Source organism: Euphorbia lathyris, chromosome 5, assembly GCF_963576675.1.
Source record: "Euphorbia lathyris chromosome 5, ddEupLath1.1, whole genome shotgun sequence".
Classification (NCBI taxonomy): Eukaryota; Viridiplantae; Streptophyta; class Magnoliopsida; order Malpighiales; family Euphorbiaceae; genus Euphorbia; species Euphorbia lathyris.
In genome coordinates this window covers 19,438,300-19,509,612 of record NC_088914.1, presented here as the reverse complement: position 1 = coordinate 19,509,612, position 71,313 = coordinate 19,438,300, and the positions used below count along the sequence as shown (strand labels likewise).

The 71,313-nt window shown below is 32.4% G+C and overlaps 5 protein-coding genes and 1 pseudogene across 28 annotated transcripts in view; 3 read left to right on the top strand and 3 right to left on the bottom strand.

Moving 5' to 3' along the window:
* Positions 1-8,930: 8,930 nt before the first annotated feature.
* Positions 8,931-11,076, top strand: LOC136231249 (NADPH-dependent alkenal/one oxidoreductase, chloroplastic). Its single transcript, XM_066020571.1, has 4 exons — positions 8,931-9,405; positions 9,559-9,882; positions 10,221-10,380; positions 10,619-11,076. The coding sequence occupies exons 1-4, from the start codon at positions 9,001-9,003 to the stop codon at positions 10,885-10,887; spliced, it is 1,158 nt and encodes a 385-aa protein (XP_065876643.1). The 5' UTR covers positions 8,931-9,000; the 3' UTR covers positions 10,888-11,076.
* A 3,395-nt stretch (positions 11,077-14,471) lies between these two features.
* Positions 14,472-32,935, bottom strand: LOC136229145 (carbonic anhydrase 2). 2 transcript variants are annotated; one of them, XM_066017727.1, is made up of 10 exons: positions 32,787-32,935; positions 32,312-32,405; positions 19,165-19,229; positions 18,759-18,899; positions 17,998-18,046; positions 17,329-17,445; positions 16,971-17,024; positions 16,463-16,548; positions 15,713-15,822; positions 14,472-14,815 (listed from the first exon to the last, which is right to left on the bottom strand). In XM_066017727.1, the coding sequence occupies exons 2-10, from the start codon at positions 32,366-32,368 to the stop codon at positions 14,652-14,654; spliced, it is 843 nt and encodes a 280-aa protein (XP_065873799.1). In that variant the 5' UTR covers positions 32,369-32,405; positions 32,787-32,935; the 3' UTR covers positions 14,472-14,651. The 2 variants fall into 2 exon arrangements, with proteins under 2 accessions (XP_065873799.1, XP_065873798.1); XM_066017726.1 differs by lacking the exons at positions 32,312-32,405; positions 32,787-32,935 and adding an exon at positions 19,556-19,714.
* Positions 32,936-35,276: 2,341 nt separating this feature from the next.
* Positions 35,277-49,046, top strand: LOC136229505 (uncharacterized). Of its 7 annotated transcripts, none has more exons than XR_010689142.1 (14): positions 35,277-35,580; positions 35,808-35,876; positions 42,153-42,285; positions 45,711-46,325; positions 46,472-46,543; positions 46,644-46,688; positions 46,803-46,892; positions 47,357-47,524; positions 47,629-47,714; positions 47,865-47,963; positions 48,057-48,191; positions 48,302-48,420; positions 48,516-48,579; positions 48,684-49,046. XR_010689142.1 is itself a non-coding variant. In XM_066018342.1 (11 exons), the coding sequence occupies exons 3-10, from the start codon at positions 42,157-42,159 to the stop codon at positions 47,947-47,949; spliced, it is 1,365 nt and encodes a 454-aa protein (XP_065874414.1). In that variant the 5' UTR covers positions 35,278-35,580; positions 35,808-35,876; positions 42,153-42,156; the 3' UTR covers positions 47,950-47,963; positions 48,684-49,046. The 7 variants fall into 7 exon arrangements, 1 of the variants encoding a protein (XP_065874414.1); XR_010689140.1 differs by having other exon boundaries at positions 35,278-35,580; positions 46,397-46,543; XR_010689145.1 differs by lacking the exon at positions 46,803-46,892.
* Positions 37,528-40,693, bottom strand: LOC136229708 (pentatricopeptide repeat-containing protein At5g65560-like; annotated as a pseudogene).
* Positions 49,047-50,044: 998 nt separating the features above from the next.
* Positions 50,045-58,366, bottom strand: LOC136230011 (protein FAR1-RELATED SEQUENCE 5-like). 14 transcript variants are annotated; one of them, XM_066018929.1, is made up of 9 exons: positions 58,163-58,366; positions 53,302-55,550; positions 53,152-53,217; positions 51,593-53,071; positions 51,368-51,493; positions 51,230-51,274; positions 50,839-51,140; positions 50,681-50,744; positions 50,045-50,299 (listed from the first exon to the last, which is right to left on the bottom strand). In XM_066018929.1, the coding sequence occupies exon 2, from the start codon at positions 55,536-55,538 to the stop codon at positions 54,222-54,224; it is 1,317 nt and encodes a 438-aa protein (XP_065875001.1). In that variant the 5' UTR covers positions 55,539-55,550; positions 58,163-58,366; the 3' UTR covers positions 50,045-50,299; positions 50,681-50,744; positions 50,839-51,140; positions 51,230-51,274; positions 51,368-51,493; positions 51,593-53,071; positions 53,152-53,217; positions 53,302-54,221. The 14 variants fall into 13 exon arrangements, with proteins under 14 accessions (XP_065875001.1, XP_065875004.1, XP_065874998.1 ...); XM_066018932.1 differs by having other exon boundaries at positions 51,368-51,413; XM_066018926.1 differs by having other exon boundaries at positions 51,230-51,493; positions 51,593-51,651; positions 51,854-53,071.
* Positions 58,367-67,295: 8,929 nt separating this feature from the next.
* LOC136230896 (AMSH-like ubiquitin thioesterase 2) overlaps positions 67,296-71,313 on the top strand; it is a 5,595-nt gene continuing 1,577 nt past the window's right edge. For 2 of the 4 annotated variants that reach the window (XM_066020092.1, XM_066020095.1), the window contains exons 1-8: positions 68,740-68,849; positions 68,941-69,038; positions 69,736-69,774; positions 70,168-70,435; positions 70,546-70,635; positions 70,933-70,995; positions 71,100-71,174; positions 71,252-71,313. The exon at positions 71,252-71,313 is cut by the window's right edge and continues 1 nt beyond it. In XM_066020092.1, coding sequence (XP_065876164.1) covers positions 69,752-69,774; positions 70,168-70,435; positions 70,546-70,635; positions 70,933-70,995; positions 71,100-71,174; positions 71,252-71,313 — 581 coding nt within the window. In that variant the 5' untranslated portion in view covers positions 68,740-68,849; positions 68,941-69,038; positions 69,736-69,751. Of the gene's footprint in view, positions 67,605-68,693; positions 68,850-68,940; positions 69,039-69,735; positions 69,775-70,167; positions 70,436-70,545; positions 70,636-70,932; positions 70,996-71,099; positions 71,175-71,251 lie in introns of those variants that run through there. The other 2 variants (XM_066020094.1, XM_066020093.1) reach the window with 2 other exon arrangements.

The following is a 71,313-nucleotide window of genomic DNA, read 5'->3' as shown; positions in this document are numbered from 1 at the left end:
AATCCTAACAAACTAATTACCTGCAACTAACCAGTAAAACCTATGGTTTTAACTGCTAACAGTTAGAGATGGAGAGAGAGGGTGGCGCATGAAGAAGGAGAGTCACAGGAGAATTGTGTATTCACTGGGATCAACTCCGATTAGCCTTGTTATTAGGGTTAGGTGACTATCTATTTACAACCTAGGTTTAGCTTATAAAACCCTAACCCTAATCTTCCATATTTTTGGATGGGCTTGGCTCGATTCCATTTCGGACGAGTTATTTATTCGGTCCATAATTAGAATAACTCCTAAAAAATTAATCACATATATTGAGTGCCTAATTAATTAATTAATGAGATAATAAGTTGTGAATAAAAAAATTATGAAGAAAATATATTTTTTTCTGGTTGTGGTAAGGAATGATCTTCCTTTTATAATTTAAAAGGAGTCCAACATATTGTAATCACCTTTCATGTCTTGAACATAGAAATCTAATGGAAAAATTAAGTTACTAACCCGAATCAAAATGTCTTCTATTATTCATTTGAGATACACAACTGGCCTATTTGCAAGTTATATTATCACTCTCATTTCATCTAAAGGGCCAACATTTAAATCAGAATAATATTGGACCTATGCATAACATTGATTGGCGTCTCTAAATCACATATTGCTCTCTTAGACGGTTTTTATTTTAACTTTTAGGAGCTGCTTTTATTTTTTTTAACTCCAAACAATAAATAATGTAGTGCTTGATTAAGTTTTATAAAACATGCAAGCTATTAGGTTTTCACGAAAAGTATCCTTGAAGAGCTTTTCACAAAAAAAAAAAAACTTTTTGCATTTTTTTTATTTGTCAAAATTACCCCATAATATATTTTCTGAAAATACATTGTGATGCTATAGAAATCTATAGTTGTTTTTTTATTTTTCGTTAAATAATTCAAATGATAACGATGCTATAAAAATCATGAAAATAGTAGATCAATTCAGAAAAATACATTGACATATCTAATTGTTTCTAGTCTTAAGCGAGAGAAAAAAAAATGAGTAAAAAAAGAAGTTAATTTTTTTTTTATAAAACTACTAAATCTATATATCAAATTATATTTTATGATTGTTTTTTAAATTATCTTATTACCTAAACTATTTATACCAATATCTGTATGATATTTTACTTGTATAATTATTATATATTGATTCAAAACATATCCTTTTTAGTCTTTTGACAATCTAACCACAACAAGTCATCATAAATTTACCAAAAACTACTAATAACAAAGTGTAAAATTCTATCAGGTTGTGGATCCAACTAATAGCATAATAGGATCCAGAGGTTGCTACCAAGGATGGTTCTTGGGATTTCTTTGTGTTGAATAAGCACTGCAAAACAAATACAAAATTTGGTAGGATCCCCTACAAAAGAGATACTCCAACGCTCAAGTCAGTTTTGGTCTAGAGAGAATGTAAGCAGAAAGCTTAGAGCACTCCTAGTCTAAATATGAGTAAACTAACTTTGTGTTTGTTTAGAAAAAGGAATCGAGAATGTCAATTTTTCTAATTAGTATGGCGCCTTGTGCAAGCTTAAGGATTCATGTTCTCGAAAGAAATCCTTAAGCCAAACTAACATAAGAGAAAATTTTAGAAAAGTGGCTTTGGATATCACGTAAGTGGAAGGAGAAGATCTGAATCTGCTCAAAACTGAATCAAATATTCACTTATGTTATTGAAGCCCCACCCCCATAAGCCGGATCTAGTTTTTTTAAGGCTAGATCATCATTCAGGATATTCATGTACCAACAATCCAACTCAATGCTTTATCACCATCCTTTATTATATATATACTTTTGGATTAATTGTATTCTTTTTGCTTGAGGAGATCATCAAGGGTGTAAGGATGTATTTAATACCATTCTTAAAAATCTTGTACATGTTGTTCATTCCCGAGTGTGAGGCATTATCATTAAATTGCCAAAGCCTTCCTATGAGCAAGTGGAAAGCATCCATTTCCACTATATTACACATAATCTCATCTTTACAGTCTCCAATGGTGATATTTACTTGCACATACGAGGAATTTCAATTTTTTCCATATCTTTGATCCAACCAATTCTATATGGTTTTAGATGTGGAGGAATCAAATTAAACTTATTTAAGGCTCTCTCCATCAACTATCATCTCACACTTCCCTCTAAAAAAACAAACGCCGGAGTTTTTAAATAATTGATGTTTAGAGTCATGTTATATTCCACTAGACATTAGGACCCTCTTCACCATTTAGACCATGCTCATCTCCAAAAGAACCATTCTCCAAGTGGTTACAATATTCTCCTTTATCATCTTCATACATTACACATTAGGCTTTCTTCTCTTAGGGCACTCGTTAGATCTATAATCGATCTAGTTGCATCTAAAACATTTTGTAGAAGTCAAGCTAGCATAAGGATTATGGCCTTTATCAACCACATGGTTCCCCTTGTGTTGATTTCCCTTCTGCAATCTAAGACGGCTAGTAGAGCTCACTACGTTGGTGGTCAATAAAAAAGATGTTCTCCTCTTCTCCATACTCATATCATTTGTATGCTTGTAATTTAACCTTAACGCAACCTTAAGAGCTGAATTCCTAGCATCTTTCAACCTTAGAATGGACCTCTAGGTGGAATAGCTCTTATTTATGGTGGTGGTGCTAATGGAGGTTATTGAGGATTTTCTCCCTCTCTTCTTAGATTCTTCCTTTTGTTTTCCCCTATGACTTCATTGAAAATGCCCTGGAATTTTCTTCTTATTTCTTTTTATAGAGGTTCTTATCTCTTGACTCGACTATTTCCCCTTGTTTCTTGCCTTAGACGTTCAATTTTTCATCATAATGGCCTCCATTAGTTCTTGAGGAATTCTTGATTGAACTATTACGAAAAAAGTTTTGAGTTAAGAAATGATAAGGTCTAGTACCAAATGATGTAGATATAGGTTGAAAGAAAGAACGGCGTTGATTTTGATCCTAAATCAAAATAAGAAATTCTTTAACTAAAGTTTGAGATCCTCAGTTTTTGGGAGAGAACCCTAACCTCTCAAGAAGAAAATTTTGATATTAGATTGATAAAAAGTTGTCCATATATAGAAATATATGAATTTATATTTAGTTAAGCCTAAAGATAATGTTATCTCAAAGCCAAAACAGATAAAACCTAAAGTACACAAATGATGACAAATCCAATCACATATGAAAAATAAAATCTAATGGAAAACTTATAATTAATTGAAGAAAAGGATAAAAGGGGAATGAGGTAATAAGAAGTTGGGCATTACTCGTCCAACAAAGAAATATGGGGATCAGTGAATTCGAGTTGTCAATTTGATCTCCCTTTTATGCATTAATGCCCTCATCAATGGAGGAAGCAATTTATACGTTTTGTCTTTAAGTATTTTTCTTTTATCTTCAATTTTCTATGGAATATCCTCAACTTTTTTTTTGTAACTAAAATATTTTACAATTTTCGTCTTTATTATGCTTGATAATTGTGCTGACTTTCTTGGTTGTAATTCCTTCCTAAGAGGCACTGTTGGGTTTAGTCGGTGACACTCTGATAGTAAGGTCAGAATGATATTTGATAAGAGAAATCGATAATAGCAAGAGTTTGAGAGAATTAGCCAACATACGTGAAACATACTCAGGTTAGGGTATTTATACTTTCTTTTGCAACCTTTTAGCATTAATGGAGTTTTAATGAAACAATTTGGTCATTACTCCTCTTAATGGAGTATTCATTCCCCTTTGAAAAAGACATAAAGGTGTTATTTGAATTCCTCTGTAATCGTCAAGATGAGATACGATATTAACCACCTATTTGAAGGATAATGGATAATATCTTAAGGTTCATATAGGTGTTGCCTTATCGGATTTGACAATCCAAAAACCGTAAGAATTGACAAGCCACAGAACTTACAAGCCCTAGTTTCTGAACCAAATAGAGTTAGCACCGCCTTCCCAAAGGAAACACGAGCTAAGAACTTAACGGGATTGATTAGTTTACTCTTAACCTTATTTGCAAGATTAAGTAGTTCTTGTTGTATAATTTGGATGCTCTTTATTTATTCTAACTCACCATAATCCATCTCACTCCATAAGGAATAAAAGTTGAAATATGTCTCACATATAGCTTAAGAGTAGTTAAATAGTTAAATAAATCCAAAGTTATTTACCGCTTAGATAATGACGTAAAACCGAGTAGTTTGGTACTTGCGTGTGACTCTCGTAGATTCGATATATACCTGGACTTAAACTAGATTTATTACTTGATAACAATGGGATACACTTATCCCTTAATTGAGCCTCTCGAGATATAGCTCGAGATTTCTCTCATCAACAACAATTCATCACAATTTTATCAAATATTAATTATCAATTACTTAATAAAAAAACAACAACGATTAATTAATCTTGTAATAAGTATATTAAATATCAAAAAATTAAAATTTCACAATACTAATAAAATAAAAATATTATCAAGAACGACATCCGAAATCTTTTCGGCAGCCGCGGGTATAGTTGTTAGCTTGTTGAGGAGGAAGGTTAGGTTTAGGGTGGCATCCTGGTTTAGTAAAATTTGATTTAATGCATGGATCCACTAGCCCTGGGTGCAGATATTGGGTTCCTACAACCTCTTTAATATTCATCCCCACTCCCAACACTAACAGAAACAACATCACTAAAAATGGCTTCATTTTCATGAATGAACCCATTTTCTATATGCTGTGTTGTTTCTTAACTATATTCCCATTATTCTTCTGTCAAAAGTAGATATTTATAATTTTCTGATTTTCATTATTACTCTTAAATTAGTGTTTTTTTGTTTATTGTTTTTGTTTATTTTGTAACTAATAACCATATTATTTGCTTTGCTATTTTCTGTCCAATTCTTGTGTTATGTCAACTTCTTTTGAACTAGAAAATCTCTATTTATTTTGGATTGAATGGTTATAATTTATTTGACCTATTTTTTAATATTTAATAACAAAAAAAAGTATTCTGAGGCTACTAATTTTATCAAATTTTATGTATTGAACATTTAATCATTAAATTTAACATAATGAGTTGTCGTAAAAAAAATAATCACATATATTGAATGCATAATTAATGAGATAATAAGTTGTAAATAACAAACACATTAAGCAATCCTTTATGTATATCTATTCTTGTTCTAGATGTGATAAGGAATGGTCTTCCTAGCAGAATTTTAGATGATTTCAAAGAATTGTCATCGTCTTCCATATCTAGAACATAGAAATCTGATAAAAAAAAATAATTAAATCATTAACTTGAATCGAAACGTCTTCCATTATTCTTTCGGGATACAAATGACCTATTTGCAATACAAATGACCTATTTGCAAGTTGTATTATCACTCTCATTTCTTTTAAAGGACCAATGTTTAAAGCATAGTAAATATTGGACTTATGCATGGCTAGTGGCGAATCCAGGATTTGAGGGAGGGGTAAAACTCTATGCAAAATTTTTTTAGACAAAATAACATTAATTGAAAAAAATATACTTTAACACAAATTTATCCATTAACCTACATAAATGAATTAAACCAATTCAATTCAATAATGCCAAATCAATTCAATTAATAATACCAAATCAATTCAATTCAATTCAATAAATACCAAATCAATTCAATCAATAATGCCAAATCAATTCAACCAATTCAATCCATTAACCTAAAATTAAGAATAACCTAAAATTAATAACAATCTATCAATCAATATCCATTAACCTAAAATTAAGAACAAACAAAACAAACTATCAATCAATATCCATTTTCCTAAAATTAATTTAACCTAAAATTAATTTAACATAACATTTAAATTAAAGCAGAAAAAGAAGTAAACTAACCTGGCAGGGACAGCCGCAGCAGCAGATTGGAGATGATCAGGGGCGGACGGCCGGCCGGAGGCAGGGGAGCGCGTCGGACGGTGGAGGAGGAGAGGAGGAGAGGAGTGTGTGCCTTTGCTGTGAGTGGGAGAGGAGAAGAGACAGGAGGGTCGATCGAGTGAGAGAGAAGAGAAAGCGATATATTAATAAATCGTTGTAGGGTTCTGCTGTTTAGAACCTTAAACCAAAACGACGTCGTTTTGGGAGAAAAAAAATTTTTTTTTTTACTGGGTGAAGGGGGGGGGGGGGGGGGGGCAAATGCCCCCTATGCCCCCTAAATCCGCCCCTGTGCATGGCATTAATTAGTGATCCTAAGCCCCATATTGTTTTCCTATTGAGTGTTTGTTTAGTTTTTAGGGCTGATTTTGTCTTTTAACTCAAAACAATCGAAAATATAGTGTTTTGTTAAGTTTTATAAAAACATGCAAGATGTTAGCTTTTTTTTTATGAAAATAATAGTTGTTTAGAATTATTTACGAAAAGTACCTTCTCGGAGCTTTTCATGAAATTTTTTGTATTTTTTTATTTTTCAAAATACCCTATCATATATTTTCATTAAAAAAAATTGTTATTCTCTATATGATTTTTATTCTACAGTTTGTTTTATTATTTTTTGTTAAATAATTCACATAATACTGATACTAATAAAAATCATGAGAATGTTGGACCAATTAAAAAAAAATGTATTGACATATCTAAGTATTTCAGTCTATGACAAGTTGATAAAAACAAATGAGTAAAAAAAAAGCTATAAATTTTTATATAGCTATATGATTTATTTATGAAGTTATATTTTAGGCTTAGTACATCACAGGTCTCCCTAAGTTTATAAAAAAAACTTAATTGACATCTTGAACTTTCAAAGTGTCTCGATAGCATCTTTAACTTGTTTGAAATGTCCTGATAACCCCTTCAACTTGCTTAAAATCTAATCAGTTAATCAATCGTTGTAAAAAAAAAACAAATTGCATGCGAAATGTGTTTTACATTATAAAGAGTTCTAAATACTCTAACGCTTAGTTCTGGTCTAGAGAAATAATATAAGCAGAAAGCTTAGAGAGAATTATAACATAATTGATGGATTTACATTGTAAGTTCTAGCTCTAGTCTTCCTAATATTCAATATTCAACTCAATTTAAGCTGATTTATTTTTATCTTTCTTGGCATTATTTCCAGTGTAGTTATAATCAGTCTTCTGAATTCCACTACGAACTTTAGGCTTTTTTCATAACCTTCAAGTCGTTTATGCAATCTTTTGATTAGAAGTTAGATCTAATTTACATTTTGTAGTTTTTCCACAAAATTACTGGCACATCCGTACACCAATCACCAAAGGCATTAAATAGAAACAAACACACATAATCAAAACAATGTTGTCGTAAATGCTACAAGGGACAAGCAATTGCAAAAACAAAAAAAAAATTGCAAAAATTGCTACAATACAAGGAGCTGTTGTCGCAAATGTGCTTGGATGCGACAACAGTTGGCTAGTATTTGTTGTCGCAAATGCGACAGAAGCAATGTTGTCACAAATGCGGCAGAAACAATGTTGTCGCAAATGCGATGACATATGTCGCATTTACAACAACTGTATGCGACATATTGAGAGAAATGGGGAAATCGGAAATGACGAGTTTAACGCAAAAGCATTCAATTAACCAACTGCGTATTTGAATAATGTGTATGTAAAATGAAGAAAGAATACTTATATGAACTTGAATAATGCATGAATATGTTTAGATCTTGGCTTGTATTGATGAATTTTGTTGTAAGAATTTGAAAGAAATGAAAAGGAGAAGGAAGTTTGTCGGATGTTAGGTTATATAGAATTGATGGAGGTTTGAAAATGGGCTGCTTTGTAATAAATAAATAAATCGCGTCACGCATGTCGTGGGAGTGCGCTCCTAACCCGACAGTTAATCGATTGCACCCCTCTTGCGCGTGAGAGAACATTTTTCCTAGTAATTAGTTAAAGTCTTGTAAATATCATTTACTTATAAACTAGTTAAGTTTCTCATTTCTTTCCTATGTGGGTTGTGAATGCCTAATTTCCTTTTATCTTATTCCAAACCATTTTAAGTCGTTCACTTTGAGCATTAACTTCTCATTCATCACTTGTCCGTTTTGAGTTTATAATATATTTTTAAAAAGATCTCATGACACAGAATACGTTGATATATTTCAATTTATTCTGAACTTAATTTATTTGTCATATATTTAAGACTCAAATTAACAAAAAATAACAAACCAAATGTTGTTTATAATTTATTTTGGATATATAATGTATAAAAATCATTTTAAATTAGTTATATATATAAATATTATTTATTTATTTATTACGTCATCCAGTTCGACCAATCCGAGTCATCCGGTCCGACCAAGTGACCCATGACCCAGTTACCAATCTGGTTTGATGTCCGGTCCGATTCTGATAACATTGCAAATAACTATTAAAGCATCTCCAACAGCCTCTTAAATTGGCTCTTACGTTAAAATTTGAGGAGAGATAATGAAAAATCAGCTCCAACAGCCTTTTAGTAGCTCCTCAAATCACTAAGAGTCTCCTCATCCTCTTTTTTAATAGAACAGTCTTGATCACTTAAGGTGCATGTGAAAATTCCTGATTAAAAGTCTCTCTCCACCTTTTAATGTCTCTTAATTTATTTTTTATTAATAATTTTTTATTAAGAAGTCTCTTTCCTCATATTGTTAGTAAATATAACAATAACTAATAATTTTAATGATAAAATAATAAATAAGGAGTGAATATAAGGAATATTGTTGGAAATGATATGTTTTAGTCATAATTTAAAAGTCAATTATTTATATTATTTTTTAGACAGTGCTTTTTATATCGTGGAAATGCTGTAACTAAAACAACTAACCGCCATAATTTACAAACTTGTCATTTTTTTTTTCTTTTTCGTTTTGAAACACAAAATGGTTATATAGTACATGATAAGTAACACCTTGAATATATAGTTTGTGGTAGTATATTAATGCTATAAAATGTACTACCTCTCTCATATGTAAACTATAAAAATCGCACGGAGAAGAAGGAGATAAGCATCTTACAGTTGGAGAAATGGAAACCACAATCACTATCCCCAAACTCAGAACCCTCCCCACTCTCTCTTCCATTCTCTCTCCACCATTTTCTCTCACATTCCGATCAAATTCTAGACGGAAACTTTCCTCTCTTAAGCAATCTACTTCACACTCCCACATTCCTCTTAGAGTTTCTGCAAATTCTCAATCAGCCCCCGCTTCAGCTTCTGCCACCAAGCTCGCCTCCTCCATACCCTCTGAAATGAAGGCCTGGGTTTATGGAGAATATGGAGGAGTCGATGTATTGAAATTTGATGATAAAATTTCAGTCCCCGAATTGAAAGAGGATCAGGTTTTGATTAAAGTTATTGCTGCTGCTCTTAACCCTGTTGATGCTAAGAGAAGGCAGGGCAAGTTCAAGGCCACTGATTCTCCTCTTCCGGTAATTAATTATTCCAATTTCAATTAACAATTGTGTGTGTTTGCTGAGAAAAAAAGTTGCAGGTTCTACTTTGAGTTCATCTAATTATATGATAATGGAGTTGTAATGTAATAATCAAATTATGAGCTAAGAGGGTTTTAATTTATGGTGTAGACTGTTCCAGGATATGATGTTAGTGGAGTGGTGGTAAAAGTTGGGAGTGAAGTGAAGGAATTGAAGGAAGGGGATGAAGTATATGGTAATATAAATGAGAAAGCATTGGAAGGGCCAAAACAATTTGGGTCATTGGGGGAATATACAGTTGTTGAAGAGAAGTTATTGGCATTGAAACCCAAGAATTTGAACTTTGCAGAAGCTGCTGCACTTCCTCTTGCCATTGAAACAGCACATGAAGGTCTAGAGAGGACTGGTTTTTCTGCTGGTAAATCTATTCTTGTTTTGAATGGTTCTGGTGGTGTTGGAAGCTTAGTCATTCAGGTATGCACTTGCATCCTTTTCTGAGTTTGTTAGTAAGATTAGGCTTAAAGTATTGTTTGTATTCGGACTTATAATGTAGTTTTCGGCTGTGAAATATTATATGAAAATTGAGGCACTAACCAGAGTCACGAAATATGATAACAGTTGTGTTGTAATTAGCAATCATCAAACGTGAACATTTAACGAATCTTCTTATATAGGCGCTAATTCCGGTCTAACTTTGTTCAATTCACAAAATAAGTGACTTTTTGTGACTGTAGTGAAAAATCTGGTGCTGTTTTTTGCATTTAGCCAATGAAAGCAATGCCAATCTTGATGATGTCTAATTTGGGATGCAGCTTGCAAAACATGTGTTTGGTGCTTCTAGAGTTGCAGCTACTTCAAGCACTAGAAATTTGGAGTTGTTAAAGAGTTTAGGTGCTGATTTGGCGATTGATTACACTAAGGAGAAGTTTGAAGATCTGCCAGAGAAATTTGATGTTGTCTATGATGCTATTGGTAAGTTTCTGATCTAATTACTTATTTATGATGCCATTCAAAAATTTGATGTTAGTCTAGTAACTCTTCAATGTAATAGCATGATCCAATATCACGTAGATGTTCTCCATTTTGACTCAAGTCCCATTTGTTGAGCTTTACAGTTTTAAAACGCTTCTACATGTACTAAAATTTCATGCATTTTACCCTAATGCAGAACCGGATCGTTACGTATTCTTGCTTTGTTGTTGAATGACAGGACAATGTGATAAAGCAGTGAAGGCTATAAAAGAAGGAGGAAGTGTAGTGGCCTTAACCGGTGCAGTTACGCCGCCTGGTTTTCGATTTGTGGTTACTTCCAATGGAGATGTTCTTAAGAAACTAAACCCATTCTTAGAAAGCGGGAAGATAAAGCCGGTTATTGATCCGAAAGGGCCATTTCCATTTTCGCAGGTTCCTGAAGCTTTTTCATACATCGAAACAAACCGAGCAACTGGGAAGGTAGTTATACATCCTGTTACAGAATAAGTATTCAACAACATTGTATTTTTGGCGTAATTTGTGCTTGTTAAGTTGTTTAGAGTGATGAAGATATGAAAGTAGATTGAGTTCATTTAGTAGTATTATTCACTGTGAATGCTATGAGTCAATTGAGAAATGTTGTGTAAAAGAAAATTTCAACAAGAATAAGACACCTTGTACAATTGATTGATTAAAGATGTTGGAAGAAATAGCCTTAGAAGCAAAATCATCTCATCTACTACCATTCTTTGAAGGCTTAATATATTAGTGGTACCTCAAAAAAATTGATTAGCCCTTTTTAAATTACAGTGTGTCTAGTTAGTCCCATAAACTTAATTAAATTGAGCTATTAGTTGAATTTATTTGTACTGATGTGAACCGGCGCTTGATGCCCCGTTGATAATAGAAATCTTCAAAAGGTGCACAATCAAATTACCTTTTGTTGTAGGTGATGAATGAGTGATATATTCCAAAACAGATGAGGATGTTTGATACAGATTCGTGGCGATAATGATGGTTTTGATCTTAAACCAATAAAAAAAACAATCTAGTCACTAGTTAAACTAGTCGAAAATAATCTCAAATGTTAGATAAACCTTGTTTTCAAAAGGAAAAATGTGTATGATTGAAAAGTATCTTGTTCTTACAAAAAGTGGGGTTAAATACTTACCCAATAGGGTGATGAAGACTTAAAGACTCTTCCCTTTTCACTAACCATCCACTGACAAATAGGGATAAAAAGGGATTCACAAACATAGTGGCAGGACAGTAAATAATTACAAATGTCAAGACAATAATTAAGGAAAGCAAAAAAGTCAATAAGGGATGGCAGGTTTGAGGTAGAAGACAGACAGACGACATGTTTGGCAGGTTTGTGGCAGGGTGGCAAGTAGCGCCTCTATTAGCTGCGAATCAATTCTACATGGCGTGTGATCCATTAGACACGCCACTTAGTCTTTCTCGTGTGGCCCTTCTTCCTTCAACCCTTCTGTCTTGGGCTCCTCATCCCTTATCCTTTCGGCTTGATCTTTGTATTGAATAGACCACACGCCCACGAACCCAGCTTCAATCTTGGTTCGGCTTGATCTTTGTGATGCCCTCATCAATGTTCTTTTTTAGGAAAAAGATAGCATTTTCTACAGTAACTTTGGCGATTGATTCAGCCTCTGGCCATTTGGTGAAGTATCGATTACAACTATCACAAAACGACGTTGTCCATGTGCTAGCGAGAAAAGGACCCAAGATGTCTATCCCCAAGACAGTGAAAGGCATGATGCCTTTGAACGCGGAGTCGGGGAGATGGTAAGTGTGGGAATGCTTTTGGCAAGTCGGAAATGTTTTGACCAAGGTTTCTTCGTCCTTGTCAACAGAGGGTCGGTATAGTCCTTGGAGTCTGGCCTTTTGGGCGATGGAATGAGCTCCTTGGTCTGATCCGCGGACTCCTTTGTGAATTTCTTGCGGACTGATCACTTTCCTCCTCTGATATGCATTTCAGCCAAGGGAGGACACCTGCTTTTTTATAAACGGTTCCGTTCAAAAGAGCCTACTGCCAAGAACGTTGGATGATTAGGGTAGCTTTTGTCTTATCGCCGGGAAAGATTACATTAGAAAGATACTTGATGATGGGGCTTGTCCATCAAGCTAAGGTTGTGTCCGGTGGATCAATTTGGAAAACGGAGACCACGTGGATAGCTGGGGTGGAAGCGACTTCGATGAGGATGTTGGGACAGATTGAATGCTCTCCTGGTGTTGCCATAGTGATGGCGTCTACCTCCTCGTTTTCTTATCTGGGGATTAGGATGATGGAAAAATTGATGCCCATCTTTTTGAGAGATTGAATCAAGGATTTTGCTTTAAAAAGGTATTGTGCCATTACGATATCTTTAATAGGTATTGTGCTTTAGAGAGGTATTGTGTTAGGGATTGAATCAATGGTTTGATATGTACCGGAACAACGCTATCAGTAGCTGCGTTTTGAAATTCATAAAACTCAATAAAACAGATCCATTTCAAGAGCTACGTTTTGAAATTCATGAATAAACGCTATCAATAAAGCTTTTGTAAAGAGAAGCTTTGTAGATAGAGAAATAAAATTGCAATAGAAAAGATTTAAGGGTAGTATTGTATTTTTAAGGCCTAAATCATATGCAGCCCTCTAAACTTGTCAATTTTGGTCATTTTGCCTCATGAACTTACAGGACGACCTATTTGCCCCCTCAACTATTTAAAAGTGGTATTAACAACCGCCTATTTTCATTATAACGAAAACAAGATGAAGTTCCAACATTAGTACAAGTGTTCATGGAAGTATTGGAACCATACTGCATATATGTAGACGATTTAGGAGTTAAAGCTATGTGCAATTTTTACAAGAGAACTTGTGTAACGTCTATACTAACCTCATTTGCAGCTTGTTTTAGTAGTGTACAACCTTTTTTTATTATGGCCTTGGTGTTTGCAATAAGAACATGTCATGATTGTTTCCGTTATAAGGAAAATAAGGGGTTGCTAATACCACTTTTAAATAGTTGAGGGGGCAAATAGGTCGTCTCATAAGTTCAAGGGACAAAATGACCAAAAGTGACAAGTTGAGGGGGTTGCGTATGGTTTAGGCCTATTTTTAATTAAAAGGTAATATTATATTTTTATGGTAGTTGAATGTATTGTGGGTTCCAATTTTTAATTAAAATTGGTCAAATGTGCGTCGATAGTTCATTGACTGGTAAAATGTATTAAATTATCATGTCATCGTTACTCCAGACATATTTTTGGGACAAAATAAAATCTAGGTATCAAAATGTGAACTGGGGTAAAGTCCAGGCACCATAGGTATGATTTATCCGGAGCCATCATATTCCATTAAACAATAATATCATCCTTCCTTTGACACATGGACCAATGGGAGGATCTACGAGTCCGGCCCAAATCACGTCCCACCAAATTCGCCTAGAATTAAGATAATCCAAAACAAATATACCACAACTTACATAAATTACATCACATCTGTCTTCCGAGGAGTCTAAGGACAGTAATAACCTATTAATACACCTGAAAATTTCCACAACCAAGATACATACACATATTCTCTGCAATTACACTTTCAATTGTTTAGTGCTAAATCTCTTATCCTGCTAATTTAGGCATCGGAGTAGGATCGCATGTCGACACCTCGCCCTAACCATCTCTGTGCCTTATGTCAGGCATCAGAAAAGATCATCCCAGTAACCGAGTTACTAACTCACATAACCTCTCATATCACCAACTAAGCGCAACTTTGATTAATGGTGTAATTTTTTAATATTTTTGTGGATTAAGATGTTCCAAATGGCAGGTGGTGCCTCGTTTTAAATATATCTCACACACGACTCTTAGTTAGCATAAAATCAACTATCTTCTTTATAGTTCTTTGTAAATTATCCAATAATTTTGTTGAATCAAACAAATGAAATACAAAGGAAAAACCTGTAGAATTTCTTGAAATTAAAGGGAAAACCTGATCAGGTTGCAGAGAGGCTTTTCATTTATCGGTGTAATTTTGGAAACACTTGACAATTGAAGTACAAAATACAACAAATAAAGTTACAACTGAGTTGGAAAGCAAAAATGAACCAAAACATATTATTAGGCAAAATATATGCAAGGCAGGAAGACATAGTTCATGTCAAAGTATTATTCATCAGGAAAATTTACAGCATTGACTGCTATAGGATTATGAAAAAGGAAAATAAATAAATGGATGGAGTTGCTGTGCAGGAAGAAGAAGAAGAAGCTCAAACAACTAGGGCAGCAGGTGAAAGCTTGAAGTCAAGATCCCAAAGCTCAAAGCTTCCCTTCACAAAATCATAGTGTGCTCCCTTCAATACTACACTTCTATTCAGAACTGCATTTCTCACAAATGGATATGTCAACAGGTTTCCTAGTGATACATTCACAGCTTCCTGCATACACCAAAATAAACCTTAGCACCGCAGAATTTCAACAAATATATCATTTTTCTTATCATCCACATTAATTTTTGAGACTAAGATTTGTGGATTTTCCTAAATCGGTTGTGGAAGGGGCAGGTGTTTGGTTGATAAGTGCGAGGAGAAAACCTCATCATTTGAGATAGTTTTTGGGGAGCACACACAATAGCACCCAACACTTATATCAACATTTGGCTCAATGTGTGGGGGGAAATTGGTGGATTTTCCCACATCGGTTATGGCAAGGCGATTGTTTGGTTGATGAGTGTGAAAGAAAAACCCCATTGAACTAAGTTTTTTTATGAAAATGGCCAATAGCACCCATTAATTTAAACTTTCTTAGTCCAAAGACCCTAATCCAAAAGACAGCCCCTTTTGACATACATTTGAGTATTTGAACTTTATGAAACTTTATTGCTGTAAGACATTTTAGTTTTTCCGTATTTGGTAAACGTCTTATTTATTCTTTTTGTTTACAGTGATCTATTGACTCTCTAAAAACGAATTTATCCGTTTGAGTTTGAATTTGCTTACAGATCTATGACTTCCTAAACAATTTGTCCAAAATCTCATTTTTCTTTTAACATGTTGATTTTAAGAGTCAATAAATCATTTCAAACAAATTTATGAAACTAATAGAATAAACTTTTCTAAACAAGTATATGTCACTAGGATATATTTATTCCAATTTTCTAAACTATATGTAAAATCTGATTCCATTTTGATGGCAACCTTTTGGATGGAATTTGACGCAAAGGAATGGTAACTATATATAGCATCTTTCAATGGTACTATTTGACCAAAATGTGATAGTAATAATTAAACTATACAAAAATAAGAATCAAATAGATGTTTGTAAGTAAAACTTGCCTTCTCACAGTTCATGCACTGTTCTTCAAAAGTTAATTTGTTGAACTCTGTCTTAACCTTGGCTTTTGCGTTGGAACAGATTTGGACCCAGTTTTCTATGAAGTCACTGCATATCATTAAAATAAAAATAGATAAAAGAACAGAACAGAACAGAGAAAGGTATTGTTTTGGTGAAAATGTATGAATCCCATGATCCTTGTAAGCCCATATGCAGACATTGGAGTGTAAGGTAGTGTAAGATGATATAAATAAAGGTAAAAGAATAAAAAAGAATGGTACCACAAGTACAATTTTTTTTTTTTTTAACTATGTTAAAGTACTCACTAGTTGGTGGGGAAGGAAAAGCAGGTATATATAATATTAATTGATGATAAAGTAAATTTTAAGTTTGAAATTGACTACTTGCTTATCTTTAGTTTGGTTATATATTTAATTAAATTAAATGATTCCTCTCCAAGAATATGGCACTACTGGATAAAGTGTTTCCACGCTTGATTATTCATCTATAGCTACAAATATAATAGACACAAGAAAGTAATTCCACTAAATATATATTAATGGATTATATTGTTTCAACTAGTCATGATAAGTGGACCATCATCACATGGGAAGAGAACCTATCAACATTGACCTTCACAAAAGCCAAAATACATTAAATGGATTTTATTTTTACTTTATTTTTATTTATTTTTATTATTATTATTTTTACTTTATTATAATTGCCAATATATATATAAATTAATTACCTAGAACAGGCCCCATCATCTGGTATGGACATGAGCCCCTTAATACCACCACAGCAGCTGTGACCAATGATCACTATATTCTCCACCTGAGTTCAAGATGATATGCCAAACAAAAGATTATATCAAACTTAAACCATCAATTTTTAGTTGAAAAACTAGAGCATTTATAGAAAAAGAAATGGAAGATATATATTTCTTTCTAATCAGTGAATGGGATAATGATCTTTTCTGAACATAGATGGCCCATTTCATCATTAGCTTAGGATAAAATACATCTAATAATATTATGCCTTTTAACTTTATTTCCTAACCTAAGCTCCCAAATCATAATATTAGTAATAATTTAAACACTGTACATATATGTATTTTAACCATAAATTTAGTAACTAGGTGGGGGGAAAGATTAATGACTAGACTTCACACCAAAATTAAAGTGTATGCAGGGAAACCCACCATTAAAAAATTAAGCAGATTACAAATATCTTAAAAAGAGTAGCAATTTATTCACCTTTAGGTGCAGCACTGCATATTCAATGGCTGCCCCCACTCCAGAGTATTTTGACTGCAGGTAAAGTGGAAAAATATTTATAACATTTATTTATAATACAAGCTAAAATATGATTAAACAGTCAGTGCAAATGAAAAAAACATTATTATATAATGTGTAAAAGAACAAGAACATGAACTATTATTAAGCTTTCTTCAATAATAGAAAAAAAAAGAACTATTATGAAGCTTAATTGACCGACAGTTCCATATAATTTGGGAGAAAGACCTTCATTTGTAAGAAACTATTATAATAGTAGAGAAATTAAATTGTACATCAAAGAGTTCGATAAGGGAAAAATTAATATAATTAAGCAGACCGTGTCATAAGGTGGGACCATGTTGGCAATGTTTCGGACCATAAAAGCCTCTCCTGGTTGGAAATTGAGGATATGAGAAGGGCAAACTCGAGAATCTGAGCAAGCAAATACCAAAAACTGCATATATAAAATGTTAAGTAATTAGCTCAATGTCGGAACTGAGAAAATAGGATTTATTAATGTTGGAATATTGATTAGCTGGAAAATAAGAAGATAACAAATATACCTAACTAATTTGAGACTTAACATATTTAAATTTGAGAAAGTGAACCACCAATATACTCCAAAAACTTTAGTTTTTTTATTTAATTTAAAGGAAAATAATTGGGAAGCGATAATACGATTCGATATCACAAAAATTACTAAAAGTTGCAAAATGATTGAATTAAATTAATAAAATTAAGTTTGAAAACATAAATTAGTGATCGGATTTTCCAAGTTCATACACAAAATGTCCATAACCAGCTGCATTATTTGGACTTTATATCAACGAATTAGACCCACTTCTTACATATCGTTTTTTTACCAATTTTCAAGTCAAATTTGGCTCCTTTCTAACTAATTTTTGCTTATTTAAAATCTCATAACAATTAATTTCTTTAAATTTAATACTATTATGTAAATAAATTACACAAATGCCATTAAAATAAAATCAAGTAAAAAACAAACCTTGGGGCTCTGTCCTTTGGCAAGAGTATCAAACAAGGTAGGATCCTTCCTGAAATGGTACAAAATCACATTATTAGGTAAGCTATGCTTCCACTTTTCAACTTTACATATATAGAAAAAATTTGCACCAGTTTATCCAGCGGAATAGATATAAAAATCTCTAATTTGTTTGCATTAAATCATACGTAGCTTTCATTAACTTTCAATGTAGATTAATATAGATTAATTAATTAATTAAAATTTTTAATAATAAAAAAAGCTTAAAACACTATTTTCTCATTAACCTATTAAAAATGGTAAAAATGTTGATCTTTACCTCCTTAATCTATTATCAACATGTGTCCGGTAATCTAAACTATTTATGAAATCTAGTATTGAGTTTTTACCAATTTTGAAAGTTATGAAGCAAATATTTTAGATAAGTAGGTAAATATTTTAATCCTAAACAACACAATTAATTACTATGAACAAACTAAAAACTAAAAACTAAAAAATTGGAAGATTATGGTCTTAAAAAATTAAAAATAATTCTTTCCGAAAAAAAGTTTAAAAATAATATAATTAACGTATTTTACAAAGCATATACATAGAAGAAAACAAATTTAAATATTGGATTAATCAAAAGATATCAAGAAAAGGGGAAATAGTGGACTACCCAATAACAAGCGTTACGGAAAACTATAAAGTTATTGCATGAGTAACTGATAAGGATCAAACGGACAGCATATTCCACACGAACTAACAAAAGAAAATATACGTACTCATATTTCTCTTTCTTAAAATGGAAAAACCCGGCTTTCATCCGCTCATCCGGGTTAAACCCGCTTTTATCGGCCGCCAGTAATTCCGCCGTTATCTGATTGATTTTTGCGGCGGCTACAGTGTTGAGGTCAGCTCTCTCACTGTAAAAAAAAAGTCAATCAATCAGTTGTCGTCGAGACAAGTGCAGGGACGGGCTTACCTAAGCCGTGCCTCACATGGACCCCACAATTGTAACTAATTACACCATTAACGCGTGAAGGAAGTGATTGCCGTCGTGATTAATTAATTAAGGAAGAAACTAGTAATTGGTGCGATTTAGCTCAATGAGTAAAAAAATGAAAATAATTCAGTTTTCTAAGGATCTGTCTGATCGAACGATGGAAAGAAAGATGAAAACAATCATACCTGAGAAGCTTTGAGAGTCCTACAATGGCGACATCAAATGAATTGTCCGTCATATCGTCTTCCTTCTACAAATTTCACAGAAACCAAAACAGAAAAAATCATTCATCGTCTGTTTGGATGATCATCGCATATATGAAACAGAAACAGCATTAGATTTCATAATCAAACACAAAACAAGCCATCAGATCATACTCTTCGCTATCAAAACCAAACAAAAAGCGATCGAAGCTCTAAAGCCAGAAAATGAAATCGAAATAGATGAAATAATCCATGAAAGTAAATTGAATAGGCAAATGAAAACGAGGAAACAAGATATGGAAATTAAAATATGAATCCGGATCGGGATCGGTGCAGATACTGATGAGTAGAAGAATTAAGCATCTGAGCTGACCTTTTTCCTTTTCTCTGTGCAAGGGAGATTCTTCTTTTTTTTTTCTGTTTGGGGGAAGAGAATTGGCTGAGAAATGCGTGTCTCAAAGTAATCAAATTCTAACTCTGCGTCTTTTTTTAGACAACTAGGCCTCACTGGATTCATATATATAGTAGTCTAAGCGCCCTTTAATTTCTCTTTTTATGTAATTAACCCCGGTTAATATGGATCCAATTCCAAAGGGTAAAATTGTAAATTTCAATTTAACCATGGAATTCAATACATAGGGTCCATGGAACGCGTTGTGTGCTAACCAAACACGTCCTCTCATTTCCTAGTCTAAAATAATGTATTACTCTTTTTGTTTCATTGAGCCATTCTAATTTTATTTGGTAAATTAGATTTCTAATATATATATTTATTGAAAATGCAGAAATCAGAAATAATTTTTAAAAAAATTGTTGTTAAATCTTACTCATCAACTTAAACTTAAACTTAAATTTTTATTATGCAAATCGTATGATTGATCTTCATATCTCTTTGAATGACAATATTATAACTCTAATTTCAAAATGTGAAAATCCAAATTGTATGACTGATCTTCGACCTATTTCACTATGCAATGTGTTATATAAGCTTGTTGCTAAAGTGCTAGCAAATAGATTGAAATTCATCATTCCTAATGTGATATCAGAGGGTCAATTAGCTTTTGTTCTAAGTAGATCGTTGATTGACAGTGTTCAAATTTCTATTGAGTCATTGCATTTCATGAAATGGAAACAACAAGGAGAGAAATGGGAGGTAGCGCTTAAAATTGATATTAGCAAAGCTCAGGGGCGGAGCCAGAGGGGGCGGAGAGGGTCGGCCGACCCTCCGGCCCTAGATAGAGGTTTTCTTCTCTGGCAGAGTCAGTGGCCGCCATGGCTGGAGCCCCTCCAGTCATGGCGGCTGCAAAATATTTGCAGAAGATGGGATTTTGTATCCCATCTTCTGCTTATTTTTTAACCTACAGCAGCACAAAACGACGTCGTTTTGTGCTGTTGTAGGTTAAAAATATAAGGGATGGAAAGGGCAAAAATTCCCTTTCAATCCACAAGAAAGCTAAGGGGCTAAATTGTCTTTTTCTTTTTCTTTTTTTAATCCTCTCTTTCACTCTTTGTTTTCCTTTCATTCGACCCATAAGGCATAAAATCCCAAAAATCCTCTTTAAAATCTCCATTCTCACCCAACTCTTTTCTTTTTATTTTAAGTACGTTTTTTTTTATTTTCGTTATTTATTTTATAATTTCTTAATTAGATATTTTCAAATTAGGATTATGTGGATGAATTTCTAATTCAGGGTTTAATTTAGAAATTTTTAATTTAGGGATTTTAATTTTAGAGGTTTTTTAAATTTAACTAAATAAAATCATATTATAACCAAATGATATAAAATTAAGGGATAAAGTGCAAAAATACTCCCTAACTTTTAGGGTCAGTAGTAATTTTATTCCTAACGTAAAATTGTGCAATTTTACCCATAACGTTGGAAGCTAAGAGCAATTTTACTCCTAGCGTTGATAAATTAGATCAATTTGAGAAATAATTATTAAATTGTCTTCTCGGTCATGAATCTCTTCATTTACACTTCATATGTGTGTCATTTTGTCACTAGTTAGTAACAAATCACAAACATATTATTAAACGTAAATAAAATAAAAATTAAAAAATATACCGTTAGGGTAAAATTGTTCTTGGCTGCCAACGTTATGGATAAAATTGCACCATTTTAGACATTAGGGGTAAAATTGCTCATGGATGTAAATGTTAGGGGTATTTTTGCATCTATCCCTAAAATTAAACTATAAACTAAACTAAGAATCTCATTACAACTAAATGTGATAAAATTTAAATAGAATTTTATTAGTTTAAGCATTTTTAGATTTTAGCTCAATTTTGATCGTTAGTGAACATTGAACATACCAAAAAAACAAAATTCAAGAATAGCTTTTATATAATAAATACATTTTTAGTAGGAATCAAATTTGCACTACACGTCCCCGTTAAACGAGGGTCCGGAAAGGGGTCCCACTACCAAAAAAAATTCTATATAGAATGGAGCCCCTCTGAGATTTGAATCCTGGCTCCGCCACTGGCAAAGCTTATGATAGAGTTGATTGGGGTTTCTTGCGATCAGTTATGATTTGCATGGGCTTCTGTGAAAAGTGGATTAAGTGGATTTTGCTTTATATTAGTTCAATCGTCTATTTGGTTGATGCTATGCTGAGTTAGTAGGCCATGTGATCTTTGAAAGAGGCTTGAGGCAATGTGACCCACTATCATCATATTTATTTATTATCCGTGTAAAGGTTTTGTCAAGGCTAATTACCAAAGTGGAGACTGAGAGTTTTATTACAGGATGTAGAGTGTGTCCTGGCGCTTCGCTTATTTTCCATCTCTTTTTTATAGATGAAATTTTTTTTTTCTTTAATGCGTCTGAAGCAGAGAGTATGAAGGTAAAAGATATTCTTGAAGCTTATGAGACTATATCAGTGCAGGCACTCAGTTTTTTGAAATCAGGAGTATTCTTTAGTTCAAATGTTAGTAAGGAAGATCGTAATACTATCAAAGCTCTCCTGAATGTTTACTCTCCTTTGGACACAAGTATGCATATAGGACTTACATCTCTGATTGGTTGGTCTAAAAAGGATTTTTTTTTTTGTTTCTTAAAGATGCGACTTCTTAAACGTTTCAATACCTGGACTTTTGGTTTCTATATGTTGTAGGGAAGGAAGTGTTACTGAAGTCAGTAGCACAAGCTCTCCCAAATTTCTACATTAGTACTTTTCTGCTTCCAAAATCAATCTGCGATGAACAACAGAAAATGATGAATTCTTTCTGGTGAGGGTACGAAGGTGAATGTAGGTCGGCAAATTCACTGGTGTAGCTGAGATAAGTTGAGCATGTGTAAAGATCGTGGCGGGTTTGGTTTTTGAAATTTACAGGACTTTAATTTGGCACTGTTGGGAAAACAGGGTTGGAAACTTATTGGTACTCCTAATATATTGGTTAACAGATTGTTCAAAGCTAAATACTATGCTTTTAGGTCTTTCATTTTCTCTAAATTGGGCAATAACCCTAGTTTTGTTTGGAGGAATGTATAGAGTTCGATTAAAGTTATCCAAAAGGTATTCGCTTGAGGATTGGGAAAAGAGATTCATCTTCAATATGACATGATCCACGATTAATAAATAAAAAAGATTGTCATATCACTTCTGTTTGCACTAATGAAAATAAATATATGATGGTTTCCGATCTTTTTATGCCAAAAACTTGCATTTGGAACCAGAGTAGGTTGGTTGAATGGTTCTCGCCTCGAGAAGTCAACTTTATTTCTAACATGGTGGTGTTTGTGGTAGCCTCATTTGGAATTTTTCCAAAAATGGTTTATACTCGTCTAAATTCGGTTATCGTTTGCTTTAAGATACATGCACGAGGAACGTGACTAATGTGGGTTGGAGTCGATTATGGATCCTTCATATTTCAAGTAAAATCAATTTGTTTATGTGAAAATTATGTGCTAAACTATTTCCTCTTAGATCAAAACCGATACAACGGCATGTTATTATTTCGAGTAATTGCCTATTATGCTCATCAGATATTGAACATAGTTGGCATTTATTCTCGGTTGTGATTATGCCAAAGCTTGTTGAGAAGCGGCTGGTTTGCAAGCTCATGGACCCGAAGCTGAATTAGGTGGAGGATTGGGTCTTGCATATATTGTCAATATTGGGTAGAGAGGAAGTGAGTAGGTCTATTATTATTTTATGGGAATTTTGGCATCAACATAATGTCAAGTTGTGGATGGGAAAGTGTCGGTCTCCTATGGTTGCCGTTACAAGTGCAGGTCATTTTCTGCAAGAAAATAGGAACAGAAAAGGAGGGGGCTGGTCGAGTTCAGGAGGTTCTGTGTGTACTGGGACAGACGGTTGTCTATTAGTAGAAGCCAATTGTTGGCTATGTGAAGTGTAATGTTGATGCGGTTGTGTTTCAATTAGAGAATAATTTCGGTATGGGAGCAGTTCTTTGGGGTTGTATGAGCAATTTTATTGTGTGTTGTACCTCTTTTGCGGAAGGTAGTATTGAAGTTTCACTAGCTGGGGCATTTGCTTTCCGTGATGAGATACTCTAGATAGTTTCACTCTATTTTCACAATGTTTAGTTTGAAATAGATGCTAAAGGAATGATGGATTGCATTTCAATTAAGGTCCATGATATTACTGAGTTTGGGGTTATAGAAGAAATTCGAGATTTGTTACTTATCCGTTTAGATTATTTTGTGACTTTTGTCCTTAGATTAGCGAACAATGTGACTCATTCAATGGCTCGTTATTCTTGTTCCAATGCTAAAACTTTTAGCGATGTTGTTACTTTTTAGTTATTTAGATGATACTCTTTATATTGATAATATTTTCATTTGTTAATAATAGTCGGATTTTTTTTGTTATTATATATATATATTATATTATATTATATATGATAAATGTATATAGAAAAATACAGTATAACTATTTTTACAAGTATCATAAATATTCTTAAAAAAATAAACAAGTATCATAACTACTCCTTATCTCCCTATTTATTACATAAGCTACTAAGCGAGTGCTGTCTGTTCTTTTTTTCTTTCTTTTTTTGTATGAAAATTAAAGGGTAAACTTCAAATAAAACCTCTGTGGTTTCACTAATTTTCAGATAAAGGACCGTGGTTTACTTTTTGTCAAAACGAGAATTGAGGTTTTCAACTTTAGCAAAATAAGGACTTTTTCGATTGATACTATTAAAATCACAATTGACGACTTCAAAAATGACATATTTTAAGAACTACTAATATTCTAAACAACTTTAATTCTTCAACTTTTTTATTTTGAGATTGTTTAGATGATGTTTGGTAAAGAGAGAGAAAGTTAATGTTTAGAGAGAGAAAATTCTAAAAAAGATGATTTTCGAAAATCGAAAATGCAGTTCCATAAAAAATATGACATTGAACAACTTTAATTCTTGAAAATTTTCATTTTCAGGTCGTTAAAGATGGTTTTAATAGCATTAATCCAAGTGCGAAACCTCAATCCTCGTTTTGGCAAAAAGTAAACCACATTCCTTTATCTGAAAATTAGTGAAACCACATGGGTTTTATTTGAAATTTATCCAAAATTAAATTTCATGATGAAATAAATAACGAAAATTAATAATTTAAAATGAAAAGGATAATTAATTTATTAATCCCTGTATTTTGACAAAACACACTGTTTAGTCCATGTATTTTAAAAAACACATGATAAAGTCTCTAACCCTTTTCTCAGTGAACTGTTTAGTCATTTTGTTTGTTTGTAAGATTTTTTTACCATTTATGAATTCGGAAATAACTAAATTACCTTTTCTATTTACCTTCAAATTTCAGAAGAAGAAATCCAATTTAGTAGAAGAAACTTTTTGTATGGAAAACGAGAAGAAGAACAAACCCAATGCTTATGAATTTGAACGATTAAGAAGAAAATTAAGAAGAATAACACTCAAAGTTGATTTCAGATGCAGCAGAGTTTAAAGGAATGGAAAAGAAATGAAAAGGAGAACGCAAATCCAAATTGACTAATAGAATCTTCATGAAGTCTAACGGTAGGGACTAAACAGTTCACCGAGAAAAACGTTAGGGACTAAACAGTTCATCGAGAAAAAAGTTAAAAACTTTATCATGTGTTTTTAAAAATATAGGAATTAAAACAGTGACTAATAAATTAATTACCCAAATGAAAATCATGCGAAATTGAAGATGGAAATTTGTACACGGTTGCATAATTGGAGAGCCCAATAGGAGGACTTGTCTGGATTTTACAACTTTATCCTTTAAGTAGAAATGATGCAGATGGTAGAAGTGGATTACTAAATCCAGTCATGAATTCTCATCCCTAGCCTCGTAAAAAGACCAAACTACCCTTTACTCAAAATTTGAAAAAATACAAAACCTCTCAAATACCTTACACACTCTTTGATCAAATTCGGACTAATTTGTGAACCAAAACATGGAGTGTAACAACAACCGTAAAGGGAAAGCGAAAATAATAAGATTTACCGTTTTTGTTTTTTTGATTTAAGTTAAAAATTGAATCTGTGGGTGATTTTTTAAAAACGCCGGAATCGCAGTCGGGTGTATGAACATCGCGCCCGACCTACGGTTCCGGCGTATGAATATCACGCCCGCACCATAGGTCGGGCGTGCTTTTCTCGAGAGAAAGAAAGCGAAAAAAAAGACTAACAACGCGAAGAAGAAAGAAGAAAAGAAAGCGAAAAAGAAAGAAGATATTCATACGCCCGCACCTATGGTTCGGGCGTGATGTTCATACGCCTGAGGGGTTTTTGAAATGTTTTTTTAAAAAAAAAATTATATTTACGTTTTAATTAAATTGTTAAATGTTTACATTAATTTGGGGTTTAATTTATATATGAAATTTTGATATTAATTTGATTATAATTTATATGTTAAATTTTTAGATTAATTTTGTAGACGGAGCGGCCTACTATCGGAGGGAAATCCGTCCCGTCACCTGCTCGTCGTCTAGATATGGACGTGGAGGAGGATACAGGTATTTATGGGTTAAATTCAATAGCGGACTAATTTTTTTACGGGTTTAATTCAACAATGGACTAATTTTTTTTACGTAACAGGTATTTACGGATTTAATTCAATAGCGGACTAGCTATTTTTTTTTTGCTCTCCCGACACGCGGGCGTGTGACTATCACGCCTCACCGTGTGGTCGGGCGTGATAGCCCCACGCCTCACCTTGTGGTCGGGCGTGATAGTCACACGCCCGCGTGTCGGGAGAGCAAAAAAAATAGCTTTTTCCTCCCCAAAACCCATGAAAGGGTATTTTCATCCTTTCACGAGGCTAGGGGTGAGAATTTGGGACTGAGTGTAACAACACCCTTATAGAATTTCCAGATCGGCAGCTTACGTGTTTTCACAGCCGTCGATCTTTACTTTTTCTTTTTTTCTATGTAAATCGTACGGTGGGTTTAAGCTAGTTCAAATAAAAGAGGCATAATATGGAAATTAAGAAAATAAAATGCTCAATTTTTACTTTTTATTACTATTATTGTTGGCTAGCGGGAATTTCGGTGGGTAAGTCAACTGAGACAACGTAAGATTTCTGACACGTGGACGGCATTAAGGGAGTAAGGATTACCCAGCCAGGTCATCATTTCAAGAAAGTTCCATTCACCAGTCACCACTAATTTTTCTTGCTAATTTTAATTAAAGTTACATGATTTTGGCTGAATCTTTACTTTATATTTTGTCCCTCTCAAAAAAAAAAAAAAACCACTTTAACTCTTTAAAAATTTATCTATTTTGAAAAATATAATTGAAATTTTCTTCAAAAAAAAATATAATTGAAATAATTGAAGAATAATTTTTTTACCTAAATTCTTTTAATTTATCCGTATTAATAGAGTTGGATTTTAATTTTTTTTACTTCGAACACCATAAAATTTAATTATCTTTATAAAACATCAGCTTTTAGTTTTCATATTGAAAGCTTCCCTTTTCATTGCTTTGTTTGTTTATATTTCCGTTTTAGTTTTTATATAAATTATTTCATTTCCAAACACATTTTAGACTGCTAAAATATTTATATTTTTAAATTAATTTGTTGGTATATATAATATATAAGATGTATATAATTAGAAAGATAACAAAAATAACTAAATTTTTAAAAATTATTTATAATTCAAGATGTACTAAAAATGGTAAAGTGGTGTATATATTATTAATTTGAGAATTGGGATGATGGTAGTATTAGGTAGTTCATACATGCCATAATTTTTTAATGCCTTGGGTTTTGACATTTTAAGTATGCATTATTTTACTCTCTTTTTCCAAGTTTTCATGACACTACCAAGACTATTAATTATAACATTTTATAATCAAATATTTATATATTTAGAGAAGTGACACATTTTCGTTGAAATAATAATAAAAATATTAATGAAGAGTCAAGTGACTTTATAATCATAGCAACAGATCACACCATATATACAATTTGATTAACTTGAATGCTTAAAATTAGGGAGCTTTGATGAATTGTTTTGTCTTTTCATATAAAAAAGTTTAGTTGAAAGTAAGATGAAAAATTTATAGAACATTTATTAAAAAGACATAAATTTTGATTGAGAATTGTACTAAAATCATAAGAATAAATCTCTCATTCAATGCTTCATTATCTTATTATAAAAAAAAGTACTTCATTATCTTTCTTTTAAATAATTAATTATTTTCAAAACTATCTTTCTCAACCTCTCCTTCTTCTCTTCAATTTTCCAGACCCCTTCTTCTTATTATTGATTGGATTTTCATCTCTATTTGAAGAGGAAGAAGGAAGATGTCGTCCTTTTTTCTCATTGCACCATTCTGTTTTTTAATTTTTCTTATTTTCTTTGTTCATTAAGTTTATTTTAATTGGATTGCATATCAGATCTTTAAATTCGTTTGAATTGCATCTGTTGTTTATTATCTTTTTATTTGTAACATTTTCTGATTTAGCAAGAGCAGAAATGATAGATCTTATTTATAGATCACTATATCAACGTGGTTGCTAAACAAATGACTCAGATCCGAAGATTCAGAAGAGTTTAAATGCTGAAGATTAGATTACACATGAATTTTTACATGCACCTTAATGAGCAAGTGAATTTGCTCATTCGCCGTTAGATATAGGCTTATTAAATCTAAGCCCCGGGATGCTTTGAATCTCCACTTTAGGATTCTAAGAAGCACATGTAGATTACATGTGCTTCTCTGCAATTCAAGAAGTATATGTTTCATTTGTTGTTTGTTTTACTTGTACATTTAATGGTTTATTTTACTTTTTGTAGTTCTTTTCTTACCTTTATGGATTCTGTATATGTAAGGTTTTATTCCTTATTTTTCTTATTATACTTGTTGTTTTTTTATCTATGAAACGATGTATACATTTTCATAAAAATAATAATAATTATAAACTTAATTAAAGTGTGTTAAGAAAGTTTATGTCATAGAAAGGAATTTTGTAGTTTCAATCAGAGATTTTATATTAATATCTGATACACCCTCACACGCAAATGCTCTCTGGGTTTACAGCGTATACAATACAGGTTCATCTATCTGATACTATGTTATGGAACCATTTGAACGAAAAGCTCAAGTTGATAGTTAAGACTCAATCATAGATATTATATTAATCTATGATATTATACAAGTTTAATACAAATATGTTGATTACATTTGAAAAAAATAAAACATAAGTTTTTTATTTATATAACAAAGGGTATTTTAGTACTTTTATGCAGAAAAATAAAAGGAAGAACTAAACAATTTATTAATCTGCCATTTTGTTTTCCTAATTACTGTAAGCTCCCTGAGCCGGTCCTCAACGACCTTGATAAAATTAATCGGCGTTTTCTGTGGGGAGAGTCTGGGGATGGGAGGAAGATTCACCTGGTCCCTTGGAAGGAAGCCTGCCAGCCTAAGAGCAGGGGGGGTCTTGGTATAAGGCAAGCTAAGGACAATAATAAAGTCCTGTTAATGAAGCTTCTTTGGAGAATGTGGCAATCCCCCTCCTCCCTTTGGGTTCGTCTTCTGTGCGGCAAGTATAGGAAAGATAGAATCTTTGGTGGCCCGAAGGAGAGGGTTGTCAACTGTTCCTTCCTCTGGAAAGGGCTTAGTGCTGTTTTTGCTGAGTTCTGTACGGGGATTGGCTTGGAGGTGGGTAATGGAAGATCCATTAGTTTCTGGTATGACACCTGGATTGGTGACAAACCGTTGATTGAGGTGTGCATCGCCCCTCCGCCGAATGATCTCCTCTCCTGGAGAATTGCTGATGTGGTGGATTCGGAGGGAGACTGGATCTGGTCTAAGTTCGACTCCTTTCTTAGCCTGGAGACCCTCCTTAATATTAGAGGTGTGAAGATTAGTAATCAGGAGGAGGATAAGGACAGACACTGCTGGGCCTTGACTAATAATGGTTCTTATTCTTGCAAATCGGCCTATGAAGCTTTTACCCCTAATAGGAATGATCCTCCCTTGGAAATTTGGAAGTCCATTTGGGCCCTCAAAGTCCCCTACCGCATTAGGAGTTTCCTATGGCTGGGAGTCAAAGACAGGCTCCTCACGAATGCAGATAGATACAGAAGGCACTTGGCTGTATCTGGTGCCTGTAGCAGATGCAGCGGCCATGTGGAAACCTTGTGCCATGCTTTGAGGGATTGCCCGAATAGTAGAAAGGTTTGGGAAGGGGTCCTTCCTCACCACATCCTTCCTTCCTTTATGGGGTTCTCTGATATTGACTGGTTCTCTGAAGGCGTTAATGGGAATTTGTTGGCCAATATGGAGCACGGGACTATTCTCTTCGCTATTATTTGTCACCAAATGTGGAAATGGAGGAATGAAGAGTTATTTGCTGAGAAGACTGTCTTTATTCCTGACCTCCGGTTTTACTTCTCGAAAAAACTCTCTGTTATTACAAAGAGTTTTGAAGGAGAGCCCCTGGTTCACCCCTCCCCGGTTAAAGAGGTCCAGTTAGTTGGTTGGAGGAAGCCTAGGGAAGGGGTTGTCAAGTTGAATACGGATGGCTCCTGCCTTAGTAATGGCAGAATTGCTGTTGGTGGAGTTCTTCGGGATGCTGGTGGCGCCTGGCTGGCTGGGTTTACCCATAACTTAGGTACGAGCTCCTCCTTTACTGCGGAGCTCTGGGGGATCTTGTCTGGCATTAAACTCGCCATTCGCATGGGCGTTAAAAGACTTTCGGTGGAGTCTGACAATTTGGAGGCTATCAACAGGATTTCGGATAGACAGGCTGTTTGTCTTAAGAGTCAGAATCTCATTAAAGCCATCTTGAGGCTTCGTCCTGCCTTCGATTCTCTTACCTTCTCCCATATTTATAGGGAGCAAAACCGCGTGGCGGATCGCTTGGCAGCTGCTGGGCATGGGAGGATGTTAGGTGTTTCTACCCTTTCCGTTCCTCCTTCTTTTCTGTTACCTTCTCTTCTTGAGGATAGGATTGGGGTCAGTCTTCCTAGACTGATCCCGGGTTAGGTTTTTGTTTGTTTGTTTTTTTTCTTCCCTTCTTACCAAAAACAATTAATACAAAACTTAAGGACCTTAAAGTATACATTAAAATATATATGTAAACTGACTAATTATTTAGATAAAAAATATAGATACTAATTAATTAATTATCCTTTATTTTATTATTAATACCATTTATCATCATTATTATTATTAATTTCAATTGCATCTTCCGTGACAAACACAAATCTAAAAATTTTAATATTCAAAAATCAGAAAAATAAAAATTCTGATATTCTGTTTGAGGAAAGGCGTGTTAAGGAGCCAAATCCATTTCTGATTATAAAACGTGTAATAATTCTTTTTAATTGAACTCAAATTTAGTTAAGAATGATTTTATTTTTAGTTGAAGTCATATATTTTATCGAATCTTTTTATCCATTTGAACTGTATATGCTCTCTATGATTCTTTTGTTTATATTGTTTTTTCGGACTTAGCAAGAAAGATAACAATTGATCTTATCCGTAGATCAGATCTATATGGTTGCAAAAGAAATGACTCAAATTTGAATTTTCTAAAAGGTCTAAATGATGAATATTGGATTGCAGTTATTTTTATCAAATTTGGATTTACGAGAATTATGTGATTTATAGTTCGTTTGTGTTAATCATACTTTTTTATGATTTTTATTGCTCTTTGTACATTTTTTTTTTCAATTTAATAAATCTTGTATTTGTTGTGGACTATACTTGTGTGAGATTATATTCCTCATTGTTCTCTTTTGACGTATTCTTTTTCATCTAATAGAATGATACAAACATTTTCAAAAAAAAAAAATGAAAATTATGAAAATATTAGAGCAACTCAAATGAATGAATTGAGAAATCAAATTGCTTCTAATTTATGGGGAATAATTAATTTTTTAAGTGACAAAAGTGTTAACATTTTATTTATATATCTACATTTATCTTGGAAAAAAATATTGACATTTATATAATTATTATTTAGGAATCTTTTATGATTATATTACTTTAAATTATTTACTCATTTAGATTATTCTTTTACAAGGGACGTGGGTTCGAGTCGAGATACAAGGAGAAGAATTGGGGAACCAGTATTAATCCTCGGTTAAAAAAATGAAATAACATATTAATTTTATATTAATAAATAACATATTTATATTAATTTTTTCACATCTTAACTGCACCAACTCTTTATAAGCTTACTAAACATCAATTACCTAACAGCAAACAGTTGATAGTTAACAACTGAAATAAACAGAACCTGATACCCCCATTTGTTTGCCGAAATATTGTGTTTTAAAAAAAATTTGTTTGAAAATAAAATATTTTTCGATGTTTGACTACAACACCGAAAAATTAGAAAAAGTGGTGGGTGGCTACTAATAAGAAAAAGTAAGAATAAATGAATTTGTATTCTAAAAAATGTAGGAAAATATCTTTCTCAAGTTCTTTGTATATTTTTCTGTTGATTGACCTAAAATTTTCCGGCAACTTATTTTCATACACAAACAAACACCGAAAAATCACACAAGTATTTACATGCATAATATGTTTCCAACAAACAAACAATTAATTTAGTTTGTTGATTATACTAATAGTGACTCATTTTGATAACCCTACAACAAAGTACTGGAAAATAAATATGGTATAATAGCAAGTGAAGTGAGGAAAACGTACCACCGGGACTTTTCCTGAGCAACATAGCATCATACACTTTCCAAACTTTCCAGCCATGCTTCTATCTATCTAATTAGGTCCTCTTCTCCCAATTCTAAAATCAGAAAATATTATTTCATATCATTTAATTAATTAACTTAAAAAGATAAACTTCAATTATAAATTATAAATATTCTTTTAATTGATGGTCCAACAATTTGAGTGTTACAAATGCTTGTAGGTACAGCTGTGTAGGTCACACCCCCTACTTATTATTATATATCCATCCTTTTCTAATTGGAATTTTTTAGTTCTTAAATTGACATTGATTAATATTTATATACAAGGCTTGAACATGGAATTAGTCAACAAATTCCTAATCAACCTCATAAAAAAAACTATAAAACCATAATTATATAATTTATGAGAAATGCAATTATTAATTAATGCAATTAAATAAATGAAAAGTTAGAGAAAGGAGAGAAAAATTAATAACCAGAAATGCATAGCTCTCTCTGTAGCTAGGGATGGAGGAAAGGGCTCATATCTCCACCAAGCAGCTGGAAATTTTGAAAATGGAAAATAGAAAGAGGAAATTTAATTTATTAAGTTGATATTATTATTTGGATAGAGATAGTGAAAGATGAGGTAATAAGTGCTTCCTTTTCTATCCAGTAGATCAGAATCTTATGTTGTGGATATTTATTTATTTTCTCTTTTCTCTTTTTTCATTTTTATTTTCTCTTTCCTTCAATTTTTAGTAATACTGCCATCAATAATTAAATATTCTTTCCATTTTTTTGAAACAATATTTTTCAGAAAATATATTTTTCAAAATAGTTTTCATTGAAAAAACCAAGACAACATTTAGTATTTTTTCTAAGTATATTCTTAGATTTAATATCAATGCAATAAAAATAATAAAGTGATTCATATTCAGCATAAATATTTTTATGATTTCTTAATTTATGTATCAAATGCTTATAATATACTCCATCTTCTCCTCTGCAATACATTTCTTTTAAAGTTAATGCACACTAATTAATGCAATTAATTTTAAATAAAAGACTTTGTTATTCTTCTATTAATTGCATCCACTAGTAACTTTATCTATCCCCAAACAAAAAGTCAATTTAAATAGGAGTATATTTGGTAAAAATAAATTAACGTGCATAGATTGAAGCAAAATGTCATGTATTATCGAATAAATTTTTTTTTCTAGAAAGACATCTATTATGGAACAGATGGAGTATTATTTCAAAAATAGATGATGTAAGAATTAGGCCGGTAGGCCTAATTAATTATCCGCCCACAATAAGAAAGGCCACACAATTTCTATTAAATAGCATATAATTAGAATATCATGTCACATTTAAACTCTAACTTAATATAATCAAGAAAACTTTTTGCTTTCTCTCCTCAAGAGTCATGTGCCTTCTTTCCCTCTCGGTCTGCTTTCTTTTGCTTAATGTAGTTGTTGTAAGATCAATAAGATGGGATCGAGTTCTGTTGTTATTCCCTGGTTCTGTGCTATAATAGTTAACCCATTAAACCATTATATGTCACATTCGTGTCCTTAATTTTAGTTATTATATCCTAATATTAGGTTATATTATAGTTATTTATTGAATCAATTGTGTATGATGGATATAGTTTGGAGGCTAATTTCATGTTTTAAGTGTCAAATTAAAAGTTTAAAGTAAATTTTATAAAGACCAAAAAGGAGATTTTACCTTATTGGGAACATAACATCACACTTTCCTAACCTGCCGGATATCTAAGTAAGAAAAAAAATTAGATCTTATTTTCAATTTTATTATTCTTCATCTTCTCTCATTCTTCTCCTTTAAGCATCCAAACATACCCAACTGCAGTAATCGTTTGATATCCAGAGTTTGCATGGTCCGATCGAGCATAATCGATGAAGATAAAACTTAATAACCTTAAAATATATTTATGGATTATATAGTGTATCAGATGGGATTGTAGGGAAATTTATATGGAAATTCACTTTTAAAAACTTATCTATAATTATATTAAATAATAATTTGAATTATGTCTTTTCAAAAAAAAAAATAATTTGAATTATGTCAAACTAATAAAATCATTATTTTTAATATATTTTAAAGATCATGATTTATAAATTAAAGGTCTATGATGTATTTTTTAGAGTTTATAATTTACCAATTGGGGTCTAAATTTTTTAAATTAGAGCATAAAATCAACTTTATTTGTTATATATAAGAAATGGGTTAAGGTGCAAAAATACCCCTAACGTCTAAAATGGTGCAATTTTACCCCTAACGTTTGTAGCCAAGAGCAATTTTACCCCTAACGTTGGTAATTTGGGTCAATTTCAGATATTATTATAAAACACAGATATTTTTATTCATTATTTTGCACCAATTTCATATCAATTCATCCTAAAAAAAGAATTTCATGTTTTTTTGTAATTTAATAATAGAATTGGAGATTAATATTTACAAATTCGGTGAATTTTTTGAATTTTTTTTTTGTCTAATTCATACAAAAGACAATATATTTTTTATATTTTTTATTTTTTATTTTTTTCACATCCCAACATATGTTTATGATTTGTTACTGATAAAATGACGCATATATAAAGTGTAGATGATAAGATTCATGACCGAGAAGACAGTTTGATAAATTATTTCTGAAATTGATCCAATTTATCAACGTTAGGGGTAAAATTGCTCTTGGCTACAAACGTTAAGGGTAAAATTGCACCATTTTAGACGTTAGGGGTAAAATTGCTCCAGACCCAAAACGTTAGGGGTATTTTTGCACCTTAACCCTATAAGAAATAGTGAAGGTGAAGGCTACAGCTACTTTGTTTGGAAAATAAAGTAAACCTTACTTTGTCTAAATCACCCTTGATTATAATAATTAATAATCTTCACCATTCAATTATATAAATAGATAATTAATTATTTTAGTGAATTGGTTCATCCGGTCTTCTACTCTCTCCGTGTTTCTTCCACTGTCCACGGCTTACACTGAAAAAAGAGTCCTGACTAGAGAAATCCTTCCATCTTCCTTCTTTAGCGCGTATCATCTCTTGTCACTGCAATTCTTCAATCAGCTTCAAGATCTTGTTAATAGCCTCTTATGGAGCGCAAATTGACAGAATATTCCATTCGACTAAGAAAAGTGATGCCTCTGCTCTCCCTTTTTCCTTGAATTATCTATCTTCTTTCTACCCAACTTTTCCAATCGACTTGCTCATAGTCGACGGTGTTTCTGGGAACGCTTGAAAGAAGAAGAGAAAGGTAATTACAATATACTCATACTACAACTATCTTATTTCCTTTTCCAGTTTTGAATTTGAGAATTTCTTCCCAATCCATCGTCAAATTGAATTGCAACCTTTTTCCCAATCCGCTCATCAAATTGAGTTGCAGGCTGCAACTCTTTCTTCCCGTATATATCAAGTAGACTTATGTACATATTTGATTTTGCCAATTTCTCACCATCTCCTTATCCAATTGTGTTGTAGGTTGCAGGTTTTTCTTCTATACCCTATGCTTGCTTGGCCCATATTGAATTGAAGTTTTCCCTTCTTCAAGTAAGCTCGCGTTATTATGCTCTTCCTTTTTTTCTTTGATTTTATGGTTAAATTCAAAATTTTGTTGCTTGATTTAAGGTGTATTGCTTAAACCAATGAAGTTTGCATTTTCTTAATTTAAGCATGTTTGTAAATCCGATATGAAAACTTGAAGGAAAACTACCATCAATAATGAAAACACTAACAATTAAAGTTGCTTACTACTTCAAGATATTGCTGCATACTTTAGATTAATCCTATGTGAATGAGATAAATAGAATCCTTGAGGCAGCCAAGAGACTCTCAAAAAATAACCATTTTGAACCTCCAAAACACTTCAAATAGTGATCTACCTTTAAGAACTGTATAAAAGGGAAGCATATGAAATAGTTATTAGGGATAAGATGCAAAAATACCCTTAATGTTATCAACTAGGAGCAATATTACTCTTAACAATAAAAATGGTACAATTAGAGGTTTAAGGTTGTCAAATTGGTTCAATTTTAGACATCACTAACGGTTCCACTAATATTGTTAAACATTTTGTTCCCGTAGAGTTTAAATCATGTATGTCTGCAATTCTAGAAACATCAATTTCGTTTTTTTGATGCTTCTTCCTCGTCTGATATTACTTTAGACGACAATGATGAATTAGAGCAGAGGGAAGAGAATGGAATGAAGATTCAAAAACTGTTATCGAAATGGTTTATAGTTTACTAAAATGAAATGGTTTATGCTCATCCTATGCTGAATGCTCCGCATATATGGTGTTGTTATGCTTCGTCGAGCAGCAGTTCAGAAAAAAGAAGCAGCGAGCAGCAGTTTTAGGAAAATAAAAAGCAGCAGCAGCCGTCCAGGAAGAAGAAGAATAGAAGAGATGAAATGAAATGAGGAAAGAATATAACCACCCAAACTGAGAGTTAGCAGCATAAAAAAAGACGAATTTGTGAATGAAAAATACAAGTTTCCTATATGAATAGGAATCAATGGGAGAATGGAAAATTGCTCAAGGGGGCTGGGGATTAATTCCGCTAACCTCAGAGCTTGGGGGGTTGTGCTAATGAAAATTGTAGTAGAGGTTCTCAGTTCTCTGTCCATATGGATAGAGAATGTAGTAAAATCCGTTAGTGCCCTTTCTTTTAGGGCAAATAGAAGAGCAACTACATAAAAGAAATATTTTTTTAATAAAATTATGAAGAAGACTGAAAAAATGGGGGAAGAAATGAGAAATAATATTAAATCAAAATCTAACAAGGAAAAAAACTGATTTTGATAAAAATTCATCAGATATAACAGGTGCATAGATTAGGGGATGAGAACATAACATGTTAGTAAATCTGTTAGTGATGTCTAAAATTGGACCAAGTGACTAACCTTGGACCCTTAATTGTACCGTTTCTAACGTTAAGGATAATATTGCTCTTGATTGACAACATTAGGGGTATTTTTACACCTTATCCCTAGTTATTATGAAGCTATTACATTACTTATGATTGTAGAGCATTGTGCAAGGTCTTCCTCTTTCAATAGCCATTTTAAGTTATGTCAGTACTTTCAAATCATTAATTTTTTGGACCATTACTTGTGAAATTTGTGCTTTGGTTAAAGTTATGGAAGTAAGAAGAAGAAACAAGTCTTAACATTTTAAAAGGGAAACAATTTCAGTGAAATTTCATGACAATATAATATATGTATGCAAACTGAAATTACACTTCCTTGATTCCATAAGATGGAGAAATTTCATGCATAAATCTGAATATCCTTCCTACAATAACCCATCAACCAAAACTATCCAAACAATGAGATCATTATCCCATCAACCAAAACTATCCAAACAATGAGATCATTATTCCATTGTTTCTCAAGCAAGTTCTCAAATATACTCTGAGCTTCCTCCACCCTACTTACTCTACAAAGTGCAAAAATGAGTACTTGATACATAGAAGGAGAAGGCCTGCAGCCTTTTTCCGCCATCAGATTGAATATATTCAGAGCAAGATTTACTTCTAGATTCTTACAGTGAGCAACTAAAAGTCGGCAGAAGACATCATTATCAGGAGCAAACCTTTCTCTTTCATATTCTGTATCAATTGACTTGCCTCATATGATCTGCCCTCTCGACACAAGCCACTGATTAAAGTACTGTAGACATCAATGGTTGGTTCACATCGATTCTCTGACAACCTGGATAAAAGGTTGCCAATCAAATCAACGGCGGTATCTCTCTCATTTGAGCTGCAATCATACATTGACTCATTTTGAGCCACTACTCTTCTTGTGAGTAATTGGCATTATTTCTGCAAACCCTTCAATAGTATAGAGTAAGTTCGATAATTTGGTGTGCAGCCCATCTCAACCATTTGCTGAAGAAGTGTAAAAGCACGATCTAGATTACCAAGCAAAACATAACCATCAATGAGAGATGTGAATGCAATCACATCAGGAGCCAATCCTTTCATCCCCAATTCGTGCAATAACTTCTCTGCTGCATCGGCCTTGCCTTCATGACAAAGGCCATAAATCAGAGAACTATATGTCTGCACATTCGGCAAACAATTATTCATTTCCATCTCATTGAAAACCCTGAATGCTAAATCGGTTGCACCATGCCTACAAAGTCCATGAATAAAAGAAGAGTATGTGATGGTGTTTGGTACCAATCCTTGCCCTGCCATTACCACAAACTTTCCTAGCTTCAAAAGCTTTATTATCATTAGACAAGGCACTTATAATAGCATTATAAGTTTCAATACTAGGAGAAAACCGTTTTATTCCATCCTCTCAAGTAATGACAAGGCAACATCTGTCTTCCCCTCTTTGCAGTAACCATCAATCATAGCTGTATAATTCCACTGGTTTGGCTTTATGCCACATTTAACCATCTCACTGAAAAGCTCAGTTGCTACATCCAATGTACCACCTTTGCAAAAACCTGAAATAAGTTCACAATAGGTCCTCACATCAGGTTGACAGCCATTCTCCTTCATGATGTACAAAAATCTCAATTCGTTATTATGATACCCCAATTTGAGGTTTTCAACAATGAGAGTATTATATGTTACTACATTAGGAGATGGACCGACCTGAAGCATTTTACTGAAAACCACCATTGCCTTCTCCATATCATTCATTGCAAACAACCCCTTTATAATCTGGTTGTATGTTTGAACATTCGCCAAGGTAATCTTTCCTTCCATCCAGTCAAATATCTTTACAGCCATACTGCATCTCTGTTCCATACACAATCCATTTATCAACGCGTTATATGTAACTGTACCGGGAACTACACGTTTCCTCATCATTTTATGGTATAGCCCTATTGCCACTTCCATTTTTCCCGCATGAAACAATCCGCTTATTAGGGCTGTATATGTTTGTACGTTTGGACTACAACCCTGTTCCTCATAGTCATCACAAGATTAAGGTCTTCCACTTTCAATAGTCATTTTAAGTTATGTCAGCATTTTCAAATCATTAATTTTTTGGACCATTACGAGTGAAATTTGTGCTTTGGTTAAACTTATGGAAGTAAGAAGAAGAAACAAGTCTTAACATTTTAAAAGGGCAACAATTTCAGGATTAGCTTGCGTTGAACTGTAATGGCAGCAGAGATGAAAGACGTTGAGGTTCCCAAGCATGGAGATCTAGTTTTAGTTAGTTTAGTGACTAGATTGGATCTTGTAAATAGAAAAACTATCAATATATAAGTGAAAATATTTCAAAGGAAAATCAATTCAAACAAAAAAAAAGAAAAAAATACATATGCTCACAAAGGGATCTAAACCAGGAAATTACAAGGAATTAATGGGACCAAATTTAGAAAAGGAGATAACATTTGATAGATCATGGTAGCTGGATTCTATAGTTGAATGTAATTTCTCCTGCTGCTGTTTATATAATATTGATTCGATTATGCTTCAAAGTTCATTCTGATTTGTAAGTTATTTTTATGTTGATTCTGATTTCAGTTGCTATTGATTCCGCTCTTCTCTGCTATTCTTCTTATTCTACTTACTTCACTTCCTAATTTTAATTCCTACTTACATCTCTACCTCTTTTCATCATAATTAACTATATCTCTGCTTCTTCGTGTCAAATTAAAATTCAATTTTTCCACTGGAGGAACTATATATATACGGAATCCCCAAAAATCATAGTAAAGAGTAGAGGGATTCTTAGTTTATTTTATTTATGTTAATCAGTTCCTAATTTCAATCCTTACTTACATCTCTAGCTCTTTTTATCATAATTATCTGAATCTCTGCTTCTTCATGTCAAACTAAAATTCAATTTTGCCACTGGAGGACCTATAGATATACATATGGAATCCCCTAAAAGCACAGTGAACAGTAGAGGGATTATTGTATCCTGTTGGTGGTGTTTATGTTAATCAGTTCCTAATTTAAATCTCTAATTACAGCTCTTTTCATCATAATCACCTGAGTCCCTCCCTACATAGTAGATAGATTATCTAGTTGAATATAATTTGATCTGCTGCTGCTGTTTATATAATAGAATCTCTGCCTCTGTCTGTAAAATTAAAATCGATTTTCGCCATGGAATCCACCAAAGGAATTGTGAATAGTAGATGGATTGTTGTTTCCTGGTGGTGGTGTTTTATATATTCAGATCTTGGCTATGCTGTAATTAAGTGCATTAGGATAATTAACTTTCATGAAATATTATTTAACGAGTGGAGTGAAGTCGAACTTTGATTGGCTCATACTCGGGTTGTCAGAAAGTAATGGAGGTCGAGCTCGAGTTCAACATGGGATTTAACTTTGATTGGGTCATGCTGTTCTATATACTTTCCCATAATATCCACACCCAAAAGCCATGCTCTTAGAAACATCCAGAGCCCACTTAAGAGTTCATCCCTATAATTAGCATCCTGATGTTTCTCTTTATCAAATTTGAACAACTATAATTATTTTTAGTGCAATAATTGAAGCCTAGGTCCATACATCTTACCTCACATTTAATTTGGTTTAAGCTCAAATATAATCAACTTGTATTGTCTTGTCTACTGGCTTTTAAAAATTGTCCAATTCCTCCATTTAAGGATGCTGTAAGTATTTACTAGTGGTTGCTACAATAAATAAAGAGATAAGGTGCAAAAATAACCCTAACATTTACAGTCATGAGCAATTTTACTCCTAACGTCTAAAATGGTGCAAATCTACCCTTACCGTTGGCAGCCAAGAGCAATTTTACCCTAACGATTTGGGTCAATTTCAGACATTATTGTAAAATACAGATGTTTTGTTCCTAATTCTGCACCAATTGCATAATAGTTTATTAAAACAAAAATTTCATATTTCATGCTGTTATATGTTAGGAACTAGTGTTCTATCAGTATTATGTCCCAAATCATTATATAACCTTAAAAAAAAAAAGCCCGAGCCTATCAACACTACCAATAACCATGGAAAAGTATAAATAATATTTGCGAAATCAGTGGACTGAAATCCCAAGTCCTGAAAACCCTTGATTTTAGGATTAATACTTGTCTCGAGTAATGTTAGTTCTAGCTATTTTTCTATACTTTTCATATAATGGAAATGCTAAATTCTGATTTTTCATTTACTAAGCTAATTTTTTACATGTTACTTGTATGAGGTATGAACTATTTTCAATTGATTATTCTAAAATGGGGCTAGAGCCTTTTGCCAGATTTGAGCTTAGATGTTACAGATCATTTGTAAAATTAAAAAGAGTGCTTTTTGGTTAAAAATCTTATGCGATAATTATTTTAATTAGTATTCTGTCAAAACATGCTAGGCCACTGTTAACTGCAGTTGCCATTACGTTTGAGTGGACAAAATGTAATTTAGGTAGTACAATGTCATGTCTGTTTCTATGTAGACCAAACTGCAATTTAGGTGGTTCGATGTCATGTTTGTTTTTCTTTGATATTGTCATGGTAATTAACTGATGCAGTTTTTGGGTTAATGTATATATTCACTCTTGAACTTGGCTTGTTTTGCCCTTTGCCACCTTGAATTTTCACATGAACCTATCACACATGCATACTTGGCTAAATTAAACCTCCCACACACTAAATTGCTGATCTAGCATTTTAATAGGTGATGTGTTACCAAAAAAAATAAAGCTTGTGATCAAACTCCCTTTGTTACAATTTAACGTCGTGTTGGTCTTCATTGATAGCATTCTTCCTTTTCTTCAATATGATTCATATGTTTGGTTAAATTGGAATTCAGTTCAAGGAAAGGAGTTTTTTGAGAAGTATTCCATTATATGGATAACAAAATTGTATTTTTTTATTTTTATAAATAGGAGAATGAAAAGTCAATATGGAAGCCACGTTAATGTTGTAATGCAAAACCATTTAGAAAAGCAACATGCTGAATTCGGGAATATTCACCAGGAGGAAATAGAAAGAAAAAACAATGGCATTGAATCTTCTAAGGTATGCATAATTTATTTAATATATATTTTATTGAATAATACGATTGTATTCTAATAAATGTGGTTGTTATCTTTTTTTTTTTTTGTTAAATGATGAACTAAATAACTCCGCCTGTGAGGGTCACTTGGTGGCCTTTACAGCCGGTCCCAAGCCCGGACAAAGGAGGAGGGTTGCGGTAGGTTTGTGGCGGCCAGCGTAAAACTTAGCCACATCTTATGACATGAACCATAATATAAATACCGTTGGGGCGTTCCCTACTCAGCGACGCGCTGCACTTCCTAGACCCGGGTGTAGTGATAAATGTGCAAGGGTTGCTAGGTCGTCGCCCCGAAGCGGCGCGCCACCCCAGGACCCGGGGGTGGTGTCAAATATGCAAGGGTTGCGGGTAAATAAGCTAGTCCACGGTAATGGTAGGGGTAGGGGTAAGGGTAGTAGGTTACGCTTTGGGACATGGAACATAGGTTCTTTGACAGGAAGATTAGCTGAAATTGTAGATGTTATGAAGAGGAGGAGAATAAATATATTATGCCTACAAGAAACCAAGTGGGTTGGAGCCAAGGCTAGAGAGATAGCTCCTTGGGGTTATAAGCTTTGGTACTCAGGAAAGGATAAGGGTAGAAATGGAGTAGGTATTCTTATTGATAGGGAGTATATTGATGAGGTAGTAGCGGTGTCTAGGAAGAGCGATAGAATTATGAGTGTTAAGCTAGTGATAGGGGATGAGGTTGTGAATGTCATTAGTGCATATGCGCCACAAATAGGATTAGATGTGTCTATAAGACAAGCTTTTTGGGATGACTTAGAGGAAGTGGTGCAACAGGTTCCTAGGGATGAAAAAATGGTACTAGGGGGTGATCTCAATGGACACGTGGGTTCTAGGCGAGATGGGTTTGAGAGTGTTCATGGAGGGTATGGTTTTGGAGATAAGAATGAAGCAGGAAATGATATTTTGGAATTCGCATCAGCCTATGACTTGAGTATCATGAACACATGGTTTATGAAGAGAACATCCCACTTAGTGACTTATCGGAGTGGCGGTAATGCGAGCCAAATTGACTTCTTCTTAGTAAGGAGTGCTTGGAGAAAGAGTTATATTGATTGTAAGGTGATCCCTGGTGAGAGTACGACAACCCAACATAGAGTAGTGGTGCTAGATTTTCGAAGTAGGAAATGTATAAGAAAACAAACACCTCAAGTAGAGACTAAGATTAAGTGGTGGAAATTGCAAGGGGAGAATCAACAAAAATTTGTGGATGAGATGACCAAAAAAGATATTTGGACTTGCAATATGGATTCAGATATAGATTCAATATGGAATAAGATGGAGCATAGTATAAGGGAAGTAGCGAAGGAAGTTCTAGGGGAATCTAAAGGTAGCATGCCACCGGGTAAGGACACATCTTGGTGGACAGAAGAAGTACGACAAGCAGTAAAGAGTAAGAGAGAATCCTATAAACTATTGGGGAAATGTAGGAGTGACGAGAACTACGAAAAATACAAAGAGGCTAAAAGGGAAGTAAAGAAGGTCATACGAGATGCTAGAGCAAAGGTGAATCGGGATCTGTATACAAGATTGGATACGAAAGAAGGGGAAAGAGACATATATAGAATTGCTCGGATGAGAGATAGGAAGACGCGAGATCTCGGAAAAGTTAAATGTGTGAAGGATGTGGACCAGAAAGTCCTAGTTGGAGATAAGGATATCAAGGAACGATGGAGGTCCTATTTTGATGACTTATTTAATGGAGATCGCCAACAAGATGTTGGAGATATAAGTATCCATCACGATATGATAAATCATGAATGCCTGCGGAGAATTCAAAAGGGTGAAGTCAAAATGGCATTAAGTAAGATGAAGTTGAAGAAAGCAGTAGGACCTGATGGCATCCCTATTGAGATTTGGAGATGTTTGGGAGAAAGAGGAATCGAATGGTTGACGACGTTCTTCAACAAAATTTGGAGAAACAATAAGATGCCATCAGAATGGAGGAAAAGTACCTTAATCCCTTTGTATAAGAACAAAGGCGATGTCCAAGATTGTGCCAACTATCGGGGAATCAAATTAATGAGTCACACTATGAAACTTTGGGAGCGAGTGATTGAACAAAGGCTAAGGAGGACGGTGAAGATCTCGGAAAACCAGTTTGGCTTTATGCCGGGAAGATCAACTATGGAAGCCATCCATCTAATGAGACAATTAATGGAGCACTATCGAAATAAGAAGAAAGACTTGCATATGGTTTTCATTGACTTGGAGAAAGCATATGATAAGGTACCAAGGGAAGTACTTTGGTGGGCCTTGAAAAGGAAAGGCATTTCGCGGAAATATATTGACATCATAAAGGACATGTATGAGGGAGTATGCACGAGTGTACGTACTAGTGTTGGGAAAACTGAAGAGTTTCCTATTACGATTGGAGTGCATCAAGGTTCCGCACTAAGCCCATTTCTTTTTGCCATCGTTATGGATGAACTAACAAGTTCACTTCAAGATGGTATACCATGGTGCATGCTGTTTGCAGATGATATTGTGTTGGTTGATGAGACGAAAGAAGGAGTGGAGATGAAGTTGGAACTATGGAGGCAAACTCTAGAATCTAGAGGCTTTAAGTTGAGTCGAAGTAAGACAGAATATTTGGAGTGTAAGTTTAGCGGCCGTAGGAGTAGGGAGGCAGGGACAATCACCCTAGATGGGAGAGTTGTTCAGGCCTCGGATTGCTTCCGGTATTTAGGATCTATTATCCAAACGGATGGAGAAGTAGATGGAGATGTTGCCCATAGGATTAAAGCTGGTTGGTCGAAGTGGAAGAGTGCTACGGGTTTCCTTTGTGATCCCGGCATGCCTAATAGATTGAAGGGAAAATTCTACCGGAAGGCAATTAGACCAGCATTGTTATATGGTACGGAGTGTTGGGCAGTGAAACACTGCCACATCCATAAGATGTCGGTGGCGGAGATGCGTATGTTGAGATGGATGTGTGGTCACACGAGAAAGGACCGGGTGCGTAATGAAATAATTAGGACAAAAGTAGGGGTTACATCTATTGAGAATAAAATGAGAGAAAACCGACTAAGGTGGTTTGGCCATGTGAGACGTAGAGCGCTTGATGCGCCGGTTAGGAGAACCGAAGAGTGGCAAAGGGATGTAGTGGTGAGGGGTAGGGGAAGACCTAAGCAAACTTGGAGGAGGGTGATCGAGAGTGATATGAGTTTATTGGGAATTGAGGAAAATATGGTAGTGGATAGGACGGAGTGGAGGGAGCGAATCTGTGTCGCTGACACGACTTGATTTTCACGGTTTTATATGATGGTTCATGTTAGCCGACCCCGAATCATTTCGGGACTAAGGCTTTGTTGTTGTTGTTGTTGTTGTAAATGATGAACTAAATAAATCATATACAATTTATATTTGTTAAAACTTTCAGGTATCCATAGAAAGTCGATGCAATATCCGACAGTTTGGTAAACTTATATTGACATTTGATAAAGACAAGATTGATGCAGTGAAACAACTTGGATTAGATGGCCTTCTTAAAGTTTCTAGTCAAAACTTGAAAAATCAATTGATTGCAGATCTTGTACATAGTTTTGATGTGGAAAAATGTGAACTTTGTGTTCATGGGAAGAGATTAAAGTTTACTGCTAAGGATATTGAAAGAACTTTAGGTTTGCCTTCAAAAGGTCAAGATGTAAAACAGTTCTTCGGTGACTGTAATGGTGATATTTTAGAAAGACTAAATATATCTACAAAAGTGCTTAGTGTCAAACAGTTATACAATGAGCTCGAAGTTTTACCTAGTGGTGAAGAATTTAAAGCTAAGTTTTTTCTGTATGCTCTTAGTACAATTATTGCCCCATCTTCAAGTATAAACATTCATAAAAAATATTTTGCCCTTTTAAATGACTTGTCCAAAATTAGAACCATGAACTGGGCAGAGTACACATTAGGGTTTCTTCAAGATGGGATGTTGAAGTTCAATGAAAATAATTCTGGTGATGGTAAACGAAGAATGATCAGTGGTTGTATTTTTGTATTGCAGGTATGAATTTCAATTTTCATTGCATGTTATTTTCCTTGTCTATTATCTAAAAAAATTAATATTTTTTATAGATTTTTTATTTAGAGCATACATCCGTTGGATATTCTAGTTTATCAATTACCAAGCAAGAAATTCCAACAATGCAGTATTGGAATGCTGATGTTGTTAGTAAAGTTAACAACAAAATTTTGAGTTTGGGAGGTGTTAAGAGTGAAAAGGTATGAAGTGTATTTATAAGCTTTCACTTTTTGTTGAAATGCAATTTTTAGATATTAAACTAATAGTTCACATATGTTTTTTTGTTGCACTATTTTGTAGGTGAAGCTTCTGTATGGAAATGATATGGAATCTTGCAAATGCAACGTGAGTTAAATCTTTATACTATTTTTCATCTTATAACATTATATTTAATGATAATTCTAACTGTGTAATTAACTATAAATTGTAATTTTGATTTAATATTGATGTGAATCATAGGATGTTATCATTGAGATTCAAGATCTTAAAAATCAAATTGAAGTTGCAGAGAAAAGCATCAAAGTTCAGTTAGAGAGTAATCTTACGAAGGTGAACACCAGTATTCAAAAAGTACAAAATGCTGATGATGTTCAAAACTTAAAAAATGAATTTGATGATTTAAAAAGGGAAGTTAGAGACTTCAAAAGTTGTGTGCTATTTAAATTGGACCAAATAGCATTGGCCACATCACATTCCTCTTCTACCCTTCATAATTTGGATACTGAGGTAGTAGGAATAAAAAAATTATTGATGAAAGTGTTGGAAAAAGAATCTCCTTTGCATGATCCAAAATAAATTGGTGATCAAGTTAAGAAAAACACTCTAAGGAAAAATAGTAAAGGCTTAGGATCTGTTAAACAAAAGAGAGGTAGTAAGATACGGAATCTAAAGCGTCAGTCGTTTCAACAACTATGTCGAAAGGTACGTATATGCTTTTATGTTTTCATAATATGTTGTGTCTTTATGTATATTATCTTAACTTTACTATTATTTTTTTAAATATTTACATGTAGTCTTGTTCTCAAATTCAAATCACAAGTTCAGAATCTGTTGTGGAAGTTACACCGAAGCACATGTTGGATGTAAATTCAATATTGTCCAATCAAAGAAATGACAAAGTTGTTGAGGTTGAATCTAGCTGTGAAAATAAAATGAAGAGATGGGAACATTCTCCGGTGACGGTAAGAAATTGGATACAATATTTATGTTAACCGCAAAAAATATGAAGTTCATATACAATTTCAAGAATATGGCTCATTGATATAACACATAGATTCTTAATCAGGAGAAGGTGGATATAGAACCTCAAGAATTAGAAGATCCTACAAATGATATATGTGATTTTATATTTGAACAACAACGCGTAATAAGGTAATTATAATTTAAATGTTATTTTGTGGCTTTGATCTGTTTTTTTCATTTGACTTGTATATACATAATATGTTTTATATATTATTCCAGTTGTCCCAATCCATGTGATTTTGATTTTATTTATACTTATAATTTAACTTATTTGTGCAGCAACAAGTTTTACAAGAAATACAACCTCCATTGGACACATTTCTTACATTTTATCGGAAAGATGATAAATATATGGCACAACTAGGAGATGTTGAGCAAGTAAGACATTTGAAATTATGTTGTCCTTTGAAAATGATAATACATTGTTAATTTTGTTATATGTTAAAATTACGTAAATTTTATTTGTACTAGATTTTTATATCTATAAATGAGGAAAACATACATTGGTATTTATTGGTGATCGACCTTAAAGACAATAAAGCAATCCTATATGACACTCTTCGAGCAATGAATCAATCAGCTAGAGAGACAATAGCTAGAAAATTGGTAATGTTGAAATGGTTTGATTTCATTAATAAATATTTAATTTAATTTCTGTTTTAAGCATTTACTATCATAATATAGTAAGTAACTTATCTTAACATTTTATCTTACAGTTAGCATTCCTAGATCAATTTTTCTTACTTTCTGAATTTCAAGGAAATGACTACAATTCTCTCAAGTTTTTTAGTACATATCCGATTGTGCCTGGAAATACATTTCAATAAACAAATAGGTAAGGATAAATTTTGATTTTTTTTACATGTGCATTTTGTATTATTTATTCTAAAAGTTTATACTTTATTGATTGTTTTATAATTTTGGTTTTAGTTACAATTGTGGGGTTTATGTATTACAATACATGCGACATGCTTTTTTGGAGATTCCATTTGTGGTAATTATCGTTGATTTTTAGATATAATTTCAGTGCAATCTAATAGTTATATATTGTCAATAAGATAGTTGATGATGTCTTAATATATTCAATCATTTTTGTAGGAGGGTGATAAGGAATTTAATGAAATGCGGCGTGAGATTTTAGCTTGGCTTATATCAAATCCCTCAAATAAACAGCGCACAAGAGTTCTATTTGCAGCTAATAATTATAAGTGGAGATGCGGATTTAAGGAAGATCGTTATAAGAAAGATCGTCTGAATAAAGCATGCAATACAACATCAATAGTTAAAAAATGTGTTGAAAGATTTACTAAATGACTTGTAGTATTTAATCTACTTGAATTTCCAGGTTTATTTATATTTTTACTAACGAATCAATTGTTATGTCGAAACAGCGCAAGTAAATATATTTTAAACTTTTTGTTCATGACAGCACATAAAAAGCAACAGAAAATCACTGAATCATTGTGATATTATACATAATTGTAATAGGGAACATAGTATACAAATGAAACACAATTGGAAAAAACAATAAAATGAGACACATTCTAAATGTGAAGCAGAAAATGCTTTAAGTGTTAAATGGTAGCGTTAAAGAAACAAACTTAGACACCTTATAAATAGAGATAGAGATTGTAATTTTCCATATTGGTGAGGATATAGGAAGAAGTCTTTATCCTCAACATACTATATTTGGAACCTTCAATGAAAAGGTTTAAAAAATATAATGATAATGAATGAGTCTTTTTCTGACCAATTTTGATATGAATTTTCTATTAGAAGTTTTTATGCAAAGCTGGACTCAGCGTCCTTTGTGAACTTCTTACTAAAATAGTATATGTCAATTGCTAAATTTCCTAAAAAATTTGGATTGAATTGAGCTCGGAAAGCCACTATATTACATTACGGCTTATCCAACTACACTTTATAATACATAGAATGTAATAAAATAAATCTGTCTTTCACTAGTACACAAATGGCCTTTGGCATAGGTTTGTTTTATCCAATATTAATTTTTTATTAAATGGATCAGTAATCTGTCACTAAAGACTAATGTACAGACGAAATATGTTGTCGCTAAATCTCTGCTTAGAGATGCCATATAATTCATTTTTTTGGATCATGTCTAAAGGTAGGAAACAGTTTTAGCCGTATACATCATGCCATTCCAATCAAATTGATACTTTAAACGTGACCAATATTGTTAATATTAAAACTAAAAATAGCGAAATCTGAAATCTGAAATCAACATAACTAAAATGACTAAAGTTTAAATATGTTAAAAAATGTCACCAACATAATCAGAAGTGAACTAAAAATTAAATCACTTATATTCAAGCCAATTAGCAAATTAACTACATATAAATAAAGACATTGAGCTATGCATGTCTCCTTTTTCAATTTGAAGCAAGTTCGGAATCCTTCAGTTTGTCTGCCTATTTTTTTATTACTTTGGCCTAATATTTATATACTCTGCCTGCCTATTTTTATTACTCTGGCCTCTGATAAATCTCTCTATACCTTCTTCCAAATAAATTACTCTTACTTAGGAAGAATACTACTATCTGGTGATGAAACTTGTCTGCATCATGCCCATGTATAGGAACTGCAGTTCCATAAACGTGGAGCTCACGAACAGTGGAGCACTTCGCCATGAGCTCAGGACAAGTAACATTGTTCCAACGTTTTCTCAACCGTAATAATCCAATAAGGATATCCTGAAACCAACAGAGTTGAACAAAAATTCATTTTAATTTCAGCAAGTAAAAGCTTCTCTAACAAGCTAACCACATACAGGAACCACAGTACTATAATCTTTAGATTATGAAGCACACTTTACCTAAGTAAATTATTGTGTATAGTAATGCTAAATAACACTGATAAATATAATAAATGAGAGATTATAAGTAGATCCCTAAAAGATCTATCATGCCTCTAAATTCCATTTCTAATAGTTAAATTGTTCTATCTTTTTCTTTGGATAGAATTAGTTAAATTGTTCTTAATTGGCAGTGTCTTTAAGCTACTACCGTGAAAACTGACATGGGTCATAAGTAAATTAACACTAAAATGACAAAAAAAAAACAAATGATAAATACCTAGAACATGAGCAGCAACAATGCTTGGAAAGTCCCTGAAGGAATATTTGCCCCTCTAGCACAACTGTCATCCAAAAAAGGAATACTAAAATACGCAAGGGGAAAAAATAAAGGCAACCCAAAATGAAGCACTTAAAATATAAAAACATCACTGGTACCTTAGCCTCAGATACTACATCCTTCGTCAAGTTCTACTGATCCAAAATGAATTGCGTTACAACAACCTGGTCATTCTCCATACCAATTCAGCACTTCACTACTTCTGCCTGTACCAAGATATGCATAAATGAAAATATTGTCTTATGATTTTAGCCGTATAAGATTTGTTCGCAGATGCACCACCACAACTTCTTTTATCAGATTATCACTAGAAGCAAAACATTCACAGATTTACATCCTCCGCAAAGCTAAACTTCCATTGCATCCACTTTCATTGATGTACATTAAAAAAAAGTCAACACTGCGAATGAATTAAACAAAAGGCAATAAGGAAGCAGCAGACCATAAACCCAATTAGGAAAAGAATGAAATGAGATAGAAGGAACTCACCAGTAAAGTTGAGATATTTTGGAAATGAATGGCGAGGGATAATGTCTTGAAATAGAGAATTGTGTTTGCAGATTAACAACTTCCTTCCCTCCATAAATCCAAGTAAGAAAAAGTTGAAATGAGATAGAAGGAACTCACCAGTAAGGTTGAGATATTTTGGAAATGAATGGCGAGAGATAATGCCCTGAAATAGAGAATTACGTTTGCAGATTAACGACTTCCTTCCCTAATCCATAAATCTCAAACACCTGGGCAGGACAATAACTAAATACATGAAATAAATAAGTCAAGCAACGGAAATTAAGCACAGCTCTGTATTGAGTGCCCAAATAGTGAAAAGGAGAGATGGTGCTTCAATTGTACCTTGGAAGCAATGAGATGCCCATCTTGGAGAGGGTCTTTAGTAAACCAGATTTAACTGCCTGAAATGGTAAAGAATCATCAGTTCATTGTATTACAGATCTCACTGTTAAATGCAGAGTTAAATGGCATTCTAGAAACTGAGACCATATGTCAATATTTTAAAGATTGCCGTACATTAAAAATTGGGGTCAGATCATATTTCACAATTTATAATCAGTATTTAAAATTCAAACAAATAGAAATTACAAGACAAGTACAAACCCGCTGGCCATGAAACCCTCATTGTAATGCAACAAAACCTAAGAATCCACAACCTTCCCCAATATGATGGTCTTTAGTAGTGATTGTATACTTTTGATGATGCTGCACTATATAACAAAGTAAACAACAGAGCTATATGGGTTATTTAGCCACGGTTGTTTGTAACAACCGACTCTAATGCTCTGATCGATAGGGTCGGTAGTTGCAAACAACCAACTCTTATACCTAGTCATTAGGGTCGGTTGTTCTAACAACCGACTCTAATCACACTGATGACCAAAAGTAATCTAATTGTCGCATTAAATTAATTTATAATGATTTGGATCGAAGGGAGTTACTCCAAAAGTATAGAAAAATCAAAATCTAAAAGCTTCTACTGAAACTAAAAATATATGTATATCATGAATATCTTTATATCATAGAACAACAATTCACGACATAGTCAGCTAATTTCTAATTCATTATGTAACATTGATACTTTGAAACAAAATGAAGGACTAAATTGATTAGTAATCTTGTTTAAAACCCTATAAACTAAGTTGAGCCCCTCCTACTACTAGTATGCTTAGTACCATTTCCCTAATTACACAACTTGGACCAGCCTGAATCAAACACTTAAAAACTACATTTCACATGGCATTATGCAGTTAAATGCTAAATCCAAATAATATCCAAGATAATACAAGCTACTTTCATCACAAACTTGAAACAAGTAAAATGCAGGTAAAATGTGAGTGTCTTCATTCTAATACACAATGTGAGATTAATCAGCAGGATCTCCTCCTGAGCATGGATGAATAGAGATATGGTGCAGAACGTTCCTGAATAATAGTCAACAAGTAACATGGTAAAAAAATAAAATTGCTAAATATCCTGCATCATCAAATGCTGCACTCGTTAGCAATTAATTTTTGCTGCTCTAAGACCAAATCAATGAGAAAACTTCAATTAGAGTGTGATAGACATTAAAGAAACATCAACACCCATAAATTCCTGCACTAGATCGGGTAAAATAGAAATGAGCATACCTTGTTCGAGACTGATAGGAAGTATAAAATAATGAAGCTAAGGCATAAAGATATCAAACACATTATAAATGATGAATTCAATATTTGACAAAAAAAAAAGTGGCAATGTAAAATATCATAAATGACTATATGATAATTGAATTCAACTTCTTTTGCTGGTCTCCCCAATATAAAATCGTGATTGAACCTCCTGTCAAGAAAAGGTTTCTTCTTTTATATATGCTACTTATTAATCATATCAAATTATGATCAACTACAAAAAATTCTAACCTTAAATTGAAACTCAGTACTCCCATAAGTGGACATCATATTTTGAGATGAAACCATCCTTGCATCCTTCAAATAAAAGAGAATGATTACATATGAAAAAAAAAATAATAAAATTAATAAATGTAAAATAGCAACAATACTTAATAATACCTGAGTTGAATGTGTTATTAATACTTCTCTTTGGTTATATCCATCCGTTGAAACAGCATCATTATGCTCACTTTCATCATTACTTGCAACCATAGTATGATCACCCCCAATTCGTAAAGGACATGTTGTTCTAGTATGCCCTGGTGTTCTGCAGTTTTCACACTTTCTTGATTGGGAACTTTTTGAAGTTTGATTAGAACGCATACCTTTAGTTCTTACACGTTTTGGATATTGAATTCCTTCAAACTCTCCACTAGGCATATGCAAATGGTTTTCTTCTTCCAAACGTCTAACCCATTTTCTCATATCACTTGTAAGTTCTTTGTAGCTTGTAGTGGATTTGGAGCCAAGTTTGCACAATCTCTTAGCAGTAGAAGTCAAAGCACCATATCGAATCAAAGACAATACATCATCAGAAATAACATCTTTAGCAGTTGTATCTAAGAAGTCACTTTTTACATTTTTAGTCCATCGTTTAAGGAAGCAAGAATCCGGAATGGAATCCAAATTCTCTAACTTCATAACGCAAATAGAGTGGCGACAAGGGAATCCCCATGATTCAAAATGCATACAAGAACACTTTATTGTTTGCAAAATGGAATCATATATAACCGTCCTTATACGACCTTCACCTATCCATCTAGTAAGCTGATAAATGTGTTCATTGCCATTATATTCCACTGCCTCATTCATCAAATAAGCAGATTCTTCATGCAACTCCTCTTGAAACTTTCTAAAAGCTTTGGGCGTGTATTGTTCAGCAGCATGCATTTCAAATGCCTTTAGAACATGTGTACATTCAGGTTTAGAATATAGTGCACTATGATCAGCTTTAATTTCATTGTAACGAATCTTATCTAATGCTCTGTCAAATTGCTTGACAAATTCTAACAAATTCAATTTCTTGTTCAGGTATTGATTCAAAAAAGAATGCAAACCTTCACACCTAGATGTGGTTCTAGTTCCCCCAAAAAAAACCCTCTAAGATATGTCTCAGCCCACATCTTACGATCTGCATACATACGTTGAATCCAAGAATTATTTTGCAGATTGTACTTTAAAACCAAAGATGACCATTTTTCTTCAAATTCTTCCAACTCCATAGGAGTTACCATAACGTGTCCAAAATCACGACTGAAATCACTACTCTTTACCTCACCACCTGCATTTCTTTGAATATGCCAGCTACACAACCTATGAGTAACACCAGTAAAAACCTCCCTAATAGCAGCACGCATAGCCAAATCCCCATCAGTAACAACAGAAAAAGGTTTTATTCCACTCATACAATCTAGAAAAGTACTCAACAGCCAATTATAAGAGGATGCTTGCTCATCCTCTAATAACGCACATGCAAAAATAATTGACTGACAATGATTGTTCACACCCACAAGTGTAACTATTGGGGTACAATAAATGTTCCTCCTATAACAAGCATCAAATGCAACCACATCACCAAAAACAGAATAATCAAGTCTACATATGGAATCTGACCAAAACAACTTACCCAACTGTCCGTTTTCCTTAGTTGTGTACTTGAAATAAAATCCAGGGTCAGTTTCCTTTTTGGCAGCTAGAAAATGCAACGTTGTAAATGCGTCACCATTTTCTATCTCCATTCTCCTAGCATAGTTCATATTGTTGTACATGTCTTTTGGTATAAATCCCAAATTTTGAAAACCGCCACTCTGATGTGCCAACAAATCAACAATTTTACTAGTCTTAACACCGACATCATGCATTGCTTTAGCTTGTGCCATATCACCATCATCAATGCTTCTATGAGATTTCAAAAATTGAACATGATTAGTTGGAACTAATTCGTGGTTATGCAAAGGAACAAAGTTTCTAACCACCCATTTATCAGTTTTAGTATCCAACTTCACATGAAAGGAAGCGGTACATTCCTGTCGAACCAGTCTATGCTTCCTTCTTTTATTCTGTTGTGACTCATTAGGGTCAATAGTTTTCTTTGTTCCTTCCTTTTCACATACCCACTTTTTCATTCTTAACTGGCCACTTTTATTTATCTGTGAATCTCGTACTCGAAAGCTAAAACCGATTTGTTTGCTATAATCTCTATAAAAAGACTCCGCTGCATCTAACGAATCAAATACCTTTTTGGTAATTTCATCAACCTTTTGGTTTTCTTGCCCTGTAACAAAATTACTTGCATTGCGAGCAAAATTTTCTTGATTAGAATGAAAATCTCCAGTACGTTCTTCGCTATTGTGCATATTGTCAACAACCTAAATAAATTAACTAAGAAATTATTAGCTAGTATTTTTCCATAAGAGTTAAAGAAACAATAACTAAAATATGTATAAAAAAAATAAAAACATTTCACAATATAATAGAAACACATATATCATTCTCGATGGCTTTACAATATTGTAAAGGTGTAGATTACATCAACAGAACGATAACTATAAAATTAAATGACAAATGAGAGGTATACTATTGGAGAAAACTCTAAATTACACTGCTCATAAGTAGCTTTCGATGTGATTCGAATCATACAATTACAACGGACAGTAGTTGTAATTAACTATAAATGTTATATTGTTTAGAAAATAGAAAGATTTATATACATAAATGTAAATCACTAATCTTGATATAGATTTTTTTTAATATACAAAAAGCTACCAACACTAATCTCCCACTCCAAATCTTCAGGTTTTGACTCACTTTTATCTACTGTGGCAATCAAAAATTAGATCTATCAAGTTTCCCTTAAATAACTAACACAGAATCAACTCTTCACTATTGATAAAAGCCTTTCAGGCTCATTGTTTCCAACATTTAAACATTCCCTATCTCCAGGAACGAATCCAGGATTTTATTAGGTTTCTTATTCGGCATAGAAAGAAGGTTCGTTATTTCCCTTGCCAAGCTCTTTATTTATTTTATTTGTTTCTATTCTTTGGAAACGGAATCAGAATCGGAAACGGAATGTTACAGAATCAGAATCGGAAACGGAATGTTACAGAATCAGAATTGGAATCACTGTTTATTTATTCTGTTTGGTTCAGTATAGAATTGGAATTTGATTCCTTTCAAGCTGTCCAATTCCTTTTAAAACATATTATTTTCCAACAGATTATAGAAAATTTGCCAATTCAGTCTGAGTGCAAACTGACAAAATAAGCATTATTCTAGTTTCCATTATAAATAGTTATTCAACATTTTTATGCACTATGACTGCAACATCAAAATGGTGTATATTGTTGAAAGGAACAAATTAAATGATTTCTACACATTAATCACGACAAATCACATATTGAAAAAGAAGTTTCCCAAAAACTAGTTGAGAGAGATAAATTATAGTGCCTCCATTTTTCTGCATAATTAAATTGCAGGAATTGATATGGAAGACAAACGATAGGAATAAAGGGAGAAGATAGAGATTGAATAGAAAATATATAAATTATCGATTGAAAATATACGGATGAAAAAACACATAAATTCTATACATAATTTAGATTTCCATTGTTAGAACTTGAGAAAGACATAGTTTGAGGAAAACGGATGAGGAAGACTGAGCTCGAGGAAGACGAAGAGTAAATATTTTTTTTAAAACAGAATGCAAGCGTGTTTTATATTGATTCCGGGAGGGAGTCAAAACTGATTACACGCTTAATTCCAATTCCAATTCCATTATTATAGCCATTAATCGTGGAATTGATTCCCTATAATTGAATCTTTGTTAATTTCCATCTCTTTCTAAATCTAATCTTTAATTAGTTTACTACTCTAAACCTATGACAAAAAAAGTAATCACGGAAAATTCGATTAAAATTACCCAAACAAAGTATTATCGCAGAGAACAGGATTATCAAATCCATATATATTTAGCTCAAATTTATTCTGTTTTGGTATACATAAATTTCTTTCCTGTTGATCCACTGCCTTGATCAGCTAATGAATATATCTCATCACTTTTATGAATTGTGTTGATCTAGATTTCAATTAGTTGTGTTGAATTAATACATGTATCTCATGACTTCTATTAATATGTGATAAACAACACATTTTAGAATAATGAAAAGTAAAAAATACCTTATTGCATTTATTACTTCAATCAACAGCGGAAGATTGAAGAACATAGAGATTCCAAAACAGTATGGAATCTGGATTTATAGCTCACATTTATGGAGAAGGAAACTTAAAAAACATAGAGATTCGATAAACTGTACAATCAACTAGCTGACAGAAGTTATGTTTTGATTTTCTCTTTATCGTGAAGCTTTGAATCTGGATTGAAACTAGATTTGGAAGAACTTAGAATCTGAATGTAGAACGCTCAATTTCACAACTAGTTTGAAATCAGACCAAAATATGCAATCGAGACAGAATCTAGTTTGCTCAAAACTTAAGCAACAGCTCATCAGATCTCATTTAAATGAAATTGAACAATATAATAGTTTTAATAAGATATAAAAAAGGAATGCCCAAAATCAACTCAGATCCAGCATTCAAAATTCATCAGGAAAGTGAACTCAAATAGCAAACATGGCAGGAGGAATTAGAACAAAAGATTCCACAAAGATTCAACAAGAACTTATTACCATTAATCGTGGACTCCATTATTATAGGGAATCAATTCCAATTCCAACGATTAATTTGCCAATCCAAACCACATCAATGGTAATAAGTTCTTTCCATTCCCATTCCAATGTTGATTTTACGTGAACCAAACACCCAATTTAAAAGAAGAATTTGGAACCTTCAATAGCTAAACTCAATTTGATGAGAGAATTGGAAACAAAATTATTCATGTTCAAGTGAATTTGATTAACTGATACAGCAAGTGATCTAAAAGTTCATTCACTCAAAATGGAGAGGAGAGAAAATTACATACCTCCAAACCGACTTAGATTATGTTTGCCTCAATCAACCGTGAAGAGAACGGTAGAAGTGAACCACCAATAGGATCTTGGTCCGAGGAGCAGCGAGAGATGAACGAACGGTAGGCTCACGATTTCTCAGTAAGTCGTACTTGGTCCTAGGAACAGCGAGCGACGAGAGGTTTGCGATTTCTCAAACACTGAAATAAGGTTTAGGGGTGAAATCACGCTGACAGTTGCAAATTAAATAAAGGCATAAAGCCCATTTGGACCCTAAAATATATGGCCAAACTCAATTAACCCCTAATTCTTTTTAAAACCTGTAATAAAGTCCCCAACTTTTTAAAAATCACTAATCAAGCACAAATTAACCCTATTAACTTCAGCTCTCTCTTATGTCCTTGTCTTCTTCTTTCTACAAAACATGTGGTATGAGTCTACATCTATCATCTTTCTCTAGTTCATATCGACATGACTCATATCTTGCTCCTTTACATACTTGAGGACAATCATTGTTAACCATCCAGGAATTTTAACATACCAAAAACTGGCAATTCTAGAATTCCAGAATCCGAAAATTCAGGAATTTCAAAAAATTTAAAATTCTAGAATCCATAAATTCTAAAATTTCAAAAATTCTAGAATTTTGGAAACTCTGAAATGCCAGAATCTGGAAATTCTGAAATTCTAGAATCTAGAATTTCTGGAATTTCAGAAATGCTGAAATTCCAGATATTCTAGAAATTTTGGAAGTTCAAATTTTTTATTTTTAGACATCATTTACGTAAGGTTTAACTAAATTTACGTAACCCTTTTACATTAGGAGAAAAATCCACAAACCTTGTGAAAATTGGAGTTTACGTAAAACCTTTGAACTTTACGTAAATCTTTTATTTTTAGATATAATTTACGTATAGTTTGACTAAATTTATGAAATATTTTTTATTTAGGAGAAAAAAATTCATAACCCTTGTGAAAATAGAGTTTTATGTAAAACTTATGAATTTTACGTAAATCTTTTATTTTTAGACATAATTTGCGTAAGGTTTGACTAAATTTTTATAACCTTTTTACTTTAGGAGAAAAATCCACAAATCTTGTGAAAATTGGAGTTTACGTAAAACCTTTGAACTTTACGTAAATCTTTTATTTTTAGATATAATTTACGTATAGTTTGACCAAATTTACGTAACCTTTTTTATTTGTGAGAAAATTCATAATCCTTGTGAAAATAAAGTTTTACGTAAAACCTATGAATTTTATGTATATCTTTTATTTTTAGACATAATTTATGTAAGGTTTAACTAAATTTACGTAAGCTTGTTATTTTAGGAGAAAAAATCCACAAACATTGTGAAAATTAGAGTTTTACGTAAAATCTTTGAACTTTACGTAAATCTGTTATTTTTAGATATAATTTACGTAAGGTTTAACTAAATTTACGTAACTCTTTTACTTTAGGAGAAAAATCCACAAACATTGTAAAAATTAGAGTTTTACGTAAAACCTTTGAAATTTACGTAAATCTTTTATTTTTAGACATAATTTACGTAAGGTTTGACTACATTTACGTCACCTTTTTATTTTAGGAGAAAAAAATTCACAAACCTTGTGAAAATAGACTTTTACGTAAAACTTATGAACTTTACGTAAATCTTTTATCTTTAGACATAATTTACGTAAGGTTTGACTAAATTTACGTAACCTTTTTATTTTAGGAGAAAAAATTCACAAACCTTGTGAAAATTAGAGTTTTACGTAAAACCTTTGAACTTTACGTAAATCTTTAGATATAATTAACGTATAGTTTGACTAAATTTACGTTACCTTTTTATTTTAGGAGAAAAAATTCACAAACCTCGTGAAAATAGAGTTTTACGTAAAACCTATGAATTTTAAGTAAATCTTTTATTTTTAGACATAATTTACGTAAGGTTTAACTAAATTTACGTAACCCTTTTACTTTAGTTGAAAAATCCACAAACCTTGTGAAAATTGGAGTTTTACTTAAAATCTTTGAACTTTACGTAAATCATTTATTTTTAGATATAATTTACGTATACTTTCACTAAATTTACGTAACCTTTTTTATTTAGGAGAGAAAATTCACAAACTTTGTGAAAATAGAGTTTTACGTAAAACCTATGAATTTTACGTAAATCTTTTATTTTTAGATATAATTTACGTAAGGTTTAACTAAATTTACGTAACCCTTTTACTTTAGGAGAAAAATCCACAAACCTTGTGAAAATTGGAGTTTTACGTAAAACCTTTGAATTTTACGTAAATTTTTTATTTTTAGATATAATTTACGTATAGTTTGACTAAATTTATGAAATATTTTTTATTTAGGAGAAAAAAATTCATAACCCTTGTGAAAATAGAGTTTTACGTAAAACTTATGAATTTTACGTAAATCTTTTATTTTCAGACATAATTTACGTAAGGTTTGACTAAATTTTTGAAACCTTTTTACTTTAGGAGAAAAATCCACAAATCTTGTGAAAATTGGAGTTTACGTAAAACCTTTGAACTTTACGTAAATCTTTTATTTTTAGATATAATTTACGTATAGTTTGACTAAATTTACGTAACCTTTTTTATTTGTGACAAAAATTTCATAATCCTTGTGAAAATAAAGTTTTACGTAAAACCTATGAATTTTATGTATATCTTTTATTTTTAGACATAATTTATGTAAGGTTTAACTAAATTTACGTAACCTTGTTATTTTAGGAGAAAAAATCCACAAACCTTGTGAAAATTAGAGTTTTACGTAAAACCTTTGAACTTTACGTAAATCTGTTATTTTTAGATATAATTTACGTAAGGTTTGACTAAATTTACGTAACTCTTTTACTTTTAGGAGAAAAATCCACAAACATTGTAAAAATTAGAGTTTTACGTAAAACCTTTGAAATTTACGTAAATCTTTTATTTTTAGACATAATTTACGTAAGGTTTGACTACATTTACGTCACCTTTTTACTTTAGAAGAAAAAAATTCACAAACCTTGTGAAAATAGACTTTTACGTAAAACTTATGAACTTTACGTAAATCTTTTATTTTTAGACATAATTTACGTAAGGTTTGATTAAATTTACGTAACCTTTTTATTTTAGGAGAAAAAATTCACAAACCTTGTGAAAATTAGAGTTTTACGTAAAACCTTTGAACTTTACGTAAATCTTTAGATATAATTAACGTATAGTTTGACTAAATTTACGTTACCTTTTTATTTTAGGAGAAAAAATTCACAAACCTCGTGAAAATAGAGTTTTACGTAAAACCTATGAATTTTAAGTAAATCTTTTATTTTTAGACATAATTTACGTAAGGTTTAACTAAATTTACGTAACCCTTTTACTTTAGTTGAAAAATCCACAAACCTTGTGAAAATTGGAGTTTTACTTAAAATCTTTGAACTTTACGTAAATCATTTATTTTTAGATATAATTTACGTATACTTTCACTAAATTTACGTAACCTTTTTTATTTAGGAGAGAAAATTCACAAACTTTGTGAAAATAGAGTTTTACGTAAAACCTATGAATTTTACGTAAATCTTTTATTTTTAGATATAATTTACGTAAGGTTTAACTAAATTTACGTAACCCTTTTACTTTAGGAGAAAAATCCACAAACCTTGTGAAAATTGGAGTTTTACGTAAAACCTTTGAATTTTACGTAAATTTTTTATTTTTAGATATAATTTACGTATAGTTTGACTAAATTTATGAAATATTTTTTATTTAGGAGAAAAAAATTCATAACCCTTGTGAAAATAGAGTTTTACGTAAAACTTATGAATTTTACGTAAATCTTTTATTTTCAGACATAATTTACGTAAGGTTTGACTAAATTTTTGAAACCTTTTTACTTTAGGAGAAAAATCCACAAATCTTGTGAAAATTGGAGTTTACGTAAAACCTTTGAACTTTACGTAAATCTTTTATTTTTAGATATAATTTACGTATAGTTTGACTAAATTTACGTAACCTTTTTTATTTGTGACAAAAATTTCATAATCCTTGTGAAAATAAAGTTTTACGTAAAACCTATGAATTTTATGTATATCTTTTATTTTTAGACATAATTTATGTAAGGTTTAACTAAATTTACGTAACCTTGTTATTTTAGGAGAAAAAATCCACAAACCTTGTGAAAATTAGAGTTTTACGTAAAACCTTTGAACTTTACGTAAATCTGTTATTTTTAGATATAATTTACGTAAGGTTTGACTAAATTTACGTAACTCTTTTACTTTTAGGAGAAAATTCCACAAACATTGTAAAAATTAGAGTTTTACGTAAAACCTTTGAAATTTACGTAAATCTTTTATTTTTAGACATAATTTACGTAAGGTTTGACTACATTTACGTCACCTTTTTACTTTAGAAGAAAAAAATTCACAAACCTTGTGAAAATAGACTTTTACGTAAAACTTATGAACTTTACGTAAATCTTTTATTTTTAGACATAATTTACGTAAGGTTTGATTAAATTTACGTAACCTTTTTATTTTAGGAGAAAAAATTCACAAACCTTGTGAAAATTAGAGTTTTACGTAAAACCTTTGAACTTTACGTAAATCTTTAGATATAATTTACGTATAGTTTGACTAAATTTACGTTACCTTTTTATTTTAGGAGAAAAAATTCACAAACCTCGTGAAAATAGAGTTTTACGTAAAACCTATGAATTTTACGTAAATCTTTTATTTTTAGACATAATTTACGTAAGGTTTAACTAAATTTACGTAACCCTTTTACTTTAGTTGAAAAATCCACAAACCTTGTGAAAATTGGAGTTTTACTTAAAAATTTTGAAGTTTACGTAAATCATATATTTTTAGATATAATTTACGTATAGTTTCACTAACGTAACCTTTTTTATTTAGGAGAAAAAATTCACAAACTTTGTGAAAATAGAGTTTTACGTAAAACCTATGAATTTTACGTAAATCTTTTATTTTTAGACATAATTTACGTAAGGTTTAACTAAATTTACGTAACCCTTTTACTCTAGGAGAAAAATCCACAAACCTTGTGAAAATTGGAGTTTTACGTAAAACCTTTGAATTTTACGTAAATTTTTTATTTTTAGATATAATTTACGTAAGGTTTGCCTAAATTTACGTAACCTTGTTATCTTAGGAGAAAAAATCGACAAACCTTATGAAAATTAGAATTTTACGTAAAACCTTTGAACTGTACATAAATCTTTTATTTTCGGATATAATTTACGTAAATTTGACTAAATTTACGTCACCTTTTTATTTTAGGAGAAAAAATTCACAAACCTTGTGAAAATAAAGTTTTACGTAAAACCAATGAATTTTACATAAATCTTTTATTTTTAGATATAATTTACGTATAGTTTGACTAAATTTATGTTACCTTTTTATTTTAGAAGAAAAAATTCACAAACCTTGTCAAAATAGAGTTTTACGTAAAACCAATGAATTTTACGTAAATCTTTTATTTTTTGACATAATTTACGTAAGGTTTGACTAAATTTACGTAAGCTTGTTATTTTAGGAGAAAAAATCCACAAACCTTGAATTTTACGTTAAACCTTTGGACTTACATAAATCTTTTATTTTTAGATAATTTACGTATAGTTTGACTAAATTTACGTAACCTTTTTATTTTAGGAGAAAAAAATTCACAAACCTTGTGAAAATAGAGTTTTACGTAAAACCTATGAATTTTAGGTAAATATTTTGTTTTATCAGTCCCTATGTTAAATATCTAACATATTGTTTGGTTCTCATATTTTAATAATTTATTGTTTAGTTCTGATTTTTTTATTTTGATCAAGAGTTTTATCACTTAAATCTTTAAATTATTTAACAGATTAGTCCTTTATAAGGGACTAAACTGTTGAATTTAGCTAAAATTAAGGATTGAATAGTGTATTATTAACATATAATGACTAAATAGTAATTAAATTAAAATATAGGGATCTATATATTATTTACCTTGTAATTAATAATCTTTAAAATTTCTATAGTTAATATTACCTGTTATAGCAGGTTACCTTTTTTATTAATTTTAATTAACATAATTTTAATTAACACATGTCCAATTACTATTGGATACTAATACAAAGTATATCTACTTTGTTTTCAACAAAGTAGCTATAGAATTTACCAATAGTGAAATATTGAAAAATAATTTTGATGATATAATTTAATTGTAATTTTGTAACCAATTGTGATATTTATGTAAAAAGTCTGAAATAATAACTAATTAATTGCATACCCTTCTATATAAAAAAAAAAAATTAATTGCATACCCTAAATAAAAGGCCCATCAACAAGATTTTGTAAGAGCTTAGTAAATTTTAGATTTGAAGGCGTTTCACTTTGAGCCCAAATTGCAATCTCTGGGTTATGGCCCATAAGCCCATATTAAAGGAGCACAGTTCCTCTGCAGCCCAGTTATGTGTGTTCGCTCTGTTGATTGTTGAAACCAGGGGTCAAATACATGAATATGATGATTAAGTATTATCAAATTTAATTTTTAAATATGTTATTATTCTCTATATATTATATTATGATTTTATACCATAATTTAAAAATTCTAGATTCCAATTCATAAATCATAAACCATAGAAAAAAAATATTCTAGAATTCTAATTTATATATTCTAATCTTTAAAATATATTAAAAGTACTGATTTTAATTTGCGTGGAGGCATCCAAACCTCTTGTGGAAAGATTTGATCTTGATCATTCATCGAAAAGGAAAGACAGCTTTAAGACAGAACAAGCCCACTCTGATCTTTTTCGATACCTTTTCGGACCTATTACCGATACTAAGTAGCAGTCAAAAATTTGTATCCATTTTTCATGATATTATGCATGGGCTTCTAAGGCGAAAGCGTTAGTTGCGAGCTTAGAAGGCACCTTCTATTTCTCTATCGACCAAAGAAAGAGAAGGAAACAACTACTTTCAAGAATTAGCTGATTAGTACTTTGTTATTAGAAAGATGTTCATTAGAAAAGAAATTACGAAAGAAAGGTTAGCTAGTTTACGAAGGTAATCCTACTACGACACTAAGACTAATTCAGTCTATTTAGCGACTCTTCCTACTGCTACTACTACAGTTACTGTAGTAAAATTTGGAAGACGATGAGCATCGCGAAAGAGATAGAGAGAAGAGTTACAATTTCGTTGGCAGAAACGATCCAATCCATTCGGTGCTTCGGGGAACCTCAAAGTATTTCGACTTGCGCTGCAGTTGTAAAGACAAGAATGGTTTGGGCGCAGCGAACCAGACTCCCGAGAACCCCTTCCCTAGTAAAGAGGTACTGACCATCGGTTCTATCGTGAAAAACAGACTACTCATTCTGTCTAGTAATTCCTTATGGCAGTAGGGACCTTCTTTCAGGTCAATTTCATGTTTTTTGGCACTCGGGACATTTCTTTCTGGCATTCGTCAAGTCTTGATCAAAACAAATTTCCGCTAGTTAAAGCGAAAATCAAAAGGAAATCTTACTTTTTATGTTTTACCGGGAAAATTGGATTAAAGAAGATTTCCGCTCGGAGATGGGATCTCAATTCTGAAAACTTTCATTTTACCCGGATTTTTCGTTGAAAGTGAATTTCATTTTACTAGTTTGACATAATTCAAAATTATGATTTGACATAGTTGTAATTAGTTTTTAAAAGATGAATTTCTGTGTAATTTTCCCTTGAAACTAGGATGGCAATGGGTAGTGTACCCGCGGGTATCCGGTACCACCTGATCCTAATGGGACTATCCGTACCCTGTATAAAAGGGTATGAGACGGGTATGAGATCAAAACTATTACCTGTTAGGGTAATGAGACGGGTATGGAAATACCCTTTAGGGTACCCGGTACCCATTAGCCGTTATAAAATTTTTTATATTAATAAATATCATTGTTTTTTAGATGTAAGAAATGCGATTTGAACCCCAACATTTTATTTTTCAACAATTGAGTGATACCTACTTTATTCTTATTAATTAAAGTTTGATTTGTTCAATTTTTAGATTGATGATTTATTAAATTTATAGTTTGTTAAATTTATAATATTTTTTGTTTTATTTATTGATTCTTAACGAGTAAGGGTATCCGCGGGTACCTGTGAATTAAATGGGACCGGTATGGGATGCAAAAAGTTGTCCGTTAGGGTAATGGAAAGGGTACGAGTAATTAAAAAATAAAAAGGTAAGAGTTTGGGAATGGAATTACCCGCTGGTATTCTACCCGTTGCCATCCCTAGTTGAAACAGGGAAAATTACACAAAAATTCATCTTTTAAAAACAACCATGTCAAGTTGTAATTTTGGATTATGTCAAGCTAGTAAAATTAGTACTTTTAATATATTTTAAGGATTAAAATATATAAATTAGAGGTTAGACTATGCTTACTTTGTTTTTAATAAAGTAAGCCTTACTTTATCACCATCATCCAATGGTGAAAAAAAACAAAGTAAACTTTATTTTGTTAAAAACAAAGTAACCATAGAAGGCACCCTAAATTAGAATTCTAGAATATATTTTATAGAGTTTATAATTTAGGCTTAAATCACTTTTCGACCCTCAATTTATCCAAAATTTTGTTATTTGACCTCTGACCTATTATTTGATCACATTTGGCCCCTGACCTATCGCAATTGATGCAATTTCATCCAATTTAAATAGAGACTTAACATAATTGTTATCCTATTAACACGTGGCGATATTTTGACACTTAAATTTGATAAATTTGAGTTCAGAGATTTGTTTTTATTTGTTTTTCTTTTTTAATCTAATTAATTATTTTCAAATAAGAAAGTTTATATGGCAAATAAACTTTAAGACGTGTGACATGTCAAGCTCATATGTCAAAATATCATTTGTCAAATCTCCATCTAAATTGGGTGAAATTTCACCAATTGGGATAGTTCAGGGACCAAATGTGACCGAATAATAGGTTAGGGGCCAAATGATAAAATATTGAATAGGTCAAGGGCTCAATAACACCTTAAGCTTATAATTTATGAATTGAAGTCTAAATTTTTTAAATTATATTGTAAAATCATAATATTTAAGAATTAAGTTGTATGATACACTTAGTTGTAATTTTTTCAGGTATTCCTGTATTTGACCCGAGCAACAATGAATGGCCATCTTCCATTTCACCACTTTCCTTTTCTCTTATTTGAATTTTTAAAAAACAAAGTATCAAATTCGCCGTTAAATGGTTGTTTTTATTTATGTATATATCTTTTTTTTTTTTTTTTTTTGTGGTTATTGATTCTGGTTTCGCAGACATTGTAGAAAAATGGATAAAGAAGGACAGAATTCAAGGGAAATCCCGCAGAAGCATTTGAATAAATGCGCGAAGAACTGGTACTTCGATTCTCCATCACCGATCCTTTCTTCATAATAAAGGTCTTTACCCATGAGGAGATAGATGAGGCCTTCGGCATTGCCCCTGTAAGTGGCAGTTCTTTGATTTGATTTTATTCTAAACATCATTGCTTTGCTGGATCTGAAAAAATTGCGACATTTGTCCAACACTGTCATTACTGTTTGCTCTCATTCTCTTCACGATGCTATTAATTGGATGAGAGGTTTTAAAGGGTAGGTAGAGAAGAGTAAGGAAGGGGAAGGAGGGTGCTTTGCTGGATCTGAAAAAATTGCGACATTTGTCCAACACTGTCATTACTGTTTGCTCTCATTCTCTTCACGATGCTATTAATTGGATGAGAGGTTTTAAAGGGTAGGTAGAGAAGAGTAAGGAAGGGGAAGGAGGGGGAGAGAGGGTATTACTCTTACCCTTGTTTGGGAGGAAGGGAAGGGTTCATTAAAACCCTTCAAAACCCACAGATTTGGTGGGTTGAAAATCCATTAAAAACCTATTGATTTTGAACCCTTCAAAACCCTTCGTTAACCCTTCAAAACCCTTACCCTCTTATTTTTTAATCTTCCAAACAAGGGTTTCCACTAACCTTTCTCTACCCTTCCTTTAATTACCCTTCAAAACCTTCCATCCAATCAAAGCCTAACAGGACCAATCTGCGAGCGATGCCACCAGTTTAAACTAGAAATGACATTTAGGGAAATGACACGACCTTAAATCTGCAATTGGTTAAGAGTTTTATGCATTGTGTGGAATCAAATTCCTTCAAATGACTTTATATTCTAAACCAAATCATTGAATTCTCTTGTTTGATTTTTCCCAAGCAGTGAATTTCATTGGAAATAGAATTGAAATCTTATAAAGTCCATCAAAATGAAGTTTCCAAATATGGGGTTGGCTGCATTTCGATCACTGATATATATATACATATAGCACAGTTTATGTTCTCGTACTCAAGCAAATCATGAATTTTAGGTTAGTGAATGACAAAGTTTAAGGACTTTCATATCCGAATTTCTATTTCATGATAAAGTTTAAGGATTTTTATATCCGAATTTCAAAGTGTAGATGCTATAAAGAAAATAAGATCAAAGTTTAGGGGCCACGGGTGTAATTTACCCTTTCATTAAACCCACCAACTAAAATCGGCACTAGAGACAAGAAAATAGCATAAAAACTCAACTAAAATTTTGTTTCTATAATCCTTATCTTTGCAACCCACTCATACTTGCATTCCATTCCGTGAAGGTTTTCCTCTTCTTCTTTTTCCCAATCAGTTACCCAGTTCTATTGGATCATAATAAGAGCATAGTTTTGCAGTTACTCTTCTTCTGCCTTTGTCTTTGATTATATATGCATATGAAACTTTTATATGTTAGAGATTTTCAATCCATTAATTTCCCTCTTCAGGTGTATGCACAGTTGATTGAAGATAATTAACAGGGGACCTGGAAACCGTTGATCTGGCATGATTCAATACCTCCAAATGCGATTGATTCTCTCCAAAGGTTAGTTCTTGTTTTCTGGAATTTGTTGCTCATAAACTGATTATTATTATTAGTAGATTAGATTTCTCTCAATTTGTTTACAAAGATGAGGAAGAAAAAGAGTAGATGCTAGTTGGCTAGAATTTGAGTGCTATAAAGGGAAGAGAAACAAATGGAATTATATTTCCCTATTCCCTTCCAATGTGAAAATTCCAGTTTTTATTTCCCAAGAGTAATTTAATTTTGTAATGTATCCCTCACATTTCACCACACAAAAACAGTATTGGTTGAACATAATAGGTTAGAAAACAACTAGAGAAAAGAATTTCATTTGGTTTCAATTATCATTTCTTTCTTTTCACTTCTTTTATTCTTTCATTGATTTTTTTTTAGTAAATAAGCGTAGGAAGTCTAGTAATCAGAAATGAACTGATATCATGTTAGGGATGTTTGGAAAACCTAATTAATTGAATTAGTTGGAGTTGATTTTAGCATCCATCTTTGTTAAGTATCTGGTGGTTTTTATAATGGTTAAGATGATTTGAATTTAGTTTCTTTCACCTGTAATTTAAGAGATTTTTATATCAGTTTACATGTCATTGCAATCAGTGATTTGAATTTAGTTTATTTCACCTATAATTTAAGAGATTTTTATATCAGTTTACATGATGAGATTGACATGGTGTTGTTTCTAATTAATTATGCAATTATAACACAGGCTAAAGATATTTCATATGGCAGGAGAAAAAGGTCAACGGTATGTCATTTTCTTCTCTTATTATATATCATTTTTTTCTCAAAGATTTTCTTTCCTATATGTATATTTCGGATTAGGATAAGGAGCATAAACAATCTAACATACATTGCAAAGACTAATACCATTGGTTGAATCCTTATTTTACTAGCATGTAAAACACATGATTTCTTCTAGAATAAAAAAGACCACATTCCTCTGTTTGCAAATGTGCGAAACCGCGTTTTTTTCTACTTTTCCCAAAAAAAGAAATGTCATTTCCACTAAATACCGCTACTTGTTTCTTTTCTTCATATTCATATATCCTCATCTTAATCTGGTCTTAAGTAGCTGAAATTACTATTTCTGTGTTCACTTTTTGGTTTGGCAGATTGATTAAGTTTAACTTTATTACAGATTAAATATCGTTGGCGAAGATAAAGCTGAGCTAGCAAGTTCGTCTTTATGCACAGTCGAATTTGCGTGCAAGAATTTGATTTGCACAAGAAGCAAATGCCAGAGTCTAACCGTTCAAGCTGTTACTCAGTCTTCCCCTTCTACCATACTGTCATTTGTAGAGAAGGCACCAAAACCTGCTCATGTTTCACTTATTCCAGTTACAAATTCAGGTGCAAATTTGAGCAATCAACCATCAACATCTAAAATCCTGCAAAACATACACATTGTAAGAACTTGAACTATGCATATGCTCGAGAAATTCAGGTGTATGTCTTTCTTTGCTATTGCAATACTGTTGTACACGATCATTTAATAATTTTTTACTGGATTCGTTAGTCAGCACAGTTGATGGAAGCTTTTCTTGAGCTTGCTCGAGAAAATACAGAGCGCGATCTTGAAACTTGTGGCGTTCTCGGTGCTTTTCTCGTAAGTTCTAAAATTTTGTCCAGCTGTTACAGAACTGAAAAGGATTTATCAATTTTACCAGTGCTGGATCATTTCCTTAATGTTTTTCGTACACAAATTATCATTTTCCTGAACTTGTTCACAGTGTTTCTTTGTGAGTGCTTTTTTTCATGTTATGTCATGTTAGTTCCTCTCCTTTAAAATCACTGCAGGATTGCAATGATTTTGAAGATCTTCACATTTTATACAATCATAGACCAGCATCATTTTGTAATTTTTAAGCATTCTTGTAATTAATTTTGTTCTTCACAATAACAGGAGAGGGATACTTACTATGTGACCACTCTGATAATACCAAAACAAAAATCATCTTCTAATTCTGTGAGTATTCTTGGGGAATTTTGGCACTTGCTGACTTTAAAGCATCGCGTTCCATGATTTATTTCGTGGTCTAGTTTTTTGACTCTGCGAATCATGGATAACAGTGTGAAGCCATAAAAGAGGAAGAATCTTTTGCCATACAGAATGAACGATCTCTTCTTCCTGTGGGATGGATTCATGTATGTTTATTCATTTTAGTTTACTTAACCATTCTTTTTGTGCTCCTAAGTTGTTGGTTTATTATTTGTTTTTTCAGACGCATCCTTCTCAAAGTTGTTTCATGTCATCTGTAGATTTGCATACTCAGTACTCATACCA

Excerpts from the sequence above, each read along its gene's own strand:
- LOC136231249 (XM_066020571.1), top strand. The coding sequence starts at position 9,001 with ATGGAAACCACAATCACTATCCCCAAACTCAGAACCCTCCCCACTCTC. Across the intron at positions 9,883-10,220 it reads TTGGAAGCTTAGTCATTCAG|CTTGCAAAACATGTGTTTGG; the intron begins GTATGCACTTGC and ends TTTGGGATGCAG. Across the intron at positions 10,381-10,618 it reads TGTTGTCTATGATGCTATTG|GACAATGTGATAAAGCAGTG; the intron begins GTAAGTTTCTGA and ends GTTGAATGACAG.
- LOC136229145 (XM_066017726.1), bottom strand. The coding sequence starts at position 19,699 with ATGAATCCAGTGAGGCCTAGTTGTCTAAAAAAAGACGCAGAGTTAGAA. Across the intron at positions 17,446-17,997 it reads CCAAAGGACAGAGCCCCAAG|TTTTTGGTATTTGCTTGCTC; the intron begins GTTTGTTTTTTA and ends TTATATATGCAG. Across the intron at positions 14,816-15,712 it reads CATGAACTGTGAGAAGGCAA|CTGTGAATGTATCACTAGGA; the intron begins GTTTTACTTACA and ends GTATGCAGGAAG.
- LOC136229505 (XM_066018342.1), top strand. The coding sequence starts at position 42,157 with ATGAAAAGTCAATATGGAAGCCACGTTAATGTTGTAATGCAAAACCAT. Across the intron at positions 46,326-46,396 it reads GTTGTATTTTTGTATTGCAG|ATTTTTTATTTAGAGCATAC; the intron begins GTATGAATTTCA and ends TATTTTTTATAG. Across the intron at positions 47,715-47,864 it reads GAACAACAACGCGTAATAAG|CAACAAGTTTTACAAGAAAT; the intron begins GTAATTATAATT and ends TTATTTGTGCAG.
- LOC136230011 (XM_066018923.1), bottom strand. The coding sequence starts at position 55,538 with ATGCACAATAGCGAAGAACGTACTGGAGATTTTCATTCTAATCAAGAA.